This window comes from Dysidea avara, chromosome 14 (assembly GCF_963678975.1).
Source record: "Dysidea avara chromosome 14, odDysAvar1.4, whole genome shotgun sequence".
NCBI classification, from domain to species: Eukaryota; Metazoa; Porifera; class Demospongiae; order Dictyoceratida; family Dysideidae; genus Dysidea; species Dysidea avara.
Genome location: NC_089285.1, coordinates 2,341,869 through 2,413,957, shown reverse-complemented (window position 1 = coordinate 2,413,957; position 72,089 = coordinate 2,341,869). Strand labels below are relative to the sequence as shown.

General features: G+C 39.4%; 4 protein-coding genes across 4 annotated transcripts; 3 read left to right on the top strand and 1 right to left on the bottom strand.

Annotated features, from left to right (window-relative positions):
- Positions 1-18,022: 18,022 nt before the first annotated feature.
- Positions 18,023-21,078, bottom strand: LOC136243955 (uncharacterized). The gene is made up of 10 exons (XM_066035494.1): positions 20,657-21,078; positions 20,101-20,603; positions 19,890-20,051; positions 19,670-19,756; positions 19,335-19,614; positions 18,844-19,278; positions 18,659-18,802; positions 18,436-18,612; positions 18,204-18,385; positions 18,023-18,151 (listed from the first exon to the last, which is right to left on the bottom strand). Exons 2-10 carry the CDS (start codon positions 20,266-20,268, stop codon positions 18,023-18,025), a joined length of 1,764 nt encoding a protein of 587 aa, XP_065891566.1. The 5' UTR covers positions 20,269-20,603; positions 20,657-21,078.
- A 16,192-nt stretch (positions 21,079-37,270) lies between these two features.
- Positions 37,271-38,968, top strand: LOC136243954 (zinc finger protein 862-like). The gene has a single exon (XM_066035493.1). The coding sequence runs from the start codon at positions 37,271-37,273 to the stop codon at positions 38,966-38,968; it is 1,698 nt and encodes a 565-aa protein (XP_065891565.1).
- A 3,100-nt stretch (positions 38,969-42,068) lies between these two features.
- On the top strand, positions 42,069-44,229 carry LOC136243953 (uncharacterized). Its single transcript, XM_066035492.1, has 5 exons — positions 42,069-43,167; positions 43,210-43,276; positions 43,448-43,562; positions 43,810-43,957; positions 44,036-44,229. Exons 1-5 carry the CDS (start codon positions 42,069-42,071, stop codon positions 44,227-44,229), a joined length of 1,623 nt encoding a protein of 540 aa, XP_065891564.1.
- Positions 44,230-44,298: 69 nt separating this feature from the next.
- On the top strand, positions 44,299-47,632 carry LOC136243952 (uncharacterized). The gene is made up of 4 exons (XM_066035491.1): positions 44,299-45,042; positions 45,085-45,172; positions 45,217-45,350; positions 45,470-47,632. Exons 1-4 carry the CDS (start codon positions 44,299-44,301, stop codon positions 47,630-47,632), a joined length of 3,129 nt encoding a protein of 1,042 aa, XP_065891563.1.
- Positions 47,633-72,089: the final 24,457 nt, after the last annotated feature.

Genomic DNA, 72,089 nt, shown 5'->3' with positions numbered 1-72,089 from the left:
GTGCTGAGATAAGCGTATTTTGTAATGAAATAAGCTAATGATCTTTACAAACAGCGTTCCATAGGTTCTTGCTGCTACAGTTGCTTATGTGATTGTATCTGTACACAGAAATTTGAAAATACCAATTATCAAGAACTAGAATATGAAATTGAAGTATTGAAAAGTCAAATGCAGTCCACTCAAGAACAACAAGTGAGTGCATGTGATGCTGCTTTTGAGTTTTTGAATGTGAACAATGTGCTTTTTTTTATAATTGGAAATAAATTATGATGAAATAGAGAGACATTGCCTAAGCGAAAATATGAATTAACACTCTCCTGCACCAAATGATTCAGCCATCTAATTTTGCCTGTTCCCACCTTTTAACAAGGTATGGTTCATATAGCATTGTTCACATTTTAGGCCAGCTATATCTTATGAACTGGAGTACTTTTGCTTAAAGTGGATCTGTGGCTGTGAAATTTTGAATTTAGATTGATGCTTCTGCTAAATGGTCAATTTAGTAATGCAATTTCACCTGGCACAAGCATATCCTCAGGTAGTGGCAGTCTACTTAATGTATTGGCATTGGCATGTTGAGCTGTTGGATGAATAATTCTTACTGAGATGACAGGTCTTGAGTGGTAGGTCTTTCTTTCTTTCAACTCTGTGATTGGTCTGATGGGTGATTTCGAAGTCTCTGTAACTTGATTCTCCATAATTCTGTGAGGGTTTGGTCTCCACACGAGGTATTGGCTGTTGTGTTGCAATCGGGTGTCATCTTTGGTTTGTCTGTACATGATCAGGAGTTATTTCATTCTGTTATCAGATAAACTCTTCAGTAGGCTCCTTACACGAAGGTATGAACTTGGGTGGTGGAGCGCCACCCAGAATTACTTAGCCTAGATATCTGATCCCAGACCTCTCAACCTGGAAGCAGACCTGGTCGTGAGAAAGCCAGCCACCCATCCCCATGCAGCTGTAAAGCCTACCATCTTTGTGATGGGGCTCATGCACATATATTTGTTTTAACAAAAAAATGTTTTAAAAGGCACAACTAGCTAGCTATGTGAGTGCAATATTGCTGTTTTCCACAGCTTATAATATCTCTATGCTATAGTGTAGCCTACTATGACAACAACCTACTATTTTTTGCTCCATCATTGAATCACGTGATATCAGTCTTTCAACTCAGCTGATGTACTGGTTCACCAGTGATTCATCGCCTGAAATCACCTCCCATTTCTTGAATAATCAGTATCCACCTGTGGATGCACAGATTTTCCACACAAGTACACCTCACAACAACCGAAATTAAGCAATACACATTTATAATAACACAACTGGTAGGATTTCACCTAATTCTTCGCCTTTCATGTGTGCTGAGTCTTTCCTCAAAGGATTTCACCTTCAAATAGGGCTCAGTTCATTGAGTTTGACAGCGAAATTACTCGTGACACATTCAAAAATACGGGAAACTGCCAAAATTTCCAGCTCAGAATACAGAGGCGCCCCGCTATTCTAATTAACTTATCACGTGATACCTGCTACAAGACGTTTTGGGGCTTAAATCAAGGAGATTTAGCGTGCCTTAGAAAATTTTATTGAAAATCGTGAGATCAGCAAGCGGTCGTGATATGAAGGCTGAAATCGTGTGTCTCACGACCAAATCGTAAGAGTTGAGAGGTCTGCTGATCCTGATGTGTTATGTATCACATTTATACAGGCAGGTACAACGATATAAGTACATCGCATGGCATGTCACGCATTGTCTACAGGATGTAGCTACTTAGTTAAGGGTGCTCGCGGATATTTGAAGCCATGCAAGAATTTACCGCAAACACGTGAGGTGCTCTATGCGGCTACTACGTAATAGCTTGTAAAACGGAACCGTTGTATGAATAGTATTCTCGTATACGACGAAACAAGAAGTAAGATGCCTAGACAGTCGAAGCGTGCAGCGCATCTATCTACAATTCGTAAAACGACGAAGAAACGCGTAGTTTTAACTACGAACGGCTCGGTGAGCAACGTTTCTAGGAACGGAGGCGATGGCAGTGCTTTACAAGGTGAACATACAGTATGTACGAAATGTACACTGTGAATTCTTGCCCGTCCGCTCAATTGTACGTAACAATGTACGCATATTAAGTGGTAGTCTATTTATTCTTTTAACGTTTTGTAAAAGCTTTAAGCATAATTACCCGCCAATGCGTATTTTATCCGGGAAACTTAATTATTGTTCCTGCATCTTGTGAATTAGCTTATAAGTACTATCTGTGTACCATGAAAGTTTATGAATTCTTTTAATCTGTTTTAGAAGAAGTTGATGTACCAATGGAGACAGAGACAACGTCTACAACAGGATTGTCTTTGCTGGAGAAGGTAGCAAAGGCCTTAGAAGAGGTGGGGAGGGAACTCACTGTTAGTGAGCAACTACATCTAAAATGTAGCTCACAAGTGATGACATGTTTTGAATTGGTCTGATGTGAATCTATTGTTTCACAAGTGATGACATGTTTTGATTTACTATGTGTGATTGGTCTGATAATTTATATAAGTGTATTTCTGTGTTTGTGTTTTGATATGTTATCATGTGTTCCTGGGCCCGTAAAGTGACTGTATCACTGATGATTGGCCATGGCTAACCAAAACTGTATGTGCTGCAAATGACAATGATTTTTCACCGACTTATATATCTTTACTTAAAAAGTATTCCATGTTCAGGCTTGTATTTTATAAATGGCCATGCATGTAATAAGTAATGTAAGTCAGTGTTTGCAGTTTGGTTCACTCAAAGAATCTGTTGTTTACCTGTAGTCTGGCAGCGCCTGCCCCTTCACATATAGTAAGGGACGGGTGCTGCCAGACCAGTTTGCCTGATGGTTAGTTTGATACTCTGTCATTTTACATGTTCACCATTATTATGTGTTTGCAACACAATGGGTATTATGCAGGACAGCTGATCAGCTGAATAGGTTTTCATCGTTGGTTAGCCCCATGGCTAATTCAATGGGGATTTTCAGCACTTCAAAGTCACCACTGATCCTAGTATCTATTTAGGATTAGTTGTGGCTGTTATTATGTAGTTGTTGCTGATTGTTGTCCAGCAGTGAGGAGGTCACCAATTGTTGAAGTGACATAGGTGAGTGGTCTCCTTGGTTAGAACTTCACATTAACATTACTTTTCTGTAGATATCAGCTTCCAGTCCAGATTACACCTCAGAGCATACAAAGGCTTTTTTAAAAGCCACACACATTGAAGAATATTCACCTATAGAGGCTGCAAAACTGTATTGTGTGTATTATAGAATGTGAATATTTTGTGGTGTTCACCACAAAACATCTGTGGTTATTATATCAGTACAGTTGGGCGCGCGTTATCTTTACACATCTACACTAAAAATAAAACTAGTTTTTGAGTGATAGCCGTAAAAGCTTCAAATTTTGCACGGAGATAGGCAGATAAATTCTCTACAGAACTATGAAAAGATTTTGTCCGCAGCACTATGGCTTTGCGAGTAATGGCGATGGAAACGCAAGGGTTTGGTTAGTGAAACACACTTCCAGCGCTTACTTATTATTAATATAAGCTATGGATTAATACTTTTCATAGATATGTGAGTTATAACCTTAAGTATATTTAGTGCGATTTCCAGCGCGCTAGTGGTAAAGATGAAGGACTAGTTTCGATTTAAGCGTTCTGGAAAGAATCTCACGTAGCTACAGAACGGTAAAGGATAGCGAAATTCTGTTTGGTTTGTGTTGAAGAGAAAGGGAACCACTACCAATATAAGTACCATATGGATTCATTTAACTCGTTGCCTGGTTATAAGAGACAGTACAAAATTACACATTGTATGGCTTCAAATATCCGCGAGCACCCTTAAGGATGCGATATGATAGTCACATGTCCTACATACTGAAACTTATGATGACAGTTTGAAATACAGGAGTTAGTAAAACGTGGAATAGAGTTGCGGAATAACAGAATAAACAAAACTTATCTTTTGCAGATTGTACTAGTTATATACTCTATAGTGATTGTACTTTATTTACCTTGCAACAGCTCTGCATGGCATGCCACGGAGATGGATAAACAGCAGCTGGTCGTGCATTAAAAAGGACAATCACACTAGAACTATCTACCCTCGCTAAACTTACTTATGTATACTGTTGATTCAAACTTTAAGAGTTTTGAAATCCATTTAAAGACAACACACAACCACTGCACTCCACTAATTCGATAGTGTAACTCTAATAAATTTGGTCGGATGCACATGAAGGCCAGCTAGTTTGACCTACGAATAAACCTAGGTTTTAGTGCTTTGTAGCAATATCAATTAAGAAGTATATATAGTAAGTTTAGCGAATGTAAATCATTCTAGGATGATTAATTGTGTGCTCATCCTATTTAATGCTCACCCAGCTGCTGCTAATCCATCACCGTGGCGTGCCATGCATAGCTGTTACAAGGTAAATAAAAAGTACAATTGCTATAGAGTATACAAAGGCCTTTTCACACTCAATGCATGTTGAAAGCGAATTGAACAAGCGAATTAAGAAAAGTGAATTGAATGCGCATTAAAGGATTTCACACTGGCAAATTTAAAGCGCATTAATCAACAATCACGTGATATATTGTTTGCATGTTTCAGCACGTGACTCTGTAGCAATTGTGTTAGATTTCTCGGCTGCGGCAGTGTCTTTATCGTGTCTGCTACTCGACAGTTATTTTCTTACCCTTAGGCGGAGAAATGAGTGTTGCAGACTTCAAAGACGACTGGACATAATGAAGAGAATGAAGTTCTGGAGAGCGATGCTAGAGCGGCGACGACAAGTGAGAAGGCGAGTAACTGCTATAACTTTGTGGAACTCTATGTATCGTTCACGTAAGAACATGTTTATTGAATATTCTTTTGTTCGTTGTAAACTTTCAACACAATCTATTCCTTTTGCATTGTAAATTTTAATATAAACAATGGATTTATTCAAAGACCTCTGAATGCTTAGTTGACAATGGCAACCGTGACAAGCCATCGGCATTCCCATGTTTAGCAGTGGGACGAAACTGCACTGTGTAACGATAAGCTGATAATGACAGTGCCCAACGCTGCAGGCGTGCTGCGGCCAATGTTGGAATCGGTGAAGTAGGACTCAGTATTGTTACTAGCGGCTTGTGGTCTGTCACTAAAGTGAAAGAGCGTCCGTAAAGAAACTTGTGAAACTTCTTGACTCCGAAAATGATACCCAACGCCTCTCTTTCCATCTGGGAATAGTTCTTTTCAGCTGACGAGAGTGACCTGGAAGCGTATGCTACTGGGCGTTCACTAGAGTCCGGAATTACATGGCTGATTACAGCCCCCACACCATAGGCTAACGCATCGCAAGCTAACTTGATTGGAAGGGTAATATCATAATGTACTAGCAAGAGTAAATAATGGAGAAGAGAGTGTCGAACTGCCGTATAAGCCATCAAAAATGAGCGCGCTTATTCCTACTGCTTCGATCCAAATGTGTTAACAAAAGCTGCATAGTGTCAAGCGCAAAGCGCCTCGGAAATTGGACTCGTTGTCGCGTGAGCTATTCACATGGCGTCTAGACTGAAGCCTGAGCAGCCAAGTAAACGACCTCGCGGAAGACCAAAGAGGTCGCTGGACAAAGAACCAGTAGCCAAATCGACAAAGAAGCAAGCGAAGGCTCACAAACCAAATCACCAGGCACGTTTTGGCGAGCTGTATTTCAAGTGCAAACAGGAGGTAGATCCGTATTTGCAATTTCAGTTGCAATGGCAACAATACTGCAGCTCATTCTTGCTAAGCAGAAGCTATCCATCGAGTGCCATTAACTTGGAGAAGTCTGCTGAACTGTTAGTTGCTGCTATCAGGATGCAGTGGCTTGATTTTTGTGACCGCAGTGGGATTCCAGTTCCAGAGAGCAATCCGGTGATGATCATAATTTCTTCAACTGTTTATGATCAGTTACTGCAATGTGCTGAAAGATTTCAAAGAAGTTTAAGTGGAGAAAGTGCAAGTATATCTCAACCCTCACCAGTTGTCACGGATGGTGAAGATGTACATCTGCGATTTGGAGGTGCAGCAATTTGTGAAATGTTACATCTGCGATACAAGCAAATAAAGGGGTGTAAGGACACACAGAGAGATAAACTGTCACAGGAGATTACAATTTTACAAGCAATGATTATGAAAGACAAGTCCAATCTACCTCATTATCTCCAGTACCGAGACAGAGGCTTCATGTATTTCCCTGATTTTAGTTTTTTACCATTCTTACGAATTATACATGAAACTGTCCGAGGTGTTGCGAGTATAAGTTCACTGGAAGACACTACTATCGAGGTTTGTGACATACTACTTCTAAAATTTTTCACTGCACAATTGCATGTGTACTGTATACATTTGATGTAGTTTTTTTATTATATAGATTGCACATTCAGAAGTCAAGAAAAGAGTTGACTTGCCTGTTGCCTACAAAGAAATCTTGACTCAACAACTCCCCAACATTGACACATTCAATGAAGAAGCCCTAGAAAATGTATACAATGTGTTTGTACGGAAAGTGACCAATACCATCATCCAAGAAGTGGTATCAACAGCCAAACAACACATGGCATCAAAGAAGGGTTTAGCTTCCACAGTGGACGTCAATCTTCGGCCAATGCTTCTTGCACATCATACAAAATTAGAAAGTAAATTGAATTGTATGATGTTAATTAAACAGAATTTACAAAGTGTGTACAAAAATAATTTTACCGATTTATTTACTAGTTGCTTGTGTTCTGTTATATTGTTTCTTCTGTAAAGGTACTTCGACAGTGTCTAGCAGCTGATCCCTGTACTGCTTCCCACTGTGGTGACTGGATACTGTCTGCTTGACTAGATGTGCAGCCCTGGATGTGACATAATTTATCGAGTCCAGCTTTCCGCCAGAACTATGTTTGTACTGGCTGAAAAGACTCTCAACTGATGATCCAGACAAACGCAGGGGGGATATAAAATAAGTGGGATATGTTTCCAAAAACCACGTACACAATGCCCTGAAGCCATATACATCTATTCGTAAGAGGTCCCAAGCTATTAAATACATAGGGTAAGTATTGTCATACAGGTATAAACAGCTTACTTTGCCATGACAAGAAAGACTTCTGCGTGCTTGCTGTGTGGGGAAAGGTGGGATCTGTGCGAGTATAGATCGCCAAAGCTGTAAGGAACATTGAGTAAACATAAAAACAGGACATATAGCATACCCATCCTAATTGTGATTGAATTCCAGCGATTCCCTCTTCCTCCAAAACCTATAATAATATGGTAAAGTGATATAGTCACCATGAATGACATACTGTTTTTGGCTTGATCATCAAAAATTTGCTTCTTCTCTGTTCGACATCTGTGACCCAAATTTCCTTCATAATGGAACCGACACCATGCTTCTCGCCCTCGACATAAAGTTTTTCTAAATCATCATCTCCTATGGCCTGTACAATACTACACATTTCATTTTGATTGACATCTAAGGTGATTTCACTACTCTCATAATTTGCCAGTTTCCTCATGGTGCTTGTTCGTTCATACTGAGCCAATTTCTTCCGTTTGGCTTGACTTGCTGGACTCATGTAGGACAACCTGGCACTTGATGATGGCTTTTGCCGCTTCAATTTTCTTGTTGGTGTTTCCTCTTCTTTCCTCTTCTTCTGTCATTCAGATGGTTCACTAAGCGCTTGCATGGATAGCACATTACATCACTGGACTCCTTTTCTACCCTCCTTGCATTTTGAGCTAATTCAAAATAGAGCTCACATGTCTGTGAATCAACCTGGTGAAAAGGAAATTCTGACACTCTTGCGCTCTTAATATGGAAACCAATTGGATTCAAATATTCAGTTACGTAGTGCTCTATTTCAATACCTGGACAAAACTTGTGCTTTGTGTTGTTTCCAATCATCGTACATACAGCATCTAAACCATCAAAACTTTCAAATATCTCCTTTTTCCACTCTCTCATCAAAATTGATATGGTATAAACCTTGTACAGTACTGATACCTGAATGCGTGGAACCAAGCCATAAGGAGGGTGATGGTGAAAAGTAGCTTGTGTTATTAGCATAACAGGAATAGCCTTCTTACAGGCGCCGTCTGTTATACCACTAGCCATTGAAAACAACAGTTCTGGATGACGCACACTCAGACCATCACGTAGCTCCTTCAGAAATTCTTCGAGTTTCAACTTCAACAGACGCAACTCCAATAGAAGGCTCGATGGACTGCTCTCCCAGGTTCTCCCTTCCACAATTGTTTGCTGTCCACAAAACCTGTTCCTCCGCATCTTCCGACGGTGATAAATCTGAGTCGAGGTCTTGTTCGCTCTCATCGCTCTGGTCGATTCCATCTTGACGCAATGGAGCACGGTAAGTTCGTCGACTTGGAGTCTCCGTCACTCTCTTCGCTCATCTGCCACGCACTCTTATGCGGCCAGTCCAGACGTGTTAAACACTGGCACATTTTCACCTACTTAATTTACGAAAATGTACTAACGAAACCGGAAAACAAACCCATCGAAACCGTAGGAATAAGCGCGCTCATTTTTTATGGCTTATACGGCAGTTCGACACTCTCTTCTTCATTATTTACTCTTGGTACTAGTAATAATGTACTAGTACTGATGCTGATGCCAGCTGCTCTTTCAGTAAACTGAATGCACTCTCACAATCTGATGTCCACTTCCACTTGGCATTCTGTTTTAACAAGTTGTTCAGTGGATGTGTAATGGTAGCCAAATTAGGGACAAATCGGCCGTAGTAATTTACAAGACCAAGGAATGATCGCAATTGACGGAGGTCTGATGGTCTAGGAGCCTTCAAAACATAGCTGTAGTTGCATGTAACCCTTCTGAGTCGATCTGGTAGCCCAAATACTCCACAGCTGGCTCCAGGAACGAGCACTTGCTTCGTTTCAGTCTAAAACCTCATTCATTTAGTCGCTCCAATACCTCTTCCACCTTACGCCAGTGATCTGAAGGTGACTTTCCTGTAATTAACAGATCATCCAAATAGCATACCACCCCTTGGATACTTTGTACAGTCTGTTCCATCAATTTCTGAAATACAGCAGGGGCTGATGCTACCCCAAAAGGCAAACGATTGTATTGATAGAGATCCCGGTGAGTGCTTACTGTTACAAACTTTCTAGATTCTTCCTCCAACTCCACTTGTTGGTATGCTTGTGATAAAGCAAGTTTGGAGAAACACTTTGCTCCTGCAACTGTTGCGAACAGGTCTTCTGGTGTGGGTAACGGGTAGTGATCTACTTCCAAGACTGGGTTTATTGTAACTTTATAGTCACCACAGATCCTGACTGATCCATCTGGCTTAGGGACTACCACAATTGGTGCCACCCACTCACTGTAGTTGACTTTTGTAATCACTTGAAGTTGCTCTAATTGGTCCAGGTCTTGTTCAATTGCTTCTTTCAATGCAGATACTGGAAACTTGAGCAGAGCACAACAACACTACAACTACCGGCAGAGTAGAGCGAGAATGGTGGTGGAAAATGCTTTTGGTAGATTGAAAGGAAGATGGAGGTGTCTACTGAAGCATATGGGTTATTACAATATGTGACTGAATTTGACAAAACAAGGCTTCGACGTACAAAGCTTTGTTAGGAGATATGGTGATTTTAAGGAATCATTGTGTAATAACTTCCCAGTGCCTACAGCTGTGCAAACAAAATTTGCACCAAGCTTTTTTCGAGCGGGTAATAATATCATAGGTGGTAGTAATAGGGTGGGGGTGGACGGTGGAGGGTATAAAATGAAGTAAGAAGACGATTGGAATCCAGAGGCCAAGTTTGGGCTCTCCATGGCCCTCAAATTACTCCAAATTGACTGGGAACACTATTGGCGAGCTCTCTGTGAAGTCCCAGCTCACTACACATCATTATCACAAAGCCATGGCCATTTAATGGTACCAATCTCCCACTCGTGGCTTTGACAGGGTCAGAAGAAAGTTGCTACAGAAACCTCTCCCATTTCTGGTAAAATCGTAAGTTTGATTTTGTGTGTGTGGAAGCCTTGTTAAATGAAATCCGGTCACATATTGAATATACCACAGATGTAGTAGGTGCTTGCATTAATCTCATCTTCTTGATTATGTCCGTCCTCGTGCCACCCTCTGGTTTCCAATCAGTATCCCAAGTCTTTCTCAAGATCTATGGTCTTAGTTGGTGATGGCAATGATGTTGATGACGGCAGGGACGTCATTTCTTCCTCCACGACTCCATCGTTACTTAGCGGCGGCATCAACGGCTCATTGGCAGGCGTGACTATACTGGCTTCGCTGTTCTTTAAGACTTGCATCTGTAGATCTATATCTTTCTGCAAACTTTTTATCAATTCTAGCTGTTTTTTTGGACAAATCATATAACTCATCTATTTCGTGTTTTAGTCTGTAAATGTCAAATAAATCCAGTCCAGCCATCGAGTCACTTCTAACGGCGCTCCTCTTAATGTTGCAGAGAGTCTTCTTCTCTGTTTTGCATAATATCAGTGAGCTGAATAACGATACCTGTAACCTGGAGTGGATACATATTGATGAATCACCCCATGATAGTAGCTCTCCTGCTGCTGATGTTTCCCGACGAACCACAGAGTCCGCTACTCATATTCGTGACATACTGAAAGATTATTTGAATGCACACCAATAATAAATATATTTAGTACATACACTTTTTAACAACAATTCATTAAATCACAGTAATTTATGTTACATACACCATCAATCAGCTTGTTGATTGATAAAAATCCAAATCACTAATTATGGCCTCCCCTAACACACATTCATAGAATTGAATATGGCATGTTACTGTAGTAGTTGGGCACATAATCATGAAACGAATTAACACCATTTCTGTACATCTGCGGAGCTGTCATCTCCATCATCTGGCCCATAAAAGAGCTAAACATCATCAACATCCTTTCTTCATGTTCGATACGATCTTGCTCCCTCTTCAATTCTATATCTAGCAATTGTTTAGCTTGTTCTTCCACCTTTTTGTCTTTTTCTTCCTCTAATTTTATCAGCTTGTCAATAATTTCAGCTGTGTCTCTACCCTTACGCTTAGTTAGTCCTAATTTTGACAGCAATAAATTCAACAAAAATTTTAATAACTCACATACTCATGTTTCATTGGCTTTTTATCCATAGTAACAGTCTTAGTGCTGGTAGTAGTGCTGGAATCATTGGTTGTTGTTAGTACTTCGGCAGCAGCTGAGCCTCCTGATGACTGGGGGGGTAAGCAGACCACTTGTGCTTGAAGAAAGTTCTATTGTGATTTTAAAAGGCATTTCACAGAGCCATGGTTGGTTACCTGACAGAACTTCATCTGTTTGCAATGACTGTTCCTCCGTGGTACTACCAGTAATGTGAGCATCAGAAGTCTCATCTTCCATGTCTATGTATGTAGCCATTGCAATAACCATAACACCAGTATTGCTACACTAACAGCCCGTTTACACTAGCCCTCTGTTTCGAACTGTTTCGAATCAGAGCAATTTCTAGCTTAATGTAAACGCGTAACGAATCGTACCGAACCAATCTGAGATGGACCTGCTAGGGATGTGGGTCTGGTTTGATCCACTTACCGGTTTTGCACTCACCTGTTAATGAACGGAATATGGGTACGAGAGATTACTAAAGTAGCAGTTGCTAAAATGGCGAGTGTTAATTGGACTGACAATCAGATTGTAAAACTGATAGAGATATGGGGAGAGGAAGACATCCAAGAACAACTAGAAACCGCTAAAAGAAACAAACATGTATATGACAGAATGGCAGAACAACCTCACACAAACGGAATTGACAAGAGTGGAGAGCAGGTGCGTAGCAAAGTGAAAAGGTTGCGTCAAGAGTATAAGAAGATAAGAGATGGACATAAGGAAACAGGGAATGAGAGGAAAACAGGCCCTCTGTCAAGCCGCCAGTAATGTTTGACACACTAGACAGCTCAGCCTCTATGTCAAGCGCAAAAAAAATCACATCTGATGAAGAAGAAAGTAGAGAGATTACTGATAATGAAAAGAAGAGAATGATTTAGGAGATGAGGTTGCTGTAAAATCTAAATATGCCAGTAATGCTGTTGAGAAGCCGGAGAAGAAATGTGTGACTATCAAGGGTAAGAAGAGTGTGAAGGCTGAAATTATGGAAGAAGTGGTCACTAAAGTGATGGAGACTGTCAACCCTAGCTCTTGATAACTTGTAGTTGAACTGCTTCTGTTCTTGGGTTAATGTGGGGGAATGGGTAAAAGGTTTCATTGGCCATGATTTTATAGGGTAAGCACTATCCCCCACTAATAGTGTAGGTATTTCATGGCTACCAAACCATAAACTGTCACCTTGAAGAAATTCTTTGTTTCTTTACGAATCATTTAAAATTTAATGTAAACGCAGCTCAACAACTGATCCTGGATCAAGCTGGATCGATCTCACATGAATTGAACTGTAGTGTAAACGGGCTGTAATGTTACATACGCTCTAGTAGACTTTTGTCCACTCTAATTACACCATTGTTTTCCAGTATTGCTACAGGCTCTGAGCATGCTCTCCTTCCTAGTATGGCATCAAACTCCTCAAAAAATGGACAGCGTTTTTTTCCATTGCCTGTTTGGTGATTATTATCCTTAACCTTCAGTTTTACATGGTGAAAACAGAAGAAAAATCTATATTATGTATAACTGATGATACTTTTGAGCTACGTTCTTCGCCTTGGTTCTACATTGTTTCCAATCATAGTTGTAACCAGCCTTATGCATGCCCTCCGCAATTTCTTCATAGATTGTCTGGTTTCTTGTCACGCCATCCAATCTTTCTTGCACATTTGCCTCACCCCACAGAGATATTAAATCACGTGTCGCATCGTTTGACCAGCCAGCACCACGCGCCATTGTTACCCGGTAGTATCACGTGCATGCAGCACGCTACTATGAATGAGCATTCATCTGCATGAAACCACCTGGTGAGGTGCATCAAATTTGATTCTCATCCAAAGCGCTATGTTGCTAATGCGCATCAAGTGTGAAATCGTCAATGCGCATTAAAGCCTAGTGTGAAAAGGCCTTAAGTATTTGTACAATCTGCAAAAGATAAGTTTTGTTTATTCCGCAATTCCATTATTCCTCATTTTACTAACCCTTGAAATACAAGTACACGGAAAAAATTGGAATTTTCAACTGGAGTAGGGACCATAACACATCAATAAAAAGGTATTGAAACAAGCTGGAGTAGAAATCACAGTAAAACAATAAGAAGTGTTATATCTGAAACAAGCTGGAGTAGTGCATGATATTAAATCACAGTGAAACAATAAGAAGTGTTATGTACTACACTTCTTATTATTTTACTGTGATTTAATATCGTGCACTGCTCCAGCTTGTTTCAGTACCTTTTTATCGATGTGGCTATCTAGATAAAAATTCAAAAATTTTCTGTGTACTTGTTTGTAAACTTTTTTTGTAAATATTATTATTATGACTAGTGAACCTATGCATACTGCATCTGAAATGGCGCCATGCACCTAGCTATATCAATTATCGTCTGAAAAGTGAAGTATCCATTATGCTTCATTGTCAGCTATGTTTAACCTGTTACACAGCATTTCTGATTGAAAAGCACCACTGCAATCCATGCATACCAAAAGAAATGGTGGATGCACCCCAGTTATATCCATTATTGTCTGAAGTATCCATTACGATTTGTTGTCAGCTGTGTTCAACCCATTCCACAGCAGTATGAATCGAGAACTAATCGAAAAGCACCTCTGCAATCAAAACAGCCACTATGAAAATAGGCGATTTCCATTATGAAGGGAAACCATCACGTGCTATCGCCAAATCGACACTTTTCACTGTCAGCAAAGATGAATGGGACACAAAGGAGAACACTGGTAAGCCTATGAAGGATGGAAAAATGTATTTTACGTACTACGGTATGCCAAAAGGCACATCTCAGGCCGAAGCGACATCGAACAGTGAAAACCCAAAGCTTTAACCGTTATAGGGTTATATTTGTCTGAAGGCATCAGTGAGGCAGTGAGTCTGAAGAAAATCCCGTTAATTAAATTATTTTAAAAATTCCGTAGCAACTTGTTGAAAGAATTTCGAGTCAATTTGAAAGCTTGTTTGGGTTACCTTACCAATACTGCCTCATCGTCGTCAGGGAAAATTGAGGCTGCTTTTTGGGTGATGTTATTTCATGGACCATGCCTACTCCTTGTGGAATCCAGTTCATTCTGTCCAATTCCAACTAGTGGGTTTCTGTAACAAGGAATACAATGGGTTTCTGTAACAAGGAATACAATGGGTAAACACATTTGGCAAATTCAGTAACAAGCCTAAATAATATTTCAGAGTTGGAGCATTCTGAATTGCTTGGATTTTCTCTGTAACATGCAAGCCTTTGGCATCGATTTGAAAGTATGTTACTGAGGAGATCATAAACGTACATTTTTCTTTCTTGAGATATGAAAACCAGCTCCAATCAGTCATTGCAGGACTGCTTCAAGGGCTGCTAAATATTCACTGTCAGTTTTGCCTGAAAGAAGTACTGTAGATCGGGAAATTTTCATTCGACATAATTTGGTTAAACAATCACTGTAATAATAATTATTATTATGAGTAAAACAAGTTTTGAGTCACTAAGACTATTCTATTATGATAACATCTGGGTACTCAGGACCATCAGAATAATCTACAGTACTCTCAGCTGTAGAGCCATCTCTACTGTCATCACTGCTGTCCTCTTCAGACTCTTCGTCTGATTCCTTCTTCCTCTGATTCTTCCTCATAGTCAGAATCTTGCTCATCATCTGAAGTACAGAATGCTAAACCATCATTGGTGTCATCATCAACTGGTAAGTTATCTAATGCATGTGCAATTCCTGACCGGATAAACCCATTAAATACAAATTGTGGATTAGATGCAATGTATTCAGCTGTTTCTTCAATCTATGCTGCACCAAGTTCCTTCATTACTGGAAATGACAGATCTACTGGCAGTGGATTAACAATGTATTGTCCTTCCAACTGCTCAGAAATTTTACCAGAATACCAATCTTCGAATTTCTGGCGCTGGTAACTTTTAGCTGGTTTATTCAAAGCAATATCCAATGGTTAGAGTAGACCTGTTGTGTTTGGTGGCAGCAATGCTACCAAAATATTGTTCTGCTCTAGCAATGTGTGAATTGTATCAGCAATATGGCCTTTGACATTATCCATAATGACTAAGGCTGCTGCATTGCTATCTTGTCCTTGCTCTCTAACTGCCTCAACTTAAGGGAGGATGGTGTTGTTAATGTACTGTACCATGGTCTGTTCGTTTGACGCTGATGAAACACCAAAAGATAGTCAGTTATAGTGGAACAAGTCATGATGAGTATCAACAGCAACAAATTTGTGGGATTCCTCTGGTAGTGGTACTTGCTTATAAGCCTGGCTGAGATCCAGCTTTGTGAAGGTTGTGCCTCCTGCAATGTAAACAAAAAAGTTTTCAATTTTTGGGAGTGGGTACTTGTCAAGTTTGCAAGCCTGGTTTAACAGTTTGAAGTCACCACATATTCTAACTGAATGACCATCTGCTCAATGGGAGAAGCCCACTCTGCAAACTAAACTGGTTACAGAATTCCCTCACTCAAGTTCATGTACCATATAGCTAGTTAACATACAATTGAGCTTCATACCTTTTGAGTGTGCCTAAAGAAACATGGGAATGATAATGAGAATCTTGGTCAAATCACATTTCTGAATAGAATGTATTTGTTTCCAGTCAAGACGAAACTGTAATAGTCAATCACTCCCATATAAATTAGGGCCATTCCCTTCAACTACTGTTAGTGGCAATTAAGCTGACTGATCACTGTATTAAATTCTGGCCTAAAACTGACCCACAACATGTAGCTAGCTGTTCATTAGCCCATTTAACTGGTGAAGATTGTATTTGGCCAAATGGTTATGAATGTGTGCTCTGAAACCAGAGGAGGTTGGATGCGTTATAAGCGCTAGGTAAAACATTTAAAGATAATTGAAGTTTAATTGCATACTTGGAATATTAAGATGGCGGAAGGTTCTACTGAGAGCGAGACTGCGAGTTATCACGAAATGGAAAGTGGAGACGAAGATCGTGAACCTACAGAAGATGACTTTGTGTTTGTCACTTTTCTGGGATTAGGGAGAGTATTTAATTACGTCATTCCTAGTTTCCCCGTTTTTAAAACCACTTTGCAAGAGGTTAAGTTGCAGTTTGAAGAACCTGATGGTACTGTGCACGTCTTCGATGGCTTTGCCAAGTGCGGAACGATTGATGAGAGCAACTTACCCTCTTTGGCCAAGATTAATTTCAGCTTTGATAATGCTTTTATAATCGAGGTAGCTATATGAAGTACAGGTCTAACAGTGTATATTAACATTTGTAAATACTGTAATAACATAAATACTGTACTAACATAAAATTACTGTAGTAACATTTGTAAATACTGTAGTAATGAAATGTATTGTCACAGAAAGAGGAGTTTGGGAGGTCTGCTGATATCAGTCAGTACAAGCTATTTAAAGATCAGCTAGCCTTTGTAATATGGAACTGTACATGGATTGAAGAAGATCTGGATGACCCTGACGGAGATGTTGACTGCCTTGAAGAGTCAAGAAATGATGTGGAACAAACTGAAGATGAGTCAACTGATGATGAATACATACAGCATATTACTCACTCAGTGATTTTCAAGTGTATCGGGAGTTTTAAAGGAGAAGCGGTACCAGGAAATCCTTGCCCTTTCTAGCCAAAAATTGTACAACAAGGAAATTGTTGCAGTTAAGTTGCAAAAGGAGCCAGAAAACAAGAAAAATTCACATGCTGTAGCCTTTATGTGCAAAGTTGGCACCGTTTGGGAGAGGATTGGCTATGTTGTTAAAGAAGCACTTGATGAGGTGCATAAAGTAATGGACGATGATAAGATCCTCTGTGTCCAATTTGATTGGGTGAAATATGTTCCCCATTACAAGAACCCTGGTTGGTATGCTGGGATCAAAATCACCAGAGATGGAGAATGGTCTCAAACTGTACTGCGTAGTCGTTCTACAAGGTTTTATTAGTATTATTGTTATTTCTTTTTAGTATTATTGTTAGCTGAATAAGAATGTTCATGAATAAACTGGTTGCTTGCTCCAGGAGGTGGTGGCAATTCTATGGGTGCGTTATGAAACTTTGTATGAATGGTGGTATTGCCGCGCACGGCTAGGGTCACCCTATTGTTAGATCCCAATAGCTCATATCTGGGTATCCGCTTTGGTTTCTTCTGGTGGTGGTTGGATTCCTTATCAAAGTGTGGCATTAAACCTTCATAAAAACGTTGATGTCCAAATGTATGATAGTAAAATGGTAAATCTGGATCCAGTCTCTTCAAAAACTCATGGGTTGCTTTCCTACAGCCATACAAAACCTATTGCTTTGGACTAAACATCACATTTTGTTTGTCCTTATGTACCTCTTGTAATGTAAAATCCCTCCCAACACTGTCTCGAAGAACACTGAAAAAACATTCTACATCATCGGTAGTGCTGGACCTAGGATGTTCTGGGGGCAAATTCTGCTGTGCATGGAAGCGGTGCCTCCACTCTCTTGTCTCTAAGTTGGCAAACAATGCTATTAAAGTCTCCCGACTAAATCCTCTAATGCCACTGACACTTCTACAATGACACAACAGTCAAAGATGGAAAAAAAGCAGTACACATCGGAGGCTTCTTATCTCCGTGTTGTACATAATTGGAGGCAAGCATGTGACAAGAGAGGAATTTCAGATGCACTGCGAAGCCAATATAACCAACAATTCCTGGACTATATTTTAGACGACCTTATGCCTTATCATAAGGATGAGGGACTAAATGACTTCAGTCTATTGGAGGTCAACAGGTATGCTATAGGAACAAGCATTCAACATCTTCCACAGACTGTTTCCAGACACCTAAGAAAGGATGGCTGGCAAATTCATTTAATATGTGAATTACCTGATAGAGCAGTATATGTCAATCCTGCCTTACTGTCATGTAGCACTTCTTCGAACCTCTCTAGCTGCAAATTTCGTGGTCCACCCTGCCGTAAGCTCTGACCAATACGCTAAAATACCAAGTACATTATGAAAAATAACTGATAATTCATTTCCATTTACCTTCAAAATATGTCCATCATCTTCTCGTTCACAAAATTCCATACCAGCTTTAGGGTGTATCTCTGGTACATAAACATAATCCTTAAATGGGACACCCTTAGCTTGCCAAGCATTGATTTGATAGGTATATTCAAGCTGTGCCAGTATAGACCGTAGCTGCTCTACTGGGGTCTCATCTTTACCTATATAGAAAAATTGTTTTAGAGATGCCAATGTGAAAAATTCCAAATACCATCAATCCAGTTGTGAACAGTATCCCTGTATGCAGGTGGTACGGTTCTCTCCCTCAATCTTATGAAAACGTCTTGATCAGTAGCACCTTCTTTCTTCCAGGACAGTATCTCCATCAGTAATATATTGCTTACAGCTAGGTTGGGTACTTTACCAGTAACATTTCCATCAGAATCGCCTAAAATGTCAACAGTAGCCGCAGGATGCAATTATACATGACTTACAAACTGGGGTTAACATTCCAGCTAATCTGGCTAACTTTATGTGGGAATACTTTGCTCTTGCTTCGCTACGAACTTGCAGAATTGTCAAAGGTCTTGTATTTCCTTTGCTTCGTAGAGAATTCCATTCTCCATCGGTTGTAAAGCCTGTTAAAGTAATGTCATTAGAAAGCAAGTATCTTATTTACCTGCCACTTTCATTCCTCTTCTAACCATTTCATGTATTATCTCATTTGCTAACTCCCGCACCTTAGCATCTGATAAACCTTTGTAGGGTAAACATTGTACAGGTAGAGCATAAGGTTTTTTGTGCCTTTCTTCATTGCTGATCATGAAGACCAACAGATGTGTTGCAGCAATGCGTTGGTGGCGGACAACACCTTTGATAAATGTACAAACTTTTTGTCGAATCTCGTGGAGGTCTCTTGGAATGTTAACACTGCGGTCGCACTCTTCAGTTGGCAGTTTACTGATTATAAGATTCACTTGTGAGAAAATTTCTCTTCCATTTTCATTCAGATCACTTAGCTCTTTTACTTTCCAAGTCAGTTTGATCATTTCTTTTTCTTTGTGCTGTCGTGACTGCAGTTTCTCTGAGTACTCATTGTTCACATTAGTCAATTCTGCCAGACACATTGTACAATTATGGGTAATTCAAAAAATAAGGACTGTCACTGACCTGAATTAAGAAACTCAATATCTTTGGTTAAATCATTCAGTAGCATTTGTAGCTGATCTTTGATTTTATTCCTGTCCTCTAGACCAAGTTTCTTAGCACTGTCCAGTCGTTTCTGGTATGCTTCATACTGCTTCTGCAAGTGCCCATCATTTAAATCAACATCTCCACTCCATTTCTGTTGCACCGACTCCTTTAATCCTTTGTTGATGTCACATCCGTCGGCCTTTAACCACCACCAAGAGTTAGGGTGTGATATTGCTGCATCATCCAAAACAGCCACCTGCATGTACAATTTTGTTTTGAAATGTTTAGAAAATAGCAAAGCTTACTGGTACCTGTATCTCTGCAGTTATAGTTATTGCACTTGAGCCAAAGTCACGTCTCAGTGATCTTTCAGATACGGCTGGAATGTTCACTAAAGCCTGTATAACGATAACAAATAATGTTATAATGCAGTAAGGTACAATTTATAAACAATCCAGGATGCACACAATGTAAGCCTACACTGCACACAAAAAGCACACATGAACATGACACCTAGGTGCATGTGCTTACATTCATAGTACATTGTCTTCTAGTATCATCGGATTGAATGTCACTGGCTTGTGGTGATGAATTGACACGACACATTGGTCCATGGTGAAGTATAGACCATTTCTGCCCAAAGTTACTATACATGGTCTGTTGCCATAGTCGATAATCCAATGGGCATGAAATCTACAATAGCATGTTGAGAATTACCAAACACTAGTTCTTAGTTACATACCGACTGCAAATTATCAGCAGCAAAGAAATCTGCGCTGTATTCTATAAGTCCCATGGGCATCCGCTTTATAGGAAATCTTGACTCTTGGCCATCTTCCCTGAGGGTTCCTATTCCCTTTGCCAAATTGTATAAGACATTTCCCCTGCCATTAGCCTTAAGCTGAACCATTGCCTTTGCTGCGTATAAAAGAAAATCTTCCGGGACAGAGATGTTCAATTTATCCTTAGTAAACTTCACGAACAATTCTGACAAAACAACCAATTGGACATCTGCAGAAAGCTGACCAAACAAGTACTGAAATGCACATGGTTCTAATGCATCACTCTGAGTACCAGAATGACTGCAGCTAGTATTGCTGACTTGCGTAGATTGGGCAGGGCGAGCTTCAAGGTCCTCCTGAGTAACTGCAGCCTGTAAGTCTTGAAAAAACACTTTCTCTGCATCCTTGGGTGTTTTGTATTGCTTTTTAAGGCATCCCACGACTTTACTACGACATGCACTGGCTGCAAGGAGTGAGTGGTTTGTAATTGCATTATACAATGTTTGAAGTACTTACCACTTCTGCAAGCAATACTGTCTGATCTACTTGCAACAAATGTACTTGCAGTTTCCTAAAATCCCATCTGCTTGTGTGTCAGCCACAACTCACCAGTGCAGTGAAACAGCACAAATTCTACTAAGGCTTTTGATTCAGCACTACTCCACTTTTCCTTTAATGAGTTCGAGCATGGGGTAAATAGCTGCTTAGGGGCTAAGGTATCACCAGTTGATCTCGCAGTTGATTCATCTATTGTTGAATTGATCTCTCTCAGTGGTATCCTCTTCTCGCGACGATGGGGGGTAAGAAACGTGGGGGAGCCTCTTGGTCGCTTTCGGGAGTCACTACCGAGGTTGCCTTCGTCATTTTCATTGTCTACACAGACAACTGGAACATGTGCTCCTTCCATTTTCACTCGCACGAAGGGACCACGTGATGCGCATTATTGTTAGTCTGTTTATCGACTATATTCGGCGGGGTTGACTGGGGTGTATTGCACTTTTGGTATTAAAATGTATTACACAAGCGATCGATTCATAGTTTTTATTGTCAAATATGGACAGTATACAGCTCACGTGAACGCGTCCAACCTCCTCTGCTCTGAAACTAGGTTGTGATATCTTCATTGTTCTAATTGATACACACTAATTACATGTAATAGTTGTAATGGGCATGAGGACTTTGCCTGAATGCCCTGTGTTACAGCTAATATGTAACACTTATCAGGCTGATAGCCTGTCAATCACCCAAGCCAATACGAGTGCAGCCACTGGATATATTATTAAAATTTTCGATTATGGGTCAGCACCTAGTATGTTCAGATACAATGAACGGACATATCCAAGAGGTATAATGGAAATTTTTGGTTATTTGAGTTTATTAATCAGTGCTATTGAACTTTATGGAAAATTATGAAGCTCACTAAAGGCCCTAGATAGGTAAGCTTGCTTGACTCCGTGCAGAGTGGTAGCTTCATGACCAGGGCGTGTCCATATTTGAAAACATGTGGAAACAATTGGTGAACAAGATGTAGCACTAGTTCTCACTTGGCCCAACATCTTTCAACTCGTAGGATGGTGAGGATAATAAAATGCTCTCCTTCTGAGTGGTTTTCATGGCAAAATCCAAGTTGTGCATCTAATCACATGAGTATTAATCGATCCCCACAATTAATTTCGGCTTCAACGTCTATATAATCACTGCCCAGTTGTAGCCCGGCTACTAGCTGAGCTACATACGAAATGTAGCCAAGGAGCCGACGAAATGTAGTCCAGGCAGTGATCTGAGGTGAGAAAGTGTTACATGACACAATATCATTAATATGCTACACCCTCCCTACAAGATAAAGTACCCTACACAAATCAAAAAGAAATGTAACGTAGACATTCAAGTACAATCATACTATTCAATCAAGTTTAGAATCATACAATAAGTAATAAGTACCTTACAACAAAAACAAAGTCTAACTCAGTCATCCCTGTATCTCTTAGGTGGTCTTATGACTCATCCAAACCTTGAGCATTGTTTAGATGATGGTGGTAACACTTCTTCACCAACACTTCCACTACTGTTAGGACAGGAAAGTTCTATTTGCCATAGGAATGAAGAGTGGTGTGTTGCTTAATTACAGCTGGTGTCCATGATGATCTATTATGGAATTTCACAAATATCATTTACTTTCAGTGGAGGAAGCTTTTGGCACTCTTATTATATATAACATGTCTGTTGCTTAATTTGTTGGAATTTGATTTTCTTCTACAACTTTGCACACTTGACCGGCAACTATGTAGACTAGACATGACGATGTTGAAATTCCACTCTTTTGAGAACTGACACTGACTGGCATATCGGCAATCACCATGTTTGGTATGCCATGTCATGCAAAAACAGTTTTGAACACTTTGAGAGTTTCTTCAGCAGTTTTATATTGCACAGGAATTACTTCGAGATAGTTGGAAAAAATAATCCACATTTATAGCACGTAATCTTGGTTTCTGAAATCAGCTCCTACTGTATGCCAAGGGCGCATTGGAACTGAGTGTGGTAAGAATGGCTCCCTTTTGATTGGCTTTGGCATATGTGTTGCATATGGAACATTTCTCAACATATTGTTCCTTGTCATACATTTGTCTATTCCAAAATGGTCTTACGAATAACCTTCAATACCAATTGACATCTGCTGGAAGGAATAATTAAACGACTACCCATAAAAATCAGATTGTTAGCCACATACAAATCTTTCCTCACCTTCCAGTATCCATGTAGCTGTTGTTGGATACTGGAAGGTGAGGAAAGATTAGATTAGTGATGTTGTTGGGTGATCCTCTCGCTTAGTTGTTGTAATTGACTGTCATCTCTTGAACATCCTTCCTTCTTGGCTCTGAGACTGATAACCTTTCAAGTACTATATACGTGGACAGCTCTCCACTGTCTAAATCTTTACAAGGTGAGTCATTACAGAATGCACTTGACAGAGTATTGGTTTGTTAGTGCATGCAAAGACAATCGCAAGGAGCTTGTTTTCTATGTGCGCATAAGTGTGTTCTGCTAGTGATAGACTGCAGGAAGGATACACAACAGGTTAAAATGGGACTCACAACATCTTAGTACAGTGGATACGGATCTTAGTACAGTGGATACAGATGTTGTTAACATTCCTTGGTCATGTCATCATTCACAGAAAACCTCAGCTACCAGTATAATGAAATTGCCAACAAATGCATCTGAGTAGCAAATTTTCACCAAACACTGCAGAGCTTTCACAACCTCTAAGAGAACTGTCTAGTACCTAAACCATGGGGTCCTACTCAAACAGACACCTTTATAAAGACCTCCTTCCCAGTCCTGGCCTGGTATGATTCTACTGCTGAAACCAACTCACAGCAGGTGCATCAGCCTATGACCTGGGTGCCATTCTAATGCAGAAAACTAACCAACAGTGGAAACTAGGGATGGGCGGTTATGAAAATTACATAGACGATTATTGTGACCTAGAAAAAATTCTGACTATTGCATACTATAACATGTTCATGACATAAGTGTTACATTGTACAATCACACTACAATGCAAACAGTTACCACAAATATTCTTTCTGATGGTACACTCAGTGGCGGATCTAGGAATTTTTAGAGGGTTTTGGGTTCAGGGAGTTTTCAGTAACTGATCCCACCAGCAATAGTCTAGCTGGTCAGTCTTATACCTCAGTAGCTTATAGCTACATAGACCTATAGCGAATCATAAAAATCACTCCAAAACATTGTTTCCTAGTTGATCCACGCCTTTGCAGAAAGTTTTGAAGCAAAACAGCACTAAATCGATAATTATTTCTAGAGGTGCTTAACACACTTCAACGCCGTAATGTTATTTCTAAGGTGAAAGTATGAAATTTTGGCCAGTAGAAAAGGTCCCAATGTGATACACTATGCATAACTGTTGGTGATTTTATCACTCACACGAATCTTAAATAAAATAGGAGCGCGTGCACTTTTTCGGAGGGGTTTCAGCTGAAACCATTGCAACCCCCTGTATCTGTTGTGGCAGAAAAGAATGAGACATTATTGAGACTAGCTGCCACAACATTTTCTTTGACTTGAGAATATAACTGGAGAATTTCGTAGTCGGTGAAATGGCGCCTTGATGGAATCTGGTATTGCAGATTTGAGTTTCGACTCTAAATTCTTGAATCCAGGTATTTCTACTGTTGAAATTGGAACAGAATCTTTAAGCAACAGCACAGTTTAGTTCCTTAGCCTGTGGACTGTCTGACAGAAACTTTGCTGACCTTGCAATTGTTCCTGTTAGAGTAAGTTGGTTGCTGCTGCTGGCTCTGCTTCGACGATCTTGGGTTTGCTTGGGGGTACTAATTCAGAGTATATGTAAATCGTGAGATCAGCAAGCGGTCGTGATATTAAGGCTGAAATCGTGTATCTCACAACCAAATCGTGAGAGTTGAGAGGTCTGGTGTTTTCAGTGCACTTTTACTAATAAATGTGTTCAGCTTTAAAGGTTAAGGCGAAAATGTGGAGAATGGGAAAGATGTTTTCACAACTAGGAACCAAGAATAGGAAGGCTCAACTGTTGAGGTGGAAGGAAGGAGTTGGAAGTTCACTGTTGCTGTAGATGAAATAAATAATCAAATCCCTTTACTGGAAATGATCTATTGAAGAATTTGAAAAATGAAGATGCCTTGATGAAAGGAGAGTTGAAGAACTTAAGTACACTGTTCATCAACTAATGTGCATTATTAATAGAAATGGACTACAAAAAGACTGAACATGAGAAAGCCACTAACAAAGGCAAAAATACAACAAATGTTAACAAAATTTGTGATTCTTTGAGTATTTGTAGAGATGAGAAAGATATGATCTGCAGGGTTCTGCCTAGGAATTGATGAGTGGTGGCCTAATCCTAGAGGTCACTGTATAGTGTGCTAGCACACTGCAAAACGCAAAACATGACCCTTCTTGGGGGGGGGGGGGGGGTCTGGAGGCATGCCCCCCCAAGGAAATTTTTAAACACTTGGCTTCTTGATATTGAATTTGGTAGCATTTTTGACTAAAAGTTTAGTATTACAAGTTGTACATGTAAATACCATGTAGGTAGTTTACTGAAACTTCAGATCAGCTAGGATATCTCAATTTTCAAATGTCAAGCTGATTTAAGAGTCTACTGAAGATTGCTTGCTGACATATGCATGCATATTGTCAATTATATAGCTATTTCATATCTTTTAATATTGTACATACTCATACTAGACAGTTATATACAGAACATTTATTATCATAGAGATAATCTTCTGTTACTGTTTTGAAAGTAATCATACAATTGTCAGACAATGCTATTAAATCTTTTAATATAAGGTATGGAATCACCGGCCTGTACTGAAGATAAATTAAGTCCATGTGCAGCACTGTAAACTCCAATAGCTGACGGTGTTACAGCTTTAAGACGAGCCACTACACCATTGTGGCATCCCATCATTGTAGAAACTTCATCAGTTCCTATTCCTCTAAACGTTTCTTATCAAGTTTAGTATCATCCATAAATTGACATACATGAAGAGCAATGGTTTCTGCATTAACACTAATGGTTGATGATGTGGCTGCATTTGACTGAGTTTCTATATTATCAGGCTGCATTACATCAACTATTTCAAGTAATGTGACATCAATTCTCCAGAATCTGCATGAATAAATCGGCCATGTATGGTCATTTGCTCTGTTGTAGTGCAATCTGTAGTTTCATCAATCATTAAAGCAAAATGTTCTGACCTGTTCATTTCATTTAGGATCTTCTGCTCAATCACCTCAGATATTATGAATACCATTTCTTGATTGGTTTTGTCACTCATATAAGTTGCATTTTTGGCAATACTAATTTTGTCCTTTATGTTAATGCCCAGTAAGCCCATTAAGTCCACCAATGGCTCATAATTGGCAGTGTGCGTGCGCTATATGATGTTTTGCTAAAAAGTACAAACAAGAAAATCCCTGTTCCATTCCTATAACTCGGACAGGTAGATTTAATGCACCTGATATATTTACTGATGCAGATGCAGCCAACTGTAATTTAACAGCATCTTTGTGTGCTGTGGCTTAATTTAATGTACTGTGTAGTCTAATTCTGTTGCATGGCTTATCATTCCACGTATCCCTGAAAACGGGACGCTTATTATACTTCTTATACAAAGAGCAAAACATGCCTTGCCCTGTTTTATATATTAACCATTGTTTCCTATCTTTTAGCCACGATGTGTGAAACGCTTATGCCTGCTTAGACCTCACTAAGACTGGTATTAAAGTCAACTGTTTGAATTTCTGGTCACTTGTGGTACACAACTGGCAGTTGATTCAGAAACCAACTCTGATTCGTCTGAGTCACTTTTGTTGTAAGAGTCACCTGAAGTATCTGCTACCTTCCATCTTAGTCTTCACTATCGCTCTCCGTAAGTCTTCACTATCGCTCTCCGTAAGTCTTTTGATTCTTTTTTGTGCACTTCATCTTCAACTTCCTCGTCCAATTGCTCGTGCTGTTTCTTTGCAGCATAATATATAGTTCACACTCTTGCAACTCTATTTATGCATGTGTAAGTATTTATTGTGCAATTCTATTTAGTGCACATACTTTTAAAGTAATAGGTACTGGTCGGGAAATCACAAGTAGTGGTCAGTTTTAAAAGGTTCTGGTTGCGTTGTACCACTGCCGACCAGTGCCTGGATCTGTGTTCTTTTGAAATAAAATCCAAAGACACTGGTGAGGGTCATGACAGGCAGGGGTGATTTCCATAGATACTTGAGGGTCATGACAAGCAGGAGTGATTTCCATAGATGCCTGAGGGTCTTGACAGGCAGGGGTGGTTTACACAGATACTTGAGGGTCATGACAAGCAGGAGTGATTTCCATAGATGCTTGAACAGTCATGACAGGCAGGAGTGATTTCTGTAGACAGTTGAAAGGCTGCTGATAAATTATTGTGTAAGCCATCAAAAAATTCTGCAACCACGAGTGCACGATGTTATCTGTGAGCTGTATTGTATGTCTCCTCAAAAGTATTCTCTGTATCATACATTCTTTAATCTCGTATTAGTAAATCGGTCAAGTGGTCTGAAATGTGAAAAACGTATGGAGTGAATCAACAACTCTTTCAATGGGTACAAGTGAAAATAATGGCTTGTGACTGCAGTTATGCTACCTTTATTTTTTTGCCAAGTTAGATTTTTAATTTTGTCAAGTTTTGATTATTCCGTTGTCTCCTTAATTGTTCTAGCCCTTTTTCTTGATCTGTAATTAACCACTACTCCTTCATATCTGACCCCATCTGACCTCTTGTTTTTCGGACACTTACACCAAATGCAAGCATGGTCAACATTGGCAGCTTCAATGCCACAAACAACAGCTAGAAATTTTAAATTTTCACCAAAAAATTTGTATTTTATACACCTTATCATTGACTATTAATACTTTCAAGTCTTTAGCTTCCCTGCAAATACCTTGGAGAACATAGTTATATCTTCATAAGATTCAAATACTTTCAGTATTGCAACACTATAATTACCATTGGGCTTTTTCAGCTTCGCCAATAATTGTGAAGGCAAAGTTGATCACTTTCAATTCTCTCCCAATTTGCATACCTTCACCAGTCAGCTTTTGTGTATGAAATATTTTAAGCATTGCACAATGTGTTCTCGAATACTTTGCTGAACAGCCCAAACATTGTTTGGGAAAAATTTCAACACAGTTAATAGATTTTGTTAATTGTCCAATTTGACTAAGTGACGGAAGGCCCAACATTATGCTGAGTTCATGGTATGCTTCATTAGAAGAAGCATATTTGTCCTTCACCAACAGTGATGCATGTAACTTATCACTCTCAGTAATACTTACTTTTTGGGTACTATGCTTTGTTCTGTTATATTAAATGTATCACCACGTAAAGCATAGGCGGTGGAGATGAGGGGGACAGTGTTCAAACAGTGTTCCACTTTTTTGGGACACTGTTTGCAAGAAGAAATCGAGATACTCTAATAGAACAGTCAGGATATGGATACTCTAATAGAGCAGTCACAGTATTCAGAGAAGCAGTGTAGCAAACTACTTAGCTACGTATGTGTAGTTATAAATAAGGAGATAATTGGTGGAGAGCAGCTATTGTCAGCAGGCTGTGACCTTTTTTTTTTTGGTCTTCAACTTACAGCTGGCCTGGCCCCCTCACTCTTTGGCCTGCTCCACCGCTCCTGACGTAAAGCCTATTGTTCGAATTTTGTTTGGGGATCAGTTGACAGTGGCTTGGGTATGAGGTGCAACTGTGTTGTGTAGTTCGCATGTTTTAGAACCAAGCCAACTGGGAGGATTTGTTGTAACTGTATCTGACTGGCATGTTAGACTTTGTCTGCATACATGTGCTTGCAATCATACTGCTTCACTTGCAGTGGAGATGACTTTAGTGTGTTATTTGCTGAGATAGAAGATATCAGAGGTCTTCTTCCAAAGAGTGTTAAAATATTAGCCTAACAGCCTCTGCAACAAAAGAGACTTTATAGGCATAAACGTGTATCTTGTTTTTTGTTGTGTTTTGTAATTTGTTATGTATATTTTGTCTTTGTTTTGTAGTAACTGTATGAAGGCTGACACCTTGTACAGGCTTTATCTATTGTGTATGCCTTCCTGTTTGGTAATGGTAAATTGATAAAAATGAATGTTTAATAGTTGCTTATAGTAGCAAAGTTACAGTAGATAAAACCTTCTGTCTGTGGGTGTAACCTTGGCTGTCCCCGTCCCGGTTTTACCCCTGTTGGCTATCCCATCTTGCTTTTACCCTTATTTTCCTTGTCCCGGTTTTACCCCACCCTGCTATAACATACACTCTTCACCTTGTAGCCACTACACAATTAGCTAGCTATGATAGCTCAGACTGCAACACATCCATGATAAACATTTCACTACACAATTGCTACAAGGCAAGTTCTTTCTGCTGTACTCAACTGTTACACACACAAGTTACTGCTCGAATTTATTAGAATCATGATAACAAAGTGAAAGGAACTATATAAGGTAACAGCAAACCTTCAAACTTATTTAAAGGAATGGTCAAAGATGACTGGCTAAACTAAGAAAGGTAAGCTAGTGCTGTATGCCCATAGAGATTTCTGGAGTAGAGTAAGCCACAAATTTTTGGCCACCATCTGTTTGGATGCGATATTTCTCAGACTACACAAAGATTATCCAAATACCTAATATGCCTTAACAGAGGCCTAGGCTTAGAGGGCCCTGCATGCAGCATATCAGGCACGTAGTTGGCTGTGGCAGCCCAAAAACCACCATGTCTGATAATGATCGATCATCGGATAAAAGTGTCTATTATCAGTCAGGTGCTACTACTCATATTCCTCAAAGCTTTTCAAGACTTTATCCATTCCATATGAAGGGTAACTCTTATACTTCGTACAGGTATAGTTGTATTTTGTTTAACCCTTCTTGTTCACAAATGAGACAGCTTAATAAATATGGCATCACCTGATCTGTAAACGGACATATCTAACAACTCAATCCGTAAGAACTACGTGGCTTAAGGACACATGGGGTATACTGACCATTGCTTAAACAATTAAATTGCTTTAGAAGCGCTACAGATTCTTTAATTTATTTAACACAGAACCCTGATTTTTTACTTTACACTCAAGCTTTAAAAAGTGAAGAAAGTTAACCTCCAGAAGCTATACTTGTGCTTTTCTGCCTAATTTACCCCTTAAACTGTTTGTAACTCCAAATACTCTAATAGAGCAGTTACACGGTTTTCTTGTGAAACGGATGGTCTCCCATGGCCACTTGAAGAAAGGTGAGTGGGGCAATCAGGAGATGCACGCAGGACTAACAGTGGTTGAACGAGTTCCTCGTCCAACTTTTGACGAAACAGCTTCTGGCTATTGATCTTTGATGACGGAAAATTTGCCCGATTAATTATCCAAGAATTTACTATACAAACATCTAAGAAACGCCTTTATCCAAAATTTTGTTGGTTTTTAGGAATGTACTGAAGAAATGAAATTCTGCACCTAGTACCAATCATCATTTTGTCTATGCTGAGATGCCGTTCAGGTTGGTACGCAGAGGGGAAGACAGCTACCAAATGGTCTATAAGAGGTCTCACTTTATACAGGGGATCATATCCTTCCTCACCATACTTTTTCTGCTGACTTGAATCTATCAAATGTAAATAGCAAACAATGGCAGTAAAACGGTCACGAGACATGATTGATGGAAAAAAAGGAGTTACCCCAGTAGTCTGCGATCCGTGGTAAACGAAGAAGGCCCATTGCAATGTTCAATGCAAGAAATGCTTGCAGTTCTTCAATACAAAGGGAGAAATCTTCATGTCCTTTCTGCTGTGCAAACGGTATAGTTTGCTGTACTATGGACTCCATGATCACAGAAGTAAAAAATAATTGCAACACTTGCAAAGGACTATTACATTCTTTTGTTCCCTCCATTGGTCCAGTTGATGTAGATATGAAAAGGGGTGGCGTAGCAGCTTTTGTTCGAGTTTCACTTGATTTAATCTCCAAGTAATTCTCCTACAACAATCATTAAAGAACAGGTAAGCAACTCGTACTATCAAAACTACTTTGTGGCCAAATTACATTCAACAATTTACGTGCATGTATGATTTATAGGTACACATATATGTAATATTAACATTTGGCAATATTTTTGGCTGAAAATGATGCCACTTTGTTTAAGTGATTCACAATGCTTGTAACAGCCTTTAAACTTGATTGTTTTCCATGTAAACGAGTTTTGTTGTCAAGGTCCAAAAAAATAGGGTTCCAAATGACTCATGCTACAACCCCATAAGAAATTTAAGAGTAAATAATGGAGGAGAGTGTCTAACTTGCCTATAGTGAGCCTGTAAAATTCCCAGGTGGAACATGACAAGAACAAGACATATATACATATGGCAGCTACAGGAAGGATTTACTAAGCAACATAATTTTATGTTAAGAACTTTAACATTTAACTGTCCCTTGTCTTGTTCTTGTCATGTTCCACCTGAGAACTATAAAGGCTCATAACTATAGGCAAGTCTCTCTTTCTTTTGGTAATATTAGCACACAAAAATGTGTTTGCAAATAAAAGTTTGTTTGGTGACCTCAATTCTCCAAACTCTTATTGATTACATACTCTGGATTATCACTCTGTGGCACTGTTTCTCCTCTCCCTCTTCCAGCATGCGCGCCTCTTCCATTCTCTTTACTCAAACTTCTTCCCCTTCCTCTCCCAGCATTCACACCCCTTCCCTTATCTTGAGCTTCCTCTCCCAGTATCTGCAGCCCTTCCCTTATCTTTGCTAGAACTTCTTCCCCTGCTGCTCTGCTTTGCTTCTCTCTTGCTTGTACTTGCAGTATCTTTGGTTTTCTTTCTTTTAGCTGGTGGAACACTCTCATCATTATCATTGCTAGCTGTATAATTGGTAGTCTCATCTTCCAATGTTGTACCACAGCCCATCCTATCACCACATTGATACAAGAACTCTGAGCTGATTTCCGATACGACACTACTGTCCTCAGCTACAAAAGACATGCAACAGTCTACAGCTACATGCACGGTGTGAAATTACATAAGCGTATATACTCATAATTGGAAATTAACAACATATAGATGATAGGTACAACAGACACTACTGCTTGTATTCCTCAAAGCTTTTTAGGCCCATTCCATGCTAAAGGGTAACTCTCATACTCCTTTCAGGTATATTTGAATTTCATTTAATCCTTCCTGTCCTTTAATGAAGCAGCTTAGTAAAAATAGTGTCACCTGATCCATAATCAGACAGTTATATTAAGTGGAAGGCAGACTAAATTCATAAGAGATACACTATCTCGGTTGCCGATAAAAGTGGCAGAGACTAAATCAAAAAACATCAATTATGGCTAATACAATACAATCATACATGCATGAGTGTAACATGGCTAGACCTATTACAAAACCCTCAAAATTTTAAGTGCATAGCTACAGGGTTAAAAATTGGTTATAACTTTAATGCAAACCTCAATTTTCTCATTGGCTGCATTTCCAAGTCACACAAGAAACTCGAAAACTACCTCTGGAATGGTCTCGCAAGATTTGTGAAACCACTCCAAACATTTTTTACACTAATTACCATGCCATCATTCTTATCCTCTGTGAGCCGACAACTGCAGTATATTGGAACAGATATCCGAGACGGCTTAATGTATTTCGCGGACTGGACTCACGGACTGGACTCGCGGACTGGACTCACGCACTGAGCTGGAAACAACTTTTAAACAATAATCCAGGCTCTTGCAACACTGGAGACACCACTATCGAGTTACAACTGCTGATACTGCTCTTCCTTACAAGTTAACAAACTAGCTCGTGCATTAATTTATTAGAATACACTTACAATACACGAGTACTAGCAGTGATAGAGGCTATTGTTGTAGCATAGATGTTTTTCCTTTATTGCTTTAGCACTAGTACTAGGGTTGTAGAGATGACCCAGTAATAATTCTTAGCAGGGTAGCTATAGGTGGCAACGCCCAGCGAGATGATGGGGCTATGCAAACAAACTGACTCATCACTACAGTCCTAACACTAGTGCTAAGTACTAGAGCAACAAAGGAAAAACATCTAAGCTACAACAATAGCCTCTATCACACTTTATCACTGCTAGTACTTGTGTATCGTAAGTGTATTCTAATAAATTAGTGCACGAGCTAGTTTGTTAACTTGTGAGGAAGAGCAGTATCAGCAGTTGTAACTCGATAGTGGTGTCTCCAGTGTTGCAAGAGCCTGGATTATTGTTTAAAAGTTGTTTCCAACTCAGTGCGTGAGTCCAGTCCGTGAGTCCAGTCCGCGAAATACATTAGGCCATCAGAGACGGTTTGCTAGAACGAGTATATATTGCCAGGAATGACAGCATTCGTATATCAGCGATGTTGCTGCAAATACTGTAACTCACATCAAATAGCAAAAGACAATAACCAAGAGGAGCCAATGCCAAGCACATCAAGCAATGGTAGACCTGTACTTTCAGTCATCGCGAAGGAAATTTTGGTCATCCATGGAAAAGGATTCAGATTGATCCACCTCTTCTCTTTCAGAAACTTACTACTGTCATGCAATCATCAGATATCTGGAGCTCATGCTTCAAGCATGATCTGCACAGCTCATACTTGCACAGCTCAGCTCATGCTGAAGTATGAGCTCTGTGTGCAGCTCATACTACATGCTCTCTTTGATTCCTTTTTTGCTCCATGAAGCAGACATGCCAGCACTTACTGATACAATATAGCAGATTTGTGAAAGTGATGTCCTACCAGATATCCCAGATGATGGCATTCAGTTTGTCCTGGATGGCAACACCATCCCATGCATGGTGTCGCAGCAACCGCCAAACTTATTATGCACCAGGAGATGCTGATCTCTTGATTGTTCAGAAGGCTGTTTAACTTGCAACCGCCAGTACCACTGTGCTAGTTGGTGAAGACACTGGCCTCATTGTTCTGCTCTGCTATCATGCAAATCTCGACTGCCATGACCTCTTCTTTCGTCCTGAGGCAAAGAAAACACAAAAGCTTCAAGTCTGGAACATCAGAGCCACAAAGGAAAAGCTTGGTCAAGACTTCTGCAACATCTCTATGGGATTGGAAAGGGGACATCCCTTAGCAAGTTCAAAGCAAGCAGAGTATTCCGTGAGTAGGCAAAGGTGTTCCATTCTGATTCAGCCTCCACAAATGATGAGATACATGCAGGAAAGAAAGCTCTCTACAACGGAATGCTAACTGACACACTAGATTCCCTCTGACACAAACAGTTTTGTGGAAAGATGGCTTCAAAAACATCCCACATAAAACCACAATCCTTACCACCAACTTCAGTAGCAGCAAGTTTACGTAAGTTATGAGAGGCTGTTTATGTCATGTCGAAGCGATCAATTTTTCTTCAGGAATTTCACCTTTGTATGCAGTGAAGAAGGGCGAGTAAAGGAAAAGCTTACCCAGTAATTGATTCCCCTGGTCATGGCAACACGATGGTGAACATTTTAGCTCTGTACCTCAGTCTGTTGGTAAGTTACAACCGTTTTAGTAAGCACCTGATAATTTATTTTCCCTATACTTGCTGTACTTATTGATTTTTCTGTTGTTGCTACTTTGTAGGGCTGTAACTCCAAAAGTTATTGGCGTATGAAGCTGAAACTTTGCCAGTGGGTACACTTGGCTAAGTAGATTATACTTTTTAATAAACAGGAATTCAAAAAATATACGATTGTGTCCTGTTTTCGCAGATCTGGTCACATATACACATATGTATTATGAAACAAGCTAATCTTGTACTGCATTTAAAAATCAGGGTTAAAAATGCCTAAATAAATGCACAATTAGCAATCTAATAATTATTACAGTCACAATTCTTCACATACCAAGCTTCAACACAGCTATAGCTATAAATGTGATCATGTATGCATAAAAGTAGAGCATTGTAAGTGCCTTTTTCTTCTGTTGCGATTTTCAGTGCATATTTTTCTGGTAAACTCTCCACCCTTCTATAATACAGTAACTTATAGCATGCAATATTGTTATTTGTATACCTTCATTCTGTCTGTGATGCACTCTTTAGAGGTTTTCCTTTCTTGTTTAGTTTTAACGCTACAAAAATTACGAAACTTATCATATACAGTGTACATTCACATATACCCGTGAAATTGAAGAAACTACTGTTAGAAGCACTAAACTTTTGGGCTACTAAAGCTTTAATCACTATTGCTATTTCAATCTTTCCACCTCTTTCATTCTCACAGTACCTATAGTGATTTCACAAACATATACACATAATCTTTGATTATATAATTTAGAAATTGACTTTGCCCATGGCACTTAAATACATGAAATCTCTACTACTAACTTAATACCGTACATAATGACACATACAAAACTTTGCTTTACAGTGGAGCATGTCTATAACGGTCACCTTCAGGACAACTTTCTGGCTTTACCATATAGGCAGGTGGCTATATTTGACAGGTGAATCAATTGGGAATTTACAGTTGGCTGGTATAGAGAGGTGGCGTTTATACACAGATGGCTGCTAAGAGAGGTTCCACTGCAATACTAATATATAGCGTCAACATACTTGACTTCTCTAGCAATTTCTTTTGCTACTCAAGTTTCTTTTTTTCTGCAGCAGCTTTCACATTTCCCTTTCCCTTGAGTATTTTAAGGCTTCTACACTTGTCAGAACCCAACCAGAGCCCTTTCCCTTTATTGTAGGAAGATTGGGAGGAGGTGATGGTATTGTAAACAGTTTCTCAAATGAGTTATTTAGCTTGTGAACTGCAACAGCATCTGATTTGAACTTGTCAGACAAAGGAGTGTGAAAATTAGAGCTGTCTAAGGCCATAGTGTCCTCTAGCTGAAGAGTGGTAGGGAGATACATCCTCAACCACAGCTTGCAATAATCATCATTACCATTGTATTTTTTGTGATACCATTCAATCAAAAGCTTAACCTCAGCATCTGAAAAATCTGGATCAAGGACAGCAACACCAGCACTCCGCTTGGCAGAAGGGATAGGAATCAACAAAGGTAAATATTTGAGACCAACATTTTTGCTGGATGGTGTTGTAGCTCTAGATCTAGCCTGTGATAAGGGAGCGGTCATGCTGAGTGTTTTTTCAGCATGACGATAACAAAATGATTCCCACCAACATGAGTTACAACTCAATCCACACCATGCTCACTGCATAGTTGCTGTACCATACCAGTGACTTCTTGGCATCCACGGGGGTATCCAACTGATGCACAATCCAACAAAAACTGTACCAGTTTATCTTCTCTGCTGCTAAGATATTTTGTGGTCCACTTTTTGTACCAGGAATAAGACAATCACTGGTCCTATCGCCAAGTGTGGAGTGAGGTACACCATATTCTACAGCTGCACATTGTACAGTACTAGACCCCTCAATAACAGCATCCATTGCTAAATCCATTTGGTCTTCAGTCCAATGTTTGCAAGTGCCTCTAGGACTCTTCTGTGCAGCCCATTGACACTTTGCACTGCACATAGTACCTTGAAATCAACTATTGGTACAGTAGGCAATACTATATCAGTGCTAGAAATAACGGTCGGCCATCGGCCATTTTCCGAGCAAATTATGATTTTGACCGTCCTTTTGCTGTTATGTTCGGCCATATGGCCAGCCAAACTGTAACAGTATTATTAATCATTTTAGTCTGATGAAACCTGAATTAATAACTCACGAGAAAGTAATAAACAAGATAATTAAATAATTATAGGTTGTCTACAGGCAACAACTCCTTTACAGCAGCTGGTCTCGTCCTCTTTGTGAACTTTGTCGCTCGCCTACCCTACATGATCACGTTCTGGGAGGTGGCGCTTATCGATTAGAGACATTAAGCGCCTATTAGACCATGACCATGTGGTTTTCACGTGATTCGCCATGCGATGGCTGATTCCAACGATTCTACCGATTCAGTGAGTATTGTGTCGACTTCTTCCACTACGAGGAAACGACCTCGTAGTTGTTCGGACTCTGTGACAACAACTAAGCCAAAGAAACGTAGCGTCAGTTATTCGACATATGTCAAATGGCGAAGTGAGCTAGACAAAGAGTGCCAAACCCTCTCTTGGCTGGATTGCAATTTGATAGGAAAGGAAGGAAAGAGGACAGTCAATAGATTGAAGTGCAAGGTGTGCTTAAAATACAAGTCTAGAATCGAATCCATGCGAAACTACAGTGAGAAATGGATAGTTGGTGCGGACTCTGTTAGGACCAGCAACGTCAGAGATCACGCGCGTAGCGATCAACATCAGTATGCTATGTCCTTCATTGCAAAGAATCCGGATCAACTGCTAAAGCTGGTGAGCCTTCAAGCAGAAATGTTTGTACAATGTTGCAAAAGTTATCAGAAGGTAATAGGGACCACCTGAGAAAGAAGTTTGATATAGCATATTTTGTTGCCAACCACAAGCTTGCTTTTAACAAATACACAGCCATTTGTAACTTAGAATCTCGCCATGGAGTCAACATCGGTACTTCATATGTAAACGAAAATGCAGGAAAGACCTTCTGTAAGTTTATTGCTGAAACAAGAATGGCCGAATTGTGCAAGACTGTGACAAACGCCAAGTTCTTCTTGATTCTAATGGATGGAACAACGGATGTAGGCAAAATTGATGATGAACTGTTTCTTGTTCAGTGGTGTGATGTTGATGGAACAGATGAGAAGATATACTCTAGAATGGAGTATTTTACAGTTTCCAGACCAAAGAGTGGCAATGCTAAAGGCCTATTCGAATGTTTGCAAAGTGCGCTACAGGAATTTGGTGTTGCTGCCTTGAATGTAGAGAACTGCAAAATGTTAGTTGGGATTGGGACAGATGGCGCGTCTGCTGCAGCTGGACTGAAAGGATTGGTTGAAGGAGAGCTACAGTGGGTGTTCTGGATGTGGTGCCTAGCGCATAGACAAGAATTGGCACTGAAGGATGCTTTGAAGGGGACTGTATTTGATCTCATCGATGAAATACTTGTTCTCCTATACTACGTTTACGAGAAGTCTCCAAAAAAATGCCGTGAGTTGGAGGAAGTTGTTGCTGATTTGCTGCAGTGTGTTGAATTTGATGATGCTGGTGTGAGACCTTTATGCGCAAGTGGCTCAAGGTGGGTGTCCCATAAAGTAAATGCGATGAAACGTATTCTATCAAAGTTTGGAGCATACACTAACCACCTTACTGCATTGTCAATGGACAGTTCTGTCCAAGCTGTGGATTGTGCTAAACTTCAGGAATACCTGAGGAAATGGGTTGATGCAAAATATTTGCTAGGGTGTGCCTTTTTTGTTGATTTACTGTCTCCCTGTGCAATATTTTCTAAAGTAATGCAAGAAGACGACCTAGATGTTCTGGGCGCATTTAGTAGTTTGATTCGTACTGCCAAGGAAGTGAACAAGCTCAGCTCCAAGCCACTGGAACAATGGAAAACATATTGTACAACCTTAACAAAGTTGAGTGATGATGGCAGCTACCAGTGTCAAGAGTTGAGAAATCTTTTGCAAGCAAGATCGTTTTACGAATCCAAACATGAAGAATTTTGCACAGCTGTGACCGCCTGTATGAAGGGAAGGTTAGCGTGGTCTGATCTCAGGGTCATAAGGGATGTTATCTCCGTACTAGCTACCCATGGTTGGCAGAGGTCATTAGATGAGGAGGATGGTGAAAGTGATGAGAATACAGAGAGGATGGACCCTTTGGCACCAATAGAGAGACTAGGGCAAAGGTTCAAAGTTCCCTTGGAATCAGCTGGAGTAGATATCAGTAAGCTACGTGATGAATTTTATGACATGTTGCTGTATGCCACACAATTCATATCATTGGCTACCCTAGATTATCGGGCTGTGTGGTGGAGATTGTTCCACTCACCAAATTCTTCAAGTTGGCCCAATGTGTTAGCCCTTGGCCGATTGTTGTTCTCGTTGCCCGTCTCCAATGGGAAACTTGAAAGAATCTTTTCTGTGCTTAAGCTGCTAAAAGTTGATAGACGATCATCAATTGGAAACGAGACCTTGAAAGATCTGCTAATGATTAATACAGATGGCGCATCCATGGATAACTTTAATCCAGACCCATCTATTGATTTGTGGTGGAGAGCCAAAACAAGACGGCCAGACCAAACGAAAAGAAAAAAATACAAGACACGGGCTGCTGCAGGTCAAAGTGAATTAGACAGTGATAGTAGCAACTCAGAAGACAATATTTTGTTGGACGACTGGGACAACTGGTTAGGTTCCAGCTAAGTTGTACTTGACTTTATGTTTTACTTTGACTTTTCGGTTGTACTTTAACTTTATCTGTTGTACTTTGACTTTTCGGTTGTACTTGACTTTATGTTGTACTTTAACTTTATCTGTTGTACTTGACTTTATGTTGTACTTTGACTTTTCGGTTGTACTTGACTTTATGTTGTACTTTGACTTTATCTGTTGTACTAGTCTGTAGCTTCTCCATGTTGATCATCTGATCTGTATGTGAATAAATTTTATATAGGAATTTCAATTATAGGGATAGATATAGACCAATATGCATGCTCAACTAGTATGTACTTCAGTAACCTTATGTAAATTAGTAACCTTACTACACAGCTATAAAAAATCTTATATTGTACACTAATACTACAGTGGTAGTATAAATGAGTCAAAAGAATTCAACCTCAGAGCACCTACATTTCAAAAATTTCCTGGGGGAGCAGCCTTTCATACCCCTCTAGAAAGCAAAGCTTCACACACTGCAGTGAATCTTACCAACCAATCATATACAAGTATTTACATTACAGCAACTAAAATGACCTAGCATAATTGTCAATGGCCGACCAAAATCCATTTTGCTAGGACATATGACCAGCCAAATCCAAATTCTTATTTCTAATTAAGGACTAATTAGAAATAGAAAAAAATTAGCCCATTGTGCTCCTTATTAAATTAGCCCATTGTGCTCCTATTATGCTCCATTATGCCAGCATTATGCTTTATACTTTTCATCCCCTATTATGCCAAAAATTATGCTGGCATAATTGACGCAAGCCTATTTGGCACCAATTCTATACACTAACTGCTTCACTCACAAACTAAATACCTGAGTCTTGAGAACAATAAGTCATTAAGGAAAGCCGACACAGCAATAGCACATCAAACTTTCCATTTACTGATCACATGATTTACTAAATCAGTGAACAAAGTGTGCTATATCCACTAGGACATGTTGTTATGTATTACTAATAGTATATATTGACAATGGTATAGATGTCCGATGATAGATCAGGTGACACCATCTTTACTAAACTGCTTCATAAAGTTTCCTTTAAATAACAGGAAGGATTAAAAGAAATTTAACTATAGCTGCAGGGAGTATAAGAGTCAGCGGCATAGCCAGGCCTTTATGCTTACCAGGGCTAACCTGTCAAACCTAAATCTAACTTGTGTAATACAGTGGTAGCTCAGTGAAATGAAAAGCACGGGCTATCTAGGGGGGTCTGGGGGCATGCCCCCCAAGGAAATTTTGAGAATTAGGTGCTTCCAGACGCAATTTGCATTAAAATTTACTCACTTGAGATGGTGCTTTGGAGTGCAGAGTGTGTAGGTAATTTAGCTAATGATATTTGTATAGTGGCATCAATGCTATTCAATAGAATTTACAAAGTATGCGATCTATGTAACAGCTACAAAAATGTCTAAAATGCCTTAATTAATTTTGTGACCTATCATGCTAATACTTTTATTTATTAGTCACTATTATAGTATTATTAATCACTATTATAGTAAGTATACAATAGTTTACAATACAGTAAATGGATTCATGCTTACAGCAGCTATAGTGTTCACTGTATGTGCATGTATACAGGGGTCAGGTGAATGATTAAGTTTCCTTAATGTAGACTAGCTATAGCTAAAATAAATCAAAACAAGAAATGAGTTAAAGTACACTGACATATACATGTGTGTAGCTAATTTTACAACTGCTTTCATGAACTTGTGCTAATTTTATAAAAATACAACCAACTATAGCTAAATGTATTATACATGCAGTAGCTATTTTAATACAATCCTTGTGTTTTTGTCTTTATAAGCAAACCAATCAACAACATCGTCAAGAGAGAGCTCACTTGCAAGCTTCTTTTCAATGGCAAGAATACTAAGGTTCTTCAACCTTTCCTCGCCCATAGATGCCCTCAAGGATGTTTTAACTCTCTTAAGAGCAGAGAAGGACCTTTCGCAGTGAGCAGTGCTGACCATGAATATTTGAACAGCCTTAATCAAAGTTGGAAATGCACTCTTCAATGGAAGCAATTCCAGAAAAATATCACAAACATTTCCAGTTCACAGTTAGCTAAGGTTTGTTTTTGCTAAAGTAGCCTCATTACAGATGCACCATCATATCCTTGTGACACCACATGGATGGATCTATCTTATGCTCTTCCAAAGCCTGTATAATATATGTAGATAAGCTCTCAGCATTAAGACTTGTAGCCTGAACAAATGTAAGGAATCTTTCATTGATAATTCCCTCTCTATCTACATATCTCACAACTACAGATAGCTGTTCTTGTTTACTGACATCTTTTGTCTCATCAGCCATCAATGTGAAAAAGCCAGACAGATGCACTTCAGCAGAGATTCTATCTCTGATCATTTTGCCCATTATCTTCAATATCGAATTCTGAATGTCTGGAGATAAGTAAGTGGCATTTTTGGTCCTTTATCAATGCGCTTTTGGACAATTGGATCGTGTTTGGCAATTATTGAAAATATATCAAGAAAATTTCCTTTGTTAAGTGAGCTTTCAGATTCATCATGCCCCCGAAGGGTAATCTCAAGGCGGCCAGTCAGGTGCGGTGTTTCTGCAACACTTTTTAAGTAATGCCTATTGCTATAAATTTTTCTATTTCTAGTTGAATCAAAGTGATTGTAGATTGATTTCCCAAGCTTTTTATTTTTATCATAATCATTCCAAGACTGCATGGCTAAAGTGTGGGTCAGACATTTTGCATAACCCTCTAAAATTCCAGTCTTACGCTTACCAGATGCTGTCATAGAATGAGCTATTATTAATGATGTAATGGGTGTACATTATATAGAAGCACTGTATAAATGTTGAACTTATTCATTATAAAACAGTCACCCAAATAACGAGACAGAGATAGCGTCTTCACTGGATACCTCGTCGCGAACCAGATACAACATAGTGGTGCCGAAACCTGGGACGACTTCGCCTAGCGTCTGCTTACCTGGATGGGAGGTCATACGGACAAGGTCGACAACGACGTGACGAGGCCAAACAAGAACGAAACTGTAGACAAGGGTGACTCGCGCTACTTTGACTGTAAACAAGAAAGTTTCCAAAATGTCTGGACTGATACGGCGTCTTATTGGACCGACGAAGGAACGTCTTCAAGGCTACATCAAACAGGCAAGAAATGTAGTCGTTTTACCAATTGATGTGTCTAACCTTGAGAAGGAAGAACAAGAACTGGAGGATCTAATTCGACGGCTTTCAACTAATATCGCGCGTCTTGAGAAGTGTAACGAAGAATGGCTTAGGCTTCTAGATAAAATGAAAGGTGACGAGAAATTAGAGGAAGAGAAGGAATATTGTTGGGCCGCTGATGGTAATGATGGATTAATTGAACTGCTATTAGACTCGAATGAAACAGTGGCCAGTCTTCAAGGACGTTTGTCACAGGTTTTAAGAAAACAAGAAAGAGGTACACAGATTGGGATAGGACGGTCCCAACCTTTGCTAAATACAGAACGAAGGGATAAGGTTAACCCTCAAATTAAGCTTCCAAAGTTAAATTTACCTAGTTTTGATGGAAATATCCTTAATTGGCAGGAATTTTGGGATATTTTTAAATCAACCATTCACGAACAAGACTTACCTAATGTTACAAAGGTTAGTTATTTGAAGGGTGTTCTGCGTGGGGCTGCTGCTACTGCTGTTGGTGGTATATCTGTTACCAATGAAAATTATGATACTGCTATAAGGCTCCTAACAGATAAGTTTGGGAAAAGGGAGGTGATCATTGACACATTGTATTCCCAATTACAGTTTCTTCCAGTAGCAACAAACCAGAGTAGTGATGTGAAGTCTACATTTGAGAGTATTGAAAAGATTTTAAGGCAACTAGAAGCAGTGAAAGAGGACATTAACAACCAGAAGGTCCTCATTCAACAAGTGTTGTCACAGTTTCCCACACAGGTCATAGTTAAGCTGGAGGAATCAAAACCTCTGGATGAGTCATGGAATCTTCCGTTGGTCAGGAAGTCGCTAGAGCGTTATATTACCATTTTCACCAATGCTCAATGTTACGAATCTAATACAAGATTTGTAGGTGCCAGTGTGAGAAAGGTGAGTCCTTATAAGTCAGTGAGAGACAGTTCTATTGAGACTCCACGCTCTACTGATACATTTGTCACAAATACCAGTACTGGAAGGTATAAAAGTAAGTCTTATGAAGCAACAAGACCTTGCATTTTTTGTAAAGGTGAACATTTTAATGACTCATGTGACCAACATGTTGATGTTTTTGATAGAAGGAAACAGTTACAAAGGTAAGGACGATGTTTTATTTGTCTTAGAGTTGGTCACATATCTAAACAATGTCCAAATGTTTCTTTGAAGTCTTGTTTTTATTGTAAGAAGGTTGGACATCACAGAAGTATTTGTCCTACCAAGTGTGAAAGGTCAAGTGTGAGTCACAATGATACCACTGCGAATCTTAGTTCATCTGAAGACAACCACCCCCCAGAATCTGAACAAAAACCATCTGATACAACGTCAGTTGTAAGTAATGCATTGTTGGCTAGTGGTGAAAGGGTGTTGCTACAAACAGCCCAGGTAATTGCGTGTGGTACTGATGGAGTGAAGTCACAAGCTCGTGTTTTGATGGACAGTGCTAGCCATCGCACTTTTATGACAGAGCAGATGGCAAAGAAACTGAAGTTACAGCCACAGAAGAGAAGCTCTATCTGTATCAACTTTTGGTACAAGGAAACCTCAGAATTTGGAAACCTTTGTTGTTGAGTTCAGTCTAACCACAAAGGAGGGTTTGACTATAGTTTTACATGCTAATGTGTTACCACAGATCACTGGTTCTATTCTGAGAGGCCCTTTACACCAGGCAGATATTGAATTTTTAAAGGCAATTACTCCTGACAAGATGGCTGACAATATTCCCATTCAACCTAGTTCAGCTACCATTGATATTCTGCTTGGATCGGATTACTTTTGGAGTATAGTGGATGGAGGCAGAATTGTTCTCCCTTCTGGGTTATTGTTGATATCTTCTAAGTTGGGGTACATACTTACAGGTAAATATCCCGATCAGACTGAAGAGAGTAGCAATGAGATTTCCTCTTGTTTGGTCATGGCCCAGAATGAACATCCGTCTTTAAGTGATCTTTGGACTTTAGAGACCATTGGTATACATGATCCAATACATGTTAGGGAGGATGACAAAGCTTTGGAGAAGTTCAACAATACTATTTGTTGTCGTGAGGGTTGATATAATGTTACATTGCCATGGAAATCTGATGTTCAGTTACCAGAGAATTTTGACATCGCGTTCGGGAGAATGAAATCCTTATCTCGTAGACTTCAAACTGATAAAACATTGTTGCAACAATATTGTGATATTATTCACTTTCAACACCAGGCTGGAATTATTGAATTGATCGATGACCATCCAAAGAAGGATGTAGATGGAAGACATTACTTACCACACCACCCTGTTATAACTCCATTGGAAACAACTACAAAGGTTAGAATTGTGTATGATGCTACTGTAAAAGTAAGGAAGGATGTTGTGAGTCTTAATGAATGCCTACACAGAGGACCCATTAATTTACCGAACATGTGTGGTGTTTTAATTAGATTTCGTCTGTATTATATTGTTGTTCTTGCCGATATTGAGAAGGCATTTTTACAGATAGGAGTACAAGAACACGAGAAAGATGTGATGAGATTTCTATGGTATACTGATCCCACCAAACCGGAGAAGGTTGAGGGAAACCTATCTACTTACCGATTTTGTCGTGTGCCATTTGGCCTAATCTGTAGTCCCTTTTTACTGGAAGGAACATTGAGATTTCATTTGAGGAGCTTTAATACGCCTGTGGCGGAGGCTATCAGTGATAACATATATGTGGATAATGTTTGTGTTGGAGCCAACTCAATGGGAGAGGCTTTACATATTTACAGTGAAGCTAAAGGTATATTTAGAGGTGCTTCAATGAATCTACGTCAGTGGACTTCAAATTGTGATGAATTTCTTGACAGTTTGCCAGAGGGAGAGAAGTTATCTGGAAAGAGTATTAAGGTGTTTGGTATAATTTGGAATTGAATTGAAGATTATTTACAGATATCTACCTTCAAAGGAAGTCTAGATGGAGTTGATATTACTAGACGACAAGTTTTGAGTGATGTTTTCAAGATATATGACCCATTGGGTCTGATTGGTCTTATTACTCTTTCCGGAAAGTTGTTTATACAGAGATTGTGGACAAGTTGAACAGGGATGAGACCTTACCCCGGTCTTTATCTGATGAGTGGAAACAGTTGACTCTAGATTGGCAGAAGTTGTGTACTTTGCAAATCCCAAGGTACATTGGACAGTCTGATGAAGATGTGAGTTACCAATTGATAGTGTATTGTGATGCTTCTGCAAAGGCTTATGCCGCTACTGTTTATTTAAGAATTGTTAGCAAGAAGTCGGTAAAGACTAATTTAATTTTTTCAAAGCTTAGGTTTGCTCCGCTGGGTGTAAAGAAGCATTCCAATGGGGAACAGGGACAGTATCATTGCCTAGATTGGAACTTTTGGCTGTCATGATAGGGGTTAGAGCAATTGTGTTTGTTACCAAAGAGCTGAAATTACTGATAGCTAAGAGGATGGTATTTAGTGATTCAGAGTGTGTTTTACACTGGATCAAATCTACTAATCAGCTTCCCGTGTTTGTACAAAACAGAATAAGTGAAATTCGAAAGGAGCAAGATCTTGTATTTGCTTATGTTCCATCTTGTCAGAACCCTGCAGATTTTGCTACAAGAGGTTTAAGTGTCACTGAGATTGAAAGTTGCAGTTTGTGGTGGTATGGGCCAGATTGGTTGCAATTGTGGGAAGATAATTGGCCCACCTGGAATTTTCCAAATATTACACCTGACAGATTGGAATATTATTTGTCTCAGGCTAAAGTGGTTGGATCTCCAGTAATGTATGAAGCTACTAATCTTCTGAAGGACGCAGTTGTTGAACAAGGCTGTGTATCATCTTTTGAAATTGATGAAACTAAATATTCATCATTGTGCAAGTTGCTCCGCATCACAGTTTTATGTCTGAAGTTTGTTAAGAAAAGGGTGTTTAACAGGTGTTCACAATCGCTACAGGAGAGAGTTTTACAGAAGTGTACTATTTTGAAGAGGGTGATTGCTGAGATAAAAGAGCAATCACTTTATTTCAGTGAGATTAGAGCAGCTACCTTATTGTGGCTTTATGTGATTCAACGTAGACAATTTTGTGATGTATTTACTGCTATTAGGAGAGGGGACAGGAATTGTTTACAAATAAAACTTGGACTGAAAATTTATGAATTTGGTGTTATGAGGTGCCAAGGACGTTTTCAGAATGCAGATATTCCGGAGGGAGCTAGATGTCCCAAATTGCTGCCACGCCATGAGCACCTTACGCGACTTTTGATCCAGTATGTTCATGAGAGATTAATTCATGCTGGTGTATCTCACACATTGGCTTCATTGCGTCAGGAATATTGGATCATTAAAGGAAGAATGGAAGTTAAGTTAGTGTTGTCTCGTTGTCTAGTGTGCCGTCGGCATGAAGGACCTTCATTTAGTCTACCTAGAATGCCGCCATGGCCAAGAGAACGGGTGGCTCAGTCTATGCCATTTCAATTTGTGGGTCTTGACTATTTAGGACTAAAGGAAGGAAAGGAAGTGATTAAGAGTTGGGTTTGTTTATTTACTTGTTTGTCAGTCCGTGCCATACATTTAGAATGGGTAAAGGATTTAACCCCCCAGCAGTTTCTAGCTAGTTTGAGAAGATTTGTAGCAAGACGGGGGAAACCTCAATCAGTAATCTCCGATAATGTCCCACAATTTAAGGTGGTAAAGACAGCCATAGACTTACAGTGGAGAAAGGTTATGTTAGATGATGAAGTAAAACATTATATAACTGAAGGAGGAGTGAAGTGGCAATTTACTACGGCCCTGGCCCCATGGCAAGGTGGATTCTATGAAAGGTTGGTAGGGTTGGTTAAAAGGTCACTGAGGAAGGTAATGGGTCTAAGACATTTTACAATTGATCAGCTAATCACAATTCTTACTGAGGTGGAGGAAATAGTGAATACACGTCCACTTACGTATGTTTATGATGAGATTGACTCAGGTTTTACCCTTACTCCTGCACACTTTCTGATGTCCCGCTTTCAGCCTCTGTTATTGTCAACAGCAGACTCAGATGACGAAGAAGATGAGTATTGTAATGTCAAAGATTCAGCAACATCTTTACTTGACACATGGAGAAAGGGCCAACAACAATTGAATTCAATTTGGAGAAATGAATATTTACTTAGCTTAAGAGAGAAATCTTCTATGTATCATCGCAAAGAAAAGAATCAGATAAATGCAGCTCCCCACATAGGGCAAGTTGTCATCATCAAAGATAAGAAGGTCCCCAGAAGATACTGGAAACTTGGTAAAATTGATAGGTTGTTTTACAGCAATGATGGAGAGATCCGCACAGCAGAATTTTATTTATCTGGAAACAGACATATTCAACGTTCTATTAAATTATTGTATCCCTTGGAATTAACTGATCAATCTAAGAGGGTGTTACTGAAATTACTCCAAAGTCTCAACATGCTGGATGTGCTGAGCCTACAAATAACAGAATAAATAACAGAAGGGTACCAATGCGGCAAGCAGCTGCTATTGCATGGCAGATGATTCACCAATCTTTGGAGAAAAACACTGCAACTGTTTTATTCAATGTAACATAAATTATATTTTATTTATCTCCAGAGTGTCATAGAATGAGCTATTATTAATGATGTAATGGGTGTATATTATATAGAAGCACTGTATAAATGTTGAACTTATTCATTATAAAACAGTCACCCAAATAACGAGACAGAGATAGCGTCTTCACTGGATACCTTGTTGCGAACCAGATACAACAGATGCATGTTTCCAATCACTGAAGCCATCTTTTGTGAATAGATCTTCATTTTTTCCTCCTTTTGGCATTAAAGTGACGACAAGCAAAGAAGAAGGCAGCATCTCTTTCCACTGAATATTCCAACCAGCTGTGAGTGGTGATCCACTTTGGATTAAATGATCGATTTTGCTTTCCCATCTTTTTCGTAGGGTAGCAAAATGTTGATGGGCTTGGTTGCACAGGACTTTGATTTGGACTGGAACTTATGTCAGATGGTAGACCAGAGATTGGTAGCTTTTGTGACACAGTGATCAGATAAACTGCAAATATAGATAATTAATTGTTTATTTTGATACTCACATGATTATAAATACGCATGTGATCATTAATTAGTTGTTTGCACTTTAGAGTGTGATATAATAATGATAGTAACAGTATATTATAGTGTTGGTCTTCCTGTTTGCCAGGACTTAATTAGCCAACTCCTGAAAATATCACTCCTTATAGTTACTATATGCTTATAAAACTTCTCTATTATTTAAAATTCAACATTTTGAAAGCAGCATCGTCATATGTAATTATGCAAATAATATTTGGCAACAAATTGATATACTCATCTATTGGAAACTGAGAAAAGAAAACCATTCAATCTAAAATGAAGTCTAAATTATAAAATTGCAAGGAATGGAGACTTGAGATCATCCCAGGATGTCCCACCTGTACATACCAAATGGTACAACGGTACAGGATGGACACTTGGAATTGAGCCCCTCTGGTTGGTATGACGGGATTATTCCGGGACATCCCACCTGTACCAAATGGTACAATGGTACGGGATGGACACTTGGGATCAAACCCCTCTTGTTGGTACAATGGGATTATCCCAGGATTTCCCACTTGTACCAAACAGTACAATGGTACGGGACAGACACTTGGGATTAAACCCCTCTGGTTGGTACAATGGGATTACCCCAGGATGTCCCACCTGTACCAAACGGTACAATGGGGATGGACACTTGGGATTCAGCCCCTCTGGTTGGTACAATGGAATTATCTTAGGATGTCCCACCTGTACCAAACGGTACAATGGTACGGGATGGACACTTGGGATTTAGCCTCTCTTGTTGGTACAATGGAATTATCCCAGGATACCTCACCTGTACCAATGGTACATTGAGATAACCAAACTTCCCAATGGACATCCAGCGGCATCATTGGACAACCCTCAGCTATTGTGTGAATTGGCTTACTTGAAGAATTGCCGGTCTGGTCCGGGTTTTCTAAACCCTGGCCAACATGTGGTTAACCACTCTATTCATTTTATTTATTTATCTTTATTAATTTTGTACTGGTCCTAATGGAACTTCCTTCTACCTCCACTTCTCTACAGAAATATACTATAATTTTTTTGCCTAAAGCACTACAGAAAAGACCTAAACAGAACCTATAAGCCTAGGGATCAGGGCAGAGAAAGCCTCCCCTCAGCAACAGCAAGATCGATAGCAGGGGACTACTGGAGACTGAGGAGATGAACGTGAGTTCCTTAAGCATCTCACAGAACAGACCAGAGAAAACCCCAAACAACACCGGAGCCAGAGAATATGGGGAATTCCACTTTGCACTCGCCAAGTGCTTATACACCACAGTAGCAGCTGTACCCATACCTCCAGAACTAGAAAAAACAAGGGGGTAAAAACTGCCAGTGCTCAATAATTTAATAATATATGTATGTAGTATAGTATGTAACTTTGATATATAGCCATCCACAAAAAATGACTTAAATACATGACACTTTTTTATTTTACAGGGAATATTTCAAGGTTCCAAAAAACTGTTTTAGGAAGGTATCTCTTATTGGCTGAAGTGTAAGCACTTGTCTACTAGGAATGCTTTGGGCTGATACTACTGATCTAATTTCTAAACACAGTTAAGCAAAGAAATTTAAGCACCTGGCACTTGATGTACGTGTACTTAGCTAAATACACCTGTTAGCTGTAGACTTTATGTACGTATACTAAACCTTAATATATGCATTAGAAGGTTGGAATGAGTATGTCGAATGCTTAGAGCAGTTCTTCGAGGCCAATGGAATCATTGGAGACAACAACAAGGCTAAGACGCTATCAACTTTCTTGTCTGTGGTGGGTCCTAGTCCGTACAAACTTTTAAAGAGTATTAAAGCCACGTGACAAGACATTTGAGCAGTTAGTGGAGGTACTACGAAAGCATTATAACTCATATCCAATCCCCAGGGTTGATGACACCCTTGATACTCTTTCATAACAGCATGATTCACAGCACTGGATCTTAAGAGTGGCTACTGGCAGGTGGAGGTGGCTACGGAGCACAGAGAAAAGACTGCATTTTGTACACAAGAAGGCTTGTTTGAGTTTAATGTAATGCCCTTTGGTCTGTGCAATGCCCCAGCCACCTTCCAGCGGCTGTTTTGGCTGGATTGCAGTGGACCACTTGCCTTGTCTACATAGATGATATTATTGTGGCGGGAAATACATTTGACCAACATTTGAATAACCTCCAGTGTGTTTTTGAACACTTGAAGCAAGCTGGTTTGAAAGTTCAACCATACAAGTGTCAGTTCCTCCAACAACAAGTTACTTTCCTAGGCCACATTATTTCTCCTAATGGAATTGCTCCAAACCCTGCAAAAACATCTAAAGTGGAACAATGGCCAACTCTAACATCAAAAGCTGAAGTACAACAGTTTTTGGGCCTAGCAATTGCAAACTATTATCGAAGGTTTGTGAAAGATTTTGCTAGCAGAGCAAAACCATTGCACCAAGTTACTGAAAAAGCAACAACTTTTAAATGGACTTCAGAGTGCCAGACTGCATTTGACCACCTAAGGAAATGCCTTACTTTTGCCCCTACACTAGCAATGCCCAACTGGACACAGCCATTTATTATTGATATTGATGCTAGTGATGCCGGAATTGGTGCTGTCCTTTCACAGCTGGATAAAGAAGGTAATGAGCATGTTGTAGCTTATGCCAGTCATTTACTGTCCAAAGCAGAGCGTAATGCGTTCGAGTGTTAATCGGATGGCTGCAGGTTCGAGGCTGCCCAGGTCCAGTCATGGATTTTTTCTTCTTTCTCTAACTTTTCAAACATACTTAGTGCAGGTAATATAAACATCTTAGGCCTTTATAAGGCCTTCTGGTATACAGGCTCTGCCTTTACCAGACAAGTATACAAGCCTCCACAGGGTATACACCCTTCTATTTGATGTTTGGCCTCCAAGCAAGAATACCAGCAGATGTAATGTATGGAACACCACCATCCACAGCTGAATCCGTCCATGAGTATGCTGCAACATTCACAGCATATTTCATACACAAATACTGACTGTATTTATTCCATTTATGTTTAGGTGTTGGAACTAATAGTCCAAAAATTCTACCTTGGCTCAAACAAAAACAGACCACAGCACCAAATAATAGTGAATAACATTAGAGTCATTTATAGATTTGAGGTTCGTTTTGTCTTGTTATAGGGACTTTTTTGAAATAGTTGTTCCAATACTGAATAAAGACGGGGTTAGAATAGGTAATATTGGAACACTATTTTTGCTGTGATTGCGAAGGCAAATGGAGAAGTCTTATGACTTGGCTAGACACCATTCACTTTCAAACAGCTAAGACAAAAGGAGTTATATGACAGGAAGGTTCATGGTAAGCCTTACAAGCAGGGTGATTTTGTGTGGCTTAATACACCCATGGGCAGGAAGGGACCAAGTAAATAACTTCATCACCCATGGGCTGGCCCATACAAAGTAGTATTAAAAAACTATCAGATGCCATGTATCAGATTGAGCAGTTGAAAGGAAGACCACACAGAAAAGTTGTGCAAATATTCGTTAAGATGATGAGCAGATAGCACAAAAGGAGACCTCTTTGCTGGAACCCACCATGTCAACTGAGATGCATCTACCCGTAGGACATAATTTGCAGATTGTTGATAATGAGGATGATTATATTGACAATACAATTGTTACAACACCAAACATAAGTGTGGATACATCATCACAGGCAGAACCAACAATGTCTTCAGCAAGTAGGTATCCAAGACGAGAACATCGAGTACACTCCAGGTTTAATGACCATGTACCATTAAATTATGTTTCAGACGAGACGTCTGCTTAGAAGAGAGGGGGTGATGTAGCACATGTACAGACCTTATAAACACATGCTTGCACACACACACCAATGTAACCATCAACACATGTAGTAGTGATAGCATATATAAGGTTTCGTGTGGTTGTACTGAGTCAGTTGTTGTACATATTTGAAGATGAATGGTGGTTGCCTTGTACTTAAGATACAGTGTCACAGCATCATCACTTGGCATATTCTTCTGTAAATTGGTAGCCAGTTTAGGCTTTGGTCATACAAATAATCTAGGCTTTCCAGACACAAAATGCTTTGAACAAATTTGTACTTATCTAAAGCATGGTCTTCTCTATGAATAGCAGCAAGGTAGCCATTTCTTGATCATGATTTTTACTCATAATCTTCTTGTCCTTTTCTGTCATAAACTGCTGCTATTCTATGTTTTTGTCTTGTTTGCTGCCAGGAGGATGATCAGTTGAAGATTTTTGAACCACGTCTGCCATTTGGTCAACGGTATCAGTGTTAGATTGACAATATATCTTTTTATCACACCAAAGTGACCATCCATGTGTGTCCAACACGCATAAAGGAAACAGTGATCTCTTTATTTTTTCCTGTTATAGTATGCCAAGCCAAATAACCCAAAACACAGTTATTTTTGTTTTGGCCAATGCAATTATCACAGTGAAGGTGGCAAGTAGATTCATTAAGGCAAAGTAGTGATCAAGCATTGAAACAGCAGAGTTAGGACCATGAGTTTTGGTGCCATTAGTACCATGCAACAACTTTCATCAATCAAATAGTTGTGCTGCTTCTTGTTGCTATCACAGAAAATGCCAAATATTTGAATTTTGTGACATTTTGAAATAGAGTGGGCCAACTTGCCTTGCATAATGTGGAATGTGGACACACTGAGCAACTGATGTTCCTTCCCAGTTAGCTCCTAACCCTCGCTTGGTACATTGTGCTAACCAAGCAATTTTGTCAGTTGTAACATCATGGAGGGTGCCAGAAGAATTGTTGGAGTGGTAACCACAGGGTAACCATGGGTGAGGTAAAACCGGTCATAAGATGCTGTCCAGTTACACTTGTCACCATGATCAATGATGGCTTGGCGTACTTCCTAGCCTCCTGCAGCCATCTCTGACATCACTGGTAGTCCCTACATACCAAACACTCTACTGCAGTTGGAGTAGTGTCAGTACTGGGTATTTGAGGTCCCATGAAGGTGCTGAACCACGACCACCTGGTGGTTTGATCTTTCATTCATGGGAACTGTCAAGATCAGGAAGTACATCAGCATTTCCTTTGAGGAAGTTCCAACCAGCACTTTCAAGCTGGCTGAATACCTCCATAATGATGGCTTTAAACTTTCACTAGTGGTCATGTCAAAACAGTTGTCACTATGTGCAGTAAGCAAGTGTAATATGTATAAATCTCATGCTTTTGTTTACCTTCCAATGATGGGGAAACAGCTGGAAGATGTTGACCTGAAAAAACAGCACCAGTAGTGTCGGTATCACAGAAATTGTCAGGTAATATTTGTGCATTGTATATTTAGTCCTTTTTCCTGCCAATGTCTTCATTCTATTCCTGCAAATCTCCACCATTGGTAGCAGACATGCTGCTGGGTGACCATACCATGGCCTCTACCCAAGAAGCAGTGGTTGGACTACCATCGTGTGGACCTTCAACACAGTAAGCAATGGGAGAACTAGACTGTACAGCGGGAGAGACTCTAGGAATAGTTTGGTGATGTTAATATGGTGAGTCAGTGATAGCAAATGTAGTTTTGGTACTGCTTACCTTACAGGAGTGTCAACACTTGGAGCAGTGCAGCCACTACTACCAGCAACTATTACACTTTTGCAAAAAATAAAAACACCTATTTGTTAAAATACGGTATTTCTATGAATATAAGCTGCGAGAAATTTTTAAGAGTTAAATTTTTGTGTTAAAAATTTTTCACCGGTGTCCTCAAGTGACGAAAATTTTTTAACAATGAATTATGTAGCTTTATTAATTCGTTAAAATTATACTGTCCTTTTTGTGTATAGGAGAGGCAGAATAACAAGCAGTGAATCCATGGAGGCTGCACCCTGAGAGTTGTCTGCCGGTCATAAACTCAAGCCAAGTGGACTGGAGTGGAATTGCTGTAGCTAGAAGCTCATTGCATGCAATTTACATATTCGTATATATATACTTCATTTAATGGGTCCTGTAGTAGCTGTGTATCATATGGCATGACATCATTGCCAACGCTATCGCTGGCGGCGAAATTCCCAGATGAGGACCCAGCGGCAGCTCTCCCCTGGGATGCAGGAGGCCATTCTTGTTTTATTAAAATACTGCAGCAAAGACGTATATACTCTTGAAACGCCAACGGTCAAGCTTTGATCCAGGTGGCCAGAAAGCAGTTAACCGAATTTATTCAACTTCTCTAATATTACGTTGGTAAAAAAAAATTCGTGTAATTAATTTTCATCGGATGCTAGCTTCGACGAAATATTTTTAACAGTTTATAAATATAGAAATACGATAATCCATTAATCATTACAAATAGCTAACCACTTCTGATATTGCATTGCTTCACTGTCTGCTTGTGGCAAATTGCTTGTCCATGAACGCGATCGTTTCTTTGGCAGTGGCATCTTGAGTATGAGCTAAAACTAACTAACAGCTGTTAACAAGCCACAGAGATTAGTTAGATAATTACTGGTGGCCATACGAATGCATTGGCGCAAGCATAGCAATGGGTAGCAGTGTGGATAACAGAACCCATACCAAAATAGTACAGAGCACACAACGAAGTTGGAAATATAATATACTTTGTAACTTTGGTGGAAAATACTAAAGGACAATTTGCCAAATTCAACAATACCAAAATTTTCTATAATACCGTGTTTTGAGAGCTGTCCTCTTTAGGAGTATGACAACCTCTGTGACAAGTTTGGGATAGGTGGTGTTAGTGTGTGTATTTTGAGGAGGAAGGGGCTTGCATGTACACCAGGGACGGATCTAGGATTTATAGGGGGGGGGGGGGTAATCTCTTGGGCTCATCTGCTGGACAGGTAAACTGTGGCTGTTTACAGGTGGCTGTCATGGTGATATGCTTGTAAGAATTTCTGGACCAAAGGGTAGAGATTGTGAGGATGTCTTTGTCATCATAGAGACATTGTGCTGCTATGAATGACAGTTTTAGTGTGGTCATGTGATATCACATGATGATAGTGTTGTGTGTACTTTAGTATGTGTAGTATAGTATAGGCAGTGCACGTACAAGCTATTGAGGTAACGCCACAATCACATAATATCTATATATATATAAAGCTGAAAATGTCTGTCTGTCTGTCTGTCTGTCTGACGGTCACGCTGCTTACTCACCAGACTTGGCGCGAATCGACATAGTCTGTGCTGATAATGAAGCGCTCATCATCCGCCTACTCTAAGATTGTTATCACGAGTTCACACGTGCTTCCGTTCGGTCTCTACAGCGCGTAGAAGGCCAAGGTGTAGAGAAAACTTGAGCAACATTCCTTTGAAAACCACAGCACATACTGTTCAAGTGGTAGAACGCCTGACTAGCGTGTAAGAGATCGTGGGTTCAAATCCACGTGTTGACAGATTTTTTTCTTTCTACTCAGTACCTTTTTGTGAACACCTTTTTAAAACATGACTTTTAGCTCATCATATCTTGGCATGCAAAGCACGTATCGAGGCGGGACTTTAGCGAAATTAAACGCCCATCATCTGGCAACTCGAGTGTTGTTGTAGCAAATCAATGCGTGCTTTTGTTCGCTCTTTATAGGGCGATGAAGGCACTGGTGTAGGGAAGGATCACTGAAAAGTTGAGCTACATTCCTGTCAAAACCACTGATAAACAACTCTGGCGATTTGTGCACCTCCCTTAACCCCAAGTTATTATAACCAGCCAGGGTTCAATCCCCACCTAGGTCATAACTTTTTTTTCACTTTTGGGACCTTTTTGATGCACCTTTTTGCTCTATCTGTTCCATGCAAGTCTTCATCTACAAACAGCACTGGCGCTGAATTACCTCACATAATAGGGACTCTTATAGCACTTTTGGGACAGGGCAGACAAATTGCCAACATATTTGTCCATCTGTGTGTTGGTCCAGTGTGTTGTATTAGAGTAGGTAAAAGCTTCTTTCACCAGTATCCAGAATATCTACATCTTTGTTTTAAGCACATAGGTGTGCACTGACATGAAAAACTGTTTGTTCAGACTTACCTCAATACTGCTGTAGTAATAGGCAGCTTGCATGATTGAACAAATACTACTGTGCATCTGAAAAATGATAATACTGGAACCATGCAGATCCATAGTTTACACTGAGGAACTGCATCCGACCTGGCACAACTGTTTCACTATCCAGCTTACATGCTTTCACTCTAAAGATTCATACATTACCTTAGTGGTCAATTACACTGCAGGTGTTTCAAAACTGGGTTTTTGTATGACAAGAGGTATATGTGTCACTGCAACATCAGAACTGAAAGTGCATAGGACAAGTTCTGAACTTTTGCTTGCCATGCAGTAACTATAACTGCAAATTATGTTGACTTTAAATTATGCTCAAGTTCATTTCTCTTTGTGACAGTCGGTAAGGTAAACATCAAAATGTAGAAACTGAAACTGTACCGTGTGTACACAACCTGTATGTAATGTAGGGTATACTGTATACAATTGCCTTAGCTCGCATGCAGTTTAACTAATTAGCTAGCCTTGCATGCATGCTTCACTATAAATTATTATGTACTGCATAAGGATCATGTACTTTAAAGCACTATCGACATACATGCTACACAGCAAATATAGGACACTAATATTTATGCTTGGTTCCCAATATATTAATTATTGTTGCATTAGTTCTCATGTAAAGCAGCAAAGGTTTCGTTTGTTCTATACAGCACGTTGAAGTCACTGGTAGGGAAGATGCACTGAATAATTAAACTACATTCCTGTCAAAACCACAAACAATAAACTTTAGTGTTTTGCATCATTAATGACATAAGAAAACCTCATGCTCTTTAAAAAATGTGACATCACCATGTACCCAACATAGCTACATTAGCAGTGCTGGTGTTTAATGCTTAGTCCCTCTTCGTGGCATTAAAATGTTTAATGTGGAGATGGTCCTGCACATAGGGCAGGTACCAATGCTAGTATATATATAAACTTCTTATATAATGGAGTTTATTGTGCATTGGTCTCGTATGACATATTATTAGTGGAGCAGTCACTATTAGGTATGCATGCGTGCTTAAAGATTTCAATTGAACTGAGTTGAAAAGATTTATGGAATTTAAACAATGCATAAACACAGAAAATAATAAAGATACAAACTATGATAAAAGTGATAACAGGAGCACATCGAATCCTATGGACAAGGGAGCATGTAACTCTGTAAACAGCGAAATTCAAACATAGCTGCTGTGTAATATAATAAATAACTTAAAATTTCTAATTAGAATATTAAGCAGAGGCACATGTGCAAGTACGTCACGTTTTCTCTACGACGAAGGAAAGCAATGAAATGAAGTTCATTGGCATGACGGAGGAATAATAGCACAGGCTTAACAGGACCGTCTTTCTACAGTCACTAATCATGTGAAATCACACGACATTAACCACTTGACTATTTCAAGCTCTCCCTTCAACTCGACAATCTTCCTCGATGATCTTCCTATTGAAGTAGCTTTGCATAAGACGATGGAGTAACAGCCCATTCAGTGTATCCCTGTTGTGAGTAAGAATGATATGCATAGTAACACTGGATGCAGATCATGCCCCATGTTTGAATTTCGCCTGTATTATTGGTAGTGTACGGAGTTACACACTCCCTTATCCATAGGACTCGATGAGTTCCTGACAATAATCATAGTAATAACTACAATGACAATTGATAACTAATATAACTTGTGTACCAGGGGCGGATCCGGGGGGGGGGGGGGGGGGGGAGGGGTGAAGCCCCCCCCCCCCCCCCTTTATATTTAGGCTTTACTTGATCAATATGCTGAGTATTATGAAATTTTGTCTTAGCATAATTATATGATCACTAATAATACAAATACTCATAAAACCACCTTATGAACATTTTTCCAAGGTATTATCAGTGGATTTATGCTAAAGTTTATGCAACAAGGACCCGGATCAGCATTGGAGGTGTACAAGATCGAGATACTCTAATAGAGCAGTCGCTAACTACTCTAGATAGAAACAACTCACCCTGTAGAAAGATCAGCTACAAACAAATCACCCTGCAGAGAGTTCAGCTACAAACATATCATCCTGTAGAGAGTTCAGCTACAAACAAATCACCTGTAGAGAGTTCAGCTACAAACAAATCACCCTGTAGAGAGTTCAGCTACAAAAAATCAAAATGTAGCTGAACAGCTACATTTCAAGTCACTCAGTAGAGAGATCAGCTGCAAACAAGTTATCCTGTGGGAAGTAGTTGGCATGTAATAAATATATGTGACCCTATTTTGGAAACCATACATTTGGGCTCGTTAACCAATTTTATTTTTTATAGCTACAATGAAGCACTGAGTGGTTATCTATCCTGTGCAAAATTTTTGTGATGATACAATGAAGCATTCCAAAGATATGGCTAATTTACTGTCTAATACATAACAAACTAACTTTTCATTATCAGTTTATAGTACTGCATAGTGATTAGGTGTGACAAATTGATGATAAATCACTTTGTTGACAAATATCTCCATTTTTACATTCTAAAATGGATGAAAAGAGATCCTTGAGGTTTTAATCATGTGTTCTTTATGCTTATCCTCAATTAAATCACTTGTATTGTTGTCTAAAGACAAGAAAATGTTTGGTTTTGGGAATGAACAAATCACCCAATTTGTAAGTTAATTGCTGTCCTACGCATTGTGAAACTACTACATGGCCTGATATAATTGAGCATATCTCCTAGAACAAAGAAGCTATGGGTGTGAAATTTCACAGCAAGAAGGCCTAATATTGCTTTATCAGAATATGCAAAAAAGTTAATTTTAAAAATATTGCTGAAATTTTCAATTGAGTATTCCCACAAATTTTTGATGTGCCCAAATGTATGGTTTTCCAAAATATGGTCACATATGTATTATAATACCATGATCACATGAAACTTCACAGGCGCCGCTGGTTGCATATAGGGCATATACACCCCAAACCCACAGGTGAGTATAAATATACCTACCTGAGGTGAGTATATATATACTCACCTAGGTAAGTATATATATATATACTCACCTGAGATGTCACATGACAGGTTACTGTCACGATTACGGGCTGATAGCCCGACGTGGGCAGGAGAACAACGCCCACGCTAGCATGACTAATCACCCAGAGGACTCAGGCTAATAGCCTTTGTCTTGCTAGGTGACCAATCATCCCAGCCAGTATGAGTGTAAGCAATTGATTCATTTTATAGACATACCTGTAAACTTTGATGATGGTTGCTTGTGGTTAGCAGCAGGTAACGTTGTTAGTACGTTTGTCGATATGAACGGACAACTCCTAGCAATATACGGAAATGTGTTTACTAAGTGCCACAATCGATTTTTGTGGTGTGCAAATCTACTAAGCCAAACTACTGCGAATTACGTGCGAGTTCCTTTATACGTTAGTTGGTGTGCGAAGGCTGTATGTATGCTGTGCGTCAATTAAAAGTCATGGCATACTACTTTGTATATTCTACGCACTACTTGTGGATTCCAGTTTATCAATTAAAAGCACATTATTGTGTACACTTTTCAAAAGGTACAAAACTCGGTTTAAATTACAAAAACAATCACATGCTATTCAGCAATACAGAACAGTTACAAGTCACCTTACACTGAAGTTAATGGTGCACCCTGTCAGGTTGCTAAATTGTAAACTTCTCATAATATCTATAGCTTCTTCCTTAGTACCTGATACTCTTTTACCTCCAGATTCATCCTTTTTACCTTCATCCTCAACAATTGCGTCTTTCATATCTTGATGTTCATTAACAGTGTCCTAGTACCTGTATTATTGACATCTGACTCTTCTGTGTTGACATCATCTTGGTAGACTTTGGGTAGACCTTTTCCTTTGTTCCCCATTTTAGCATCCATTAATGGTACACTAGAAATTGTATCACAAACTACTTTCTGTTGGGCTAGACTAGTGCATTCATAAGGATGCACACCATTAGCTGACAAGTGACCAGACCTTTCCATGATAAGCTTTTCAGGCACTCTGCTCTTGTACATCCGACTGATTGCAGTTGATTGTAAGCTGTGGTTACTCTTGCCTGTTACGTCTAAATTTCCTGCTTTTACAATCTCTTTCAGCATACTAGACAGGGTATTATGACCAACTGCTATATTCATATACCATGGATTGGCTGGTGAATATAAAACACAAGGTTTTGGGTTCATATAGAAAACATCACCTTGAAATGCACTGTTTGGCAGCTTGGACAAATACAGCTCAAGTAAAAATACATGACATTTATCTCCCAGCTCTGGCTTGGCAAACTGAGTCACAACCTTATTGTTTTCATTAAGCTGATGGCTACCACCAGGGTGATTTTTAGATCCATGCTCTGTGTACTGCACATAGCCAATCATCTCACGAGGGTTGTCAAGACTGGCGACCTCACTAAAAGCAAACTGTGATATCTTTAATTTGCGATTTTCATCGCCCCCTTGAAGGACAAAATTAAGCCCATTCTAGTAGAACACAGCACGAAGAAGCCCCAATGGAGACTCACTTGAAGTACACCCATCTGCCATAGTTGCTCTTCTTCATCACGAGCGATAATCTCAGCCTGTTTTCTAGAATTTCCAACTCCATGCAAATGCACCTCACGAAATCAATTGTCTAGGGCTTGATGTAGCAGTTGAAAGCTAGGATTACTTGGATCGGCAAGTCTAAAAACAGCTTTTTTCATTGGTGATGTATCGCTGCAACCCTGCAATGTATTGAGCAAGAGACCTTGGAGTGTATTCGCCACCATCTTCTTTGGGTAATTCTATTAGTGACTTCTTTGGGTAGTTCTATTAGTGATGTACACAGCCAGTGACACAGTGCGCCATGGTCATCACTAAGCAGAATATTTTCTGGCACCTTGTTTTCAACAGAGCGTTTATTCCTTTGTTTGTACCACGACTCAAATAACCTTACAGCCCAATTAGTTGACTTGCTAGTGTTTTTAGAAACAATGCGCTTCTTAGATTCCTCTATATCGTTACTAGACGCGACAGCAAAATGATCCTTGGAACATTTCTCTGCATATATTGTTCTGCTTTTCTTCAACTTTAGAGATAATCCCCTTCTCTTGGCGTCTGGAGCCACGTTGTCTTTTTCAGATACTGCAACAAAACTTGCCATTGTACACGCAAAATTTGAATAGTACGCATGCGCAAAGTGACTCACCGTTAGCTCACATTTAATTGTGGATTTCATTGCTGTTCAAGCCTTCGTCATTGTCCACTCACCTCTGCAAATTACTAGTAATGGTTAGTCTTACATATTTCTTAGTAGGTATTTATGCATTTATTGTTATATTTTATATATTACACGCTAGTCAACTAGCTAGTCATAGTATATATCATATGAACCATGGCTACTGTGGTGTATTCCACATATATACAACCCGAGTCCCAGGAAGTTTACCGCTGATAAACCCCGAGCCCGAAGAATACACCTCGTAGCCATAGTTTATATATTACATATATAATTTGTATATTTACTGATACAATCAGAAATAGTTAAAGTAGTAAAATCTGCTTTATCTTTTTCTTCTTCCTGTGGGGCCGCATCTTTTTTTACAGCTTGGCTGTTTTTGATTAGATACCACTTCTTTTTGTATTTGTATGCTATCACAACTGGTAGCTGTGGTTGAATGTCAAAATGTATTGAAGCCAATGGGAAAACGATGATAACTGATGGTAAAATCTTTGTTACTTACAAAGTATACAGTATGTTCCAATTATCTGTACATGGAAAGAAACTATAGTGATGTCTCTATTGTTTCGTGGAGCCATTTCTTGGACGCCACCTGATTCACATCTGTTTTCACCATAGCCCTTTTGGAATGCCCCAAATACAGCCATAAGAAGTGGTATCTAATCCAAAACAGCTAAGCTGTTAAAAAAAGAGTACAGCCCCAAAAGGGCTATGGTGAAAACAGATGTGAATCAGGTGGCGTCCAAGAAATGGCTGTGATGGTAGATTAATGGTAAAAATTTTAATAACAACAATTCAGGTTTTTTAGGGGCTGCAATCTTTTTTACAGCTTGGCTGTTTTGGATTACATAATATATGTGACCCGGTCTGCGAAAAGGGCTCTTATAGCCTTTCCAATTGCATATATATGGTAACCCATAACTTGACTGGTGAATATGGTACAAGCCTACAATTTGGTCACTCAACAACCCTAACCTGGCAGTAGCTGTGGGTGTAATTACATGGTGATAGCTTTAGTAGATTAGGAGTTATGATTAGCCAAACATGGATAATTGGAAAGGCTATAAGAGCCCTTTTCGCAGACCGGGTCACATATAACTACACATTATACAAATATATGACTACAGTTTAACTACAGTTCAGATGTGTTTCACTTTCTGCTAGGTAGTTGCTGTCTGCAGATATGAAACCATCTACGCCATTCAATTTTATAGTACCGAATTCTCTATCTCTACAGAGAGAGAATCTGAGTCTTGCCAACTGCTCAATGAAATGCTTGCAGCCTACTACAGAGCTGCAGAATTTACCGGTGGTCTTATGGCGACCACCTGACAAATGCAGCACTTGAATATCACTGTCAACTGTTCCTTTGGAGGAGTTCGGCATTGTTCTTTGCATCACTGATCTTAGAGAGATGAACTTCTTTTATTTCGGCCATTATTTCTTTTTTCTTCTTTTTTTTGATGTCTTGAACCTCCTGGCTGGATGTGTCACCCTCTCATCATCCACGCTACTCTCTGCATCCATGTCATCAATATAGGCTTGTAAGACCAGCATAGATTTTCCTACGAGGTGCCTTCCAGAAGGACAATCCTGAAATGATAAAGTTCCTGATTTGGAGTGGACGAGCTTGGTAATGATAGCAGAATGACTGCTGCCAGGTGAAATACTGCTGCTGACAGACTGGAATAAAACAGAGCTAGTAGTGGTTCTGGAGCTACTGACACGACAACGTTTCTTCCTTCCACCACTAGGGTACATTACCCCATCTTGGGATAAGCTTATGTATAGATCATCAAAATATGTTCTACACCAGACAGACGCACAAATACAAAAGGCATAATGCACATCTGAAAAGCATTAAACAGGAATAATAAGGACCGGAATGATAAAAATCATATGATGGGCATAATTTAAAGCTTAATAGATAATCTATCATTGCCATTAATCATAGGACATGATACCAAAGAAACATGATACCAAAGAAACAAAAGTTTGGTTTTTAAATTATACCATATAGCTAGTACGTAGTCAAGTTTTATTTATTTATTTATTATCAATTTACCACAAGGGAAGGAACGGTACAAAAGGCAAGCCTGTACAAGGTACTGTCCTAATACAAAACACATACAACCACTAAACAAAACACACACAAAATAACACTTACAAAACAAATCAACAACAATTATAATTACATCTACAAAACAACAACAATAAATTACATTTAAAAATTACAACAGACATGTCTGTAAATAGCGTGGCGAGAAACAGAACAGCTCTCAATTCCCAGAATACTGATTGGTACTTTGTTCCACACAAAGCAAACACGGACAAAATAAGAGTATCGTCTAGCATTGATTGATGAAGGTGGGGGTATGAGGGTATGATGATGGCTACGTGTAGGCATAGTGTTGTATGTACAATAATTTGAAAACTTAATAATTTGAAAACTTAAGTTAATTTGTATATAGTGTACATGATACCCTAAAGCTATAATATGAATGAGAAATCATTGCTGTACATGGGAAACACTTTACAATGCAAAATTAATATGCCAGTTTAGCTATATACAAATTATTCAGCAAACGAATGTAAAAACAAGTTTTCTATTTTCCGAGGATTACTACTAGTGCTACTCTCCTTTAATGCAACGTATGATGAACAAACTCGCAATGACCGTTCATATTGTGGTGACATGTATGTTATCCACTGTCTGGTGATGGATCAACACACTTGAATTTGTTTGATAGATCTTACTCTAAGGTAGGTCCAGACAATAGAAGCTTTTCATCACCTGACATTAAGCAACTTGCAATTCTCAATCAATGAAAAAGTTTCTAAGCTTAAATAGTTCATACTCTTTTAGTAACAATGAATAGGAAGGAACGGTGTTGGAATAATGATCATTTAGTCAAGGTCTTGTACAACTGTCCAAGGTTTCTGTTGTGGTAACATCTGCATCAGGGTTTCTTTAAGCTTGAGGTTGCTTTTTTTTTTTAAGCTTGAGGTTGCTTTTAGGGTGCTTTTGTTGCTTTTGTTGAACAAACTCACAATGACCGTTCACATTGTGGTGACATGTATGTTATCCACTGTCTGGTGATGGATGAACACACTTGAATTTGCTTGATAGATCTTACTCTAAGGTAGGTCCAGACAATAGAAGCTTTTCATCACCTGAAATTAAGCAACTTGCAATTCTCAATCAATGAAAAGGTTTCTAAACTTAAATAGTTCATACTCTTTTAGTAACAATGAATAGGAAGGAACGGTGTTGGAATAATGATCATTTAGTCAAGGCCTTGTACAACTGTCCAAGGTTTCTGTTGTGGTAACATCTGCATCTTTAAGCTTGAGGTTGCTTTTATTTATTTAAAAGCTTTACAGTGCTGCAGGATGGTCCACTGGTATCCTGTACCAGTGGCCAGGACTTACAAGTAGTAAAGTAATTAGCTAAGTACAATTGAAAATTACATTGGTTGTTGCTATAAAAGAAAGTCAAAGTTGGGAGTTCTTGGGTGCTTGTTACAGTTGACGTAAGGACACAAGAAAGAGTATTTGTTATCTGAATTGAAGTCCTCTGTTTGTTGCATAAAACTACACCATTCACAAATCTGTTAAAAAAATAAGAACAAATGCTTTGCACATTGCACGTTTTAGTTGCTGCACTGCAGCTACAGTATTACTAAAACACAAACAATTTAACATCAACCTGGATAATAGAATCTAATCCAAAACAGCCAAGCTGTAAAAAAAGTGTGCGGCCCTCAGAAAGGCTATGGTGAAAAAAGATGTGAAATCCAAGGTGGCGGCCAAGAAATGACTGTGATGGTAGGTTAATGGTAAAAATTTTAATAATGACAATTCAGGTAAATTTTGTGAAGCGGCACAAAAATTCACCTGAATTGTCGTTATTAAAATTTTTACCATTAACCTACCATCACAGTCATTTCTTGGCCGCCACCTTGGATTTCACATCTTTTTTCACCATAGCCTTTCTGAGGGCCGCACACTTTTTTTACAGCTTGGCTGTTTTGGATTAGATTTCATTTCTTTTTGTATTTGTATACCCCAAAGCCAGCCTATGGCCAGCTTTGGGACTTTTTAAACCTATGTTTTTTTTCTTTACTACAGGAAGAAGAATAGATGAAGTAGATGTACGTACTTTAAATATTTTATCAGTAGATGTACAATTATATATATAATACATATGTGACCGGATTTGCGAAAAGGGGCCTTCCACACATCCAATTTGCCAACTTTGACAATTGATAACTTTAGATTGGAAAGCTATTGCCTTGAAATTTGGGCAGTGGTGATTTCTTTGCAGCTGAACTCTCTACATGATGGTTTCTTTGTAGCTGAACTCTCTACAAGGTAGTCTCTTTACAGGGAGATTTGTTTGTAGCTGAACTCTCTACAAGGTAACTTCTTCTAGCTGATCTCTCTACAGGGGTGATTTGTTCATAGCTGAATTCTGTACAGGTGATTTGTTTGCAGCTGAGCTCTTTACAAAATGGTTTCTTTGTAGCTGAACTCTCTACAAAGTAACTTCTTCTAACTGATCTTTCTACAGGGTGATTTGTTTGTAGCTGAACTATCTACAAGGTAATTTCTTCTAGCTGATCTCTCTACAGGGTGATTTGTTTGTAGCTGAATTCTGTACAGGTGATTTGTTTGCGGCTGAGCTCTTTACAGAATGGTTTCTTTGTAGCTGAACTCTCTACAAGGTAACTTTTCTAGCTGATGTCTCTACAAGGTGGCTAGTTTGTAGCTGAACTCTCTACATGGTGGTTTCTTTGTAACTGAACTTTCTACAAGGTGACTTCTTCTAGCTGATCTTTCAATAGGGTGATTTGTTTGTAGCTTCACTCTCTACAAGGTAACTTCTTCTAGCTGATCTCTCTACAGGGAGATTTGTTTGTAGCTGAACTCTCTACAGGTGATTTGTTTGTAGCTGAATTCTGTACAGGTGATTTGTTTGCAGCTGAGCTCTTTACAGAATGGTTTCTTTGTAGCTGAACTCTCTAAAAGGTAACTTCTTCTAACGGATCTTTCTACAGGGTGATTTGTTTGTAGCTGAACTATCTACGAGGTAACATCTTCTAGCTGATCTCTGTACAGGGTGATTTGTTTGAAGCTGAATTCTGTACAGGTGATTTGTTTGCAGCTGAGCTCTTTACAGAATGGTTTCTTTGTAGCTGAACTCTCTACAAGGTAATTTCTTTTAGCTGATCTCTCTACAGGGAGATTTGTTTGTAGCTGAACTCTCTACATGGTGGTTTCTTTGTAACTGAACTTTCTACAAGGTGACTTCTTCTAGCTGATCTTTCAATAGGGTGATTTGTTTGTAGCTTCACTCTCTACAAGGTAACTTCTTCTAGCTGATCTCTCTACAGGGAGATTTGTTTGTAGCTGAACTCTCTACAGGTGATTTGTTTGTAGCTGAATTCTGTACAGGTGATTTGTTTGCAGCTGAGCTCTTTACAGAATGGTTTCTTTGTAGCTGAACTCTCTAAAAGGTAACTTCTTCTAACGGATCTTTCTACAGGGTGATTTGTTTGTAGCTGAACTATCTACAAGGTAACATCTTCTAGCTGATCTCTGTACAGGGTGATTTGTTTGAAGCTGAATTCTGTACAGGTGATTTGTTTGCAGCTGAGCTCTTTACAGAATGGTTTCTTTGTAGCTGAACTCTCTACAAGGTAATTTCTTTTAGCTGATCTCTCTACAGGGAGATTTGTTTGTAGCTGAACTCTCTACAAGGTAACTTTACTAGCTGATGTCTCTACAAGGTGGCTAGTTTGTAGCTGAACTCTCTACATGGTGGTTTCTTTGTAACTGAACTTTCTACAAGGTGACTTCTTCTATCTGATCTTTCAATAGGATGATTTGTTTGTAGCTTCACTCTCTACAAGGTAACTTCTTCTAGTTGATCTCTCTACAGGGAGATTTGTTTGAAGCTGAACTTTCTAAATGATGGTTTCTTTGTAGCTGAACTCTCTACAAGGTAATGTCTTCTAGCTGATCTCTCTACAGGGAGGTTTGTTTGTAGCCGAACTATCTACAAGGTAACTTCTTCTAGCTGATCTCTCTACAGGGAGATTTGTTTGTAGCTGAACTCTCTACAAGGTAATTTCTTCTAGCTGATCTCTCTACAGGGAGATCTGTTTGTAGCTGAACTATCTACAAGGTAACTTCTTCTAACTGATCTTTCTACAGGGCAATTTGCTTGTGGCAGAATTTTATACAGGGTGATTTCTTTGCAGCTGAACTCTCTACATGGTGGTTTCTTTGTAGCTGAACTCTCTACAAAGTAATTTCTTCTAGCTGATCTCTCTACAAGGTGATTTGTTTGTAGCTGAATTCTGTACAGGTGATTTGTTTGCAGCTGAGCTCTTTACAGAATGGCTTCTTTGTAGCTGAACTCGCTACAAGGTAATTTCTTCTAACTGATCTTTCTACAGGGCAATTTGTTCGTGGCAGAATTTTATACATGGTGATTTCTTTGCAGCTGAACTCTCTACATGGTGGTTTCTTTATAGCTGAACTCTCTACAAGGTAACTTCTTCTAGCTGATCTCTCTACAGGGTGATTTGTTTGTAGCTGAATTCTGTACAGGTGATTTGTTTGCAGCTGAGCTCTTTACAAAATGGTTTCTTTGTAGCTGAACTCTCTACAAGGTAACTTCTTCTAGCTGATGTCTCTACAAGGTGACTAGTTTGTAGCTGAACTCTCTACATGGTGGTTTCTTTGTAACTGAACTTTCTACAAGGTGACTTCTTCTAGCTGATCTTTCTACAGGGTGATTTGTTTGTAGCTGAACTCTCTACAAGGTAACTTCTTCTAGCTGATCTCTCTACAGGGAGATTTGTTTGTAGCTGAACTCTCTACAGGTGATTTGTTTGAAGCTGAACTCTCTAAATGATGGTTTCTTTGTAGCTGAACTCTCTACAAGTAAACTTCTTCTAGCTGATCTCTCTACAGGGTGATTTGCTTGTAGCTGAACTATCTACAAGATAACTTCTTCTAGCTGATCTCTCTACATGGTGATTTGTTTGTAGCTGAATTCTGTATAGGTGATTTGTTTGCAGCTGAGCTCTTTAAATAATGGTTTCTTTGTAGCTGAACTCTCTCAAGGTAACTTCTTCTAGCTGATGTCTTTACAGGGTCACTAGTTTGTAGCTGGATTCTCTACATGGTGGTTTCTTTGTAACTGAACTCTCTACAAGGTAACTTTTTCTAGCTCATCTTTCTACAGGGTGATTTATTTGTAGCTGAATTCTGTACAGGTGATTTGTTTGCAGCTGAGCTCTTTAAAGAATGGTTTCTTTGTAGCTGAACTCTCTACAAGGTGACTTCTTCTAGCTGATGTCTCTACAAAGTCACTAATTTGTAGCTGAGCTCTCTACATGGTGGTTTCTTTGTAACTGAACTCTCTACAAGGTGACCTCTTCTAGCTGATCTTTCTACAGGGTGATTTGTTTGAAGCTGAACTCTCTACAAGATAACTTCTTCTAGCTGATCTCTCTATACAGGGAGATTTGTTTGTAGCTGAACTCTCTACATGATGGTTTCTTTGTAGCTGAACTCTCTACAAGGTAACTTCTTCTAGCTAATCTCTCTACAGGGAGATTTGTTTGTAGCTGAACTCTCTACATGATGGTTTCTTTGTAGCTGAACTCTCTGCAAGGTAACTTCTTCTATTGATCTCTCCACAGGGCGATTTGTTTGTAGCTGAACTCTCTACATGGTGGTTTCTTTGTAGCTGAATTCTTCAAGGTGATTTTTTCTAGCTGAACTATCCCTTTCCATAGTTGCATGAACTCCCTACAAGGTAACTTCTTCTAGCTGATCTCTCTACAGGGTGACTTGTGTGTAGCTGATTTCTATACAGGTTTCTTGTTTCTAGCTGATCTCTTGAATTCTCTTCAGAGTGACTGCTCTATTAGGATGACTGCTCTATTAGAGTATCTCGATCTCGCACTTGCTGCACCAAGTTGGATTTCGTGTTATAACTCCGTGGCTTTAAGTCTGATTCTTCTACACCATTGATGAGCCTTTCTAAGATGATTATTCCATCTGTACAACGATTTTCAAAGCATTACCCCAAGCGGTTTATCTGGTAGGCGTGGCAAGTAGTCGTTTTTTTATTAGCTAATCTCGATTGCATAATTGTTACACACTGTTGGTTTTTTCGTTGTATCTTCCTGTTTTTTAGCTCGATTTCTTTCAAACCACAAAAGGTTTGAGGTTCAATAGTTAACCTATTCACCCACCGATTTTCAGCTTCTTCCCATACGCGGTTTACCCTGTAGGCGTGACAACATATTGGTGTTATTTTTCGTGAATAATCGCTCATAACTCTTTGCCTGTTTATCGTATTCCAGCCAAAGTTGGTACCGAGATGCGCCTTTATACCCCCCCTTCTGTGTGCCAAATTTCAAGGCAATCGGATAACGCGTTCGCGTTTTATAGCAGTTTTTGTAAGTGTGCGACAAGAAAAAGAAAAATAAGAAGAAAAAAAAAAACGAAGAAACTGAGCCAATTTTTGAAGTCGCATATCTCGGGAACGCGCGAAGCGATTTCGCTCAAATTTGGAATGTGGAGTGCTGCAGTTGGAGGGAATGTCCACAGCAAAAATCGTCTTGTTTCATCAAGGAAGCACAGAGCTACGGAGGTGCGAAAATTGCGTTTTCTTTCTTCCTGTCAATATACTCACGGGTGTTACGCGCCGGCTTCTTGGGCCGCACGACACACTACCGTGTGTCTTGATACTGGCCATAGCCATAATTCTATCCATCATAGCAAGATATGCATTGATGAAAGAAGGCTGTTGACACACGAAGGACACAACTCTTAAAAATACATTGCACGGATGTAGACTAATTTCATTAACTGGTATGTACACTGTTAAAAACGGAGTGTTTAGTTTAGAACCTTAGGAGTGTTTTAAGTGATGTTACAATTAAAACCTTCTTGGGGTGTTTAATAAACATCCAGACAATGGATATATAAAACACCCTTGAAGTGTTTGAGTACTGTGCTCATAGGGCGTTACTATTCAGTGGACTGGACTACTGGACTGGAACACTGGACTGGACTACTGGACTGACATATTTTTGGTTTTTGTGCATTCTATGGTTGGATTCATGGTGTCTTGCTAGTAAGCACCCTTAGGCCACTTGCAGCCCACTTCTAAATCCTGAAGACGAACAATGGAATATGCGAAAACTATCTTTTTATAATTTTGCTACTGTTCATTATGCTATTTTACAACACTTATTCCTTACCCTGGTGTGTAGTGATTGAATGTGACAGCATTAGTTAACCAGCAATCAACTATCCAGTAGACATCTTTAGAGTAAGCTTGAGGAGCAAGGTAGTCTCGCCAGCGTGACCAGACCTCTAGACTTGCCTCTAGTTCAGTGCAGGGGCTTACCAATTAGAGATTTTTCAGTATGGGTGCTTATAATCTTCAATTGATAAGCCCCTGCACTGAAACAAAAGTCTGGCAGAGAGACTAGCTTGCAGTTGCTCCTCAAGCTTGCTCTAAGGATATAACTCGAAGGATATTGTCTACTGGCTAGTTGATTGCTGGTAAACTATGGCTGTCACAATCAATTTCCAGCACTGCCTGCAGCATTACTACGCACCAGGGTAAGGAATATAAGCATTGTATAGTGGTATAATGAACAGTAGCGAAATTATTTAAGAGACAGTTTTCACATATTCCACTGTTCGTCTTCAGCGTTTAGAAGTGGCTGCATGTGTCCTAAGGGTGCTTACTAGCAAGACTCCGTAAATCCAACCACAGAATGTGCAAAAACCAAAAATATGTCAGTCCAGTAGTCCAGTCCAGTAGTCCAGTCCACTGCATACAAATGTTGTTAAAAGTCTTAACAATGTAGTAGATAAGCTTGTTAAACGAGAAGATGCAGTGGATAAACGTTTCTTGGAACTAGAAGAGCGAAGGATGAAACGAGAAGAGGAAATAGAGGAACGAAGACAAATACGTGAACAGGAACATGAGAAGCACATGTAGTTCATGTAGTTCATGCAGCAGATGATGCAAAATAAAATCATACCCTAGATACTCATCAGTGGAGTATGACCATGTGAACTCCTTTGGCCATGCCAACTTACCAGTGTGTTATATGATTTTGGTAAATTGTTAGTATGTGCATTCTTTGCTTGACTGTTGTACAGTAGGCGATATATGCATTATAGTCACTCCCATAATAACATGATTTATTATCAATTGTTTATTAAAGTTTAAAAAGTCGCGTACATGGCAATTATGTACCTGTGGGAAACCCCTTGTACTTTCAAATCCCTCTACAATTTCTTTTGAATCCTGATATGCGACGGCAAGCAGGCGCTTGTAGTCATAACAACCAGGATCTCATGACCCCCCCGCGGGAACTTTGAACACGTGTAAAAACCTACCTTAATGGACCCAGCAGCAGCAAACGATATTGTGCTTTTACAACCTCTGGAGTTAACTGAAGGACTACAACAGCTACTTCATCCACTAGAGCCAGACGATTTGTCTAATGAGGTTAGTATAATCAAACTGCATCATGCTTAATACAGTTGAAT

What these genes read in the sequence shown, in the direction of transcription:
- LOC136243954 (XM_066035493.1), top strand. Translation starts at nt 37,271, where the DNA reads ATGGCCGAATTGTGCAAGACTGTGACAAACGCCAAGTTCTTCTTGATT.
- LOC136243952 (XM_066035491.1), top strand. Translation starts at nt 44,299, where the DNA reads ATGAAATCCTTATCTCGTAGACTTCAAACTGATAAAACATTGTTGCAA. An exon ending in TATCTGGAAAGAGTATTAAG is followed by an intron (nt 45,043 to 45,084) that starts GTGTTTGGTATA and finishes GATTATTTACAG; the next exon opens with ATATCTACCTTCAAAGGAAG. An exon ending in CAAGATATATGACCCATTGG is followed by an intron (nt 45,173 to 45,216) that starts GTCTGATTGGTC and finishes TTGTTTATACAG; the next exon opens with AGATTGTGGACAAGTTGAAC.
- LOC136243955 (XM_066035494.1), bottom strand. Translation starts at nt 20,268, where the DNA reads ATGGTTCAGCTTAAGGCTAATGGCAGGGGAAATGTCTTATACAATTTG. An exon ending in CTGCTGATAATTTGCAGTCG is followed by an intron (nt 20,052 to 20,100) that starts GTATGTAACTAA and finishes ATGCTATTGTAG; the next exon opens with ATTTCATGCCCATTGGATTA. An exon ending in TGGAATGTTAACCCCAGTTT is followed by an intron (nt 18,613 to 18,658) that starts GTAAGTCATGTA and finishes TTGACATTTTAG; the next exon opens with GCGATTCTGATGGAAATGTT.
- LOC136243953 (XM_066035492.1), top strand. Translation starts at nt 42,069, where the DNA reads ATGTCTGGACTGATACGGCGTCTTATTGGACCGACGAAGGAACGTCTT. An exon ending in AGAAGGAAACAGTTACAAAG is followed by an intron (nt 43,277 to 43,447) that starts GTAAGGACGATG and finishes TGCGAATCTTAG; the next exon opens with TTCATCTGAAGACAACCACC. An exon ending in TGGATCGGATTACTTTTGGA is followed by an intron (nt 43,958 to 44,035) that starts GTATAGTGGATG and finishes ACATACTTACAG; the next exon opens with GTAAATATCCCGATCAGACT.